Source organism: Chelonia mydas, chromosome 18, assembly GCF_015237465.2.
Source record: "Chelonia mydas isolate rCheMyd1 chromosome 18, rCheMyd1.pri.v2, whole genome shotgun sequence".
Classification (NCBI taxonomy): domain Eukaryota; kingdom Metazoa; phylum Chordata; order Testudines; family Cheloniidae; genus Chelonia; species Chelonia mydas.
The window spans coordinates 1,789,197-1,844,275 of record NC_051258.2 but is presented as its reverse complement, the minus strand read 5'-3'; the positions used below and the strand labels follow the sequence as shown (position 1 = coordinate 1,844,275).

General features: G+C 47.2%; 1 protein-coding gene across 8 annotated transcripts; it reads right to left on the bottom strand.

Annotated features, from left to right (window-relative positions):
- Nucleotides 1–5,651: 5,651 nt before the first annotated feature.
- On the bottom strand, nucleotides 5,652–50,869 carry TMEM269 (transmembrane protein 269). Of its 8 annotated transcripts, none has more exons than XM_043531602.1 (9): nucleotides 49,345–49,405; nucleotides 40,369–40,439; nucleotides 33,017–33,128; nucleotides 27,814–27,924; nucleotides 26,170–26,317; nucleotides 21,958–22,055; nucleotides 12,941–13,084; nucleotides 11,014–11,214; nucleotides 5,652–9,622 (listed from the first exon to the last, which is right to left on the bottom strand). In XM_043531602.1, exons 5-9 carry the CDS (start codon nucleotides 26,202–26,204, stop codon nucleotides 9,513–9,515), a joined length of 588 nt encoding a protein of 195 aa, XP_043387537.1. In that variant the 5' UTR covers nucleotides 26,205–26,317; nucleotides 27,814–27,924; nucleotides 33,017–33,128; nucleotides 40,369–40,439; nucleotides 49,345–49,405; the 3' UTR covers nucleotides 5,652–9,512. The 8 variants fall into 8 exon arrangements, with proteins under 8 accessions (XP_043387537.1, XP_043387542.1, XP_037737020.1 ...); XM_043531607.1 differs by having other exon boundaries at nucleotides 27,860–27,924; XM_037881092.2 differs by lacking the exons at nucleotides 33,017–33,128; nucleotides 49,345–49,405 and adding an exon at nucleotides 50,757–50,805.
- Nucleotides 50,870–55,079: the final 4,210 nt, after the last annotated feature.

The following is a 55,079-nucleotide window of genomic DNA, read 5'->3' as shown; positions in this document are numbered from 1 at the left end:
AGGCTTGTTACCCTGTCAAAGAAAGATATTAGGTTGGTTTGACATGATTTGTTCTTGATAAATCCATGCTGTTACTTATCATTTTACTATCTTTTAGGTGAAGTGTGGTATGCCAGAAATGGAACACTGTTTTCTCTAATGTAACACCCGGGACTGTAGGTATACAGTACTGAGTGTGTGCATATTGGAGCAAGCTGTACAGTCTGCTGGCAGTTACTTGGTGACCATGCCTAGCACCTGTGATATGAGACACTTTCAGGAAGGAGTCAGCCTTTTCTAGAGAGGCCACTTTGGCCTGAACAAGGGGTTCAGTCCATCCACTCTCTTCTAGCCAATCTCCCAATCACCTTTATGACTTGCCATTTCCAGATGCAGACCACCCACCATAATGACAGATTTGTCCTCTCCATCCCCAGCAGGCCAGGTCCACTGTATCAGTTTGGTTATGGGGAAAAGGGGCTGATTCACAGGGATCACTGGGCCTTAGCGTGGTGATGTACAATGTTCCTTATCACATCCATGGCTGGACGAATCATTGCCACAGGCTCAGGAAGGGAAGAAGCCCAGTGCAGGCTGGGGTGAAGTCTTGCACTGGCTGTTTGCTGGCTTGGTAAGCTGCCCCGGAAATGTCTTGATCTCCATTGAAGGTATCCAGACTTGCTGCTTGCTTTACTTGTTCAAGCCATTTGCATTCTCCTTACAAGGCTTGTGTAATGAGCTGGCCATCAGCATGTGCAGCAGGGATGGGAGCACTGGTTTTCTGCAAGATCAATGAAAGGACAATTGTGACGACTATATCATCAGGAAGTGATGATATAGTTGTCTTCACTGATGTTGCTGTCTCACAGCCCAGGGTGGGAATTTCACGGACAACTCCCTCCACTTGAGTACTGGGATACTGAAAAAGTGTATCCCAGTTCCATGGAAGGAGTCTGTTGCCATGGTGGAGCTGGGAATGTGGTCTATGTTGTTTACGGTCACAGCAGAGAACAGACTAGCACAAAGCTTTAGAGACAGACTGCATTCTCATTCTTGAAGTGTTGGCATGCATGTTTGCCATGCAGGTAGAGATAGCAGTGCTCTGTCATAGGAGATGGACAATCCATGTTTAAAGAAATTTCTACTAGCTCACTTTTTTCATGTCTGTGCATAAAATGTCAGACCAACATAGACTGGGAAAGGCATTTCTTGAGCTTTGTTGTGGTACAAACTGCTTAATTTGTGCCATGGCTTGCCAGAGCTTCCCCAGCACCTCTAGGCTTGGCAATTCATAGCCCTGGCACCTCTGGGCATGCTGCATCAGTTAAGAACATAAGAATGCCCCTACTGGGTCAGACCAAACGTCCATCTAGCCCAGTATCCTGTCTTCCCACAATGGCCAATGCCAAGTGCCCCAGAGGGAATGAACAGAACAGGTTGTCATCAAGTGATCCATCCCCTGACGCTCATTCCCAGCTTCTGGCAAACAGAGGATAGAGACGCCTTCCCTGCCCATCCTGGCTAATAGCCATTGATGGACCTATCCTCCATGAATTTATCTAGTTCTTTTTTGAACCCTATTATAGTCTTGGCCTTCACAACATCATGTGGCAAAGAGTTCCACAGGTTGACTGTGCGTTGTGTGGAAAAAATACTTGGTTTGTTTTAAACCTGCTGCCTATTAATTTCATTTGGTGACCCCTAGTTCTTGTGCTATGAGATGGAGTAAAGAACACTTCCTTATTTCCTTTCTCCATGTCATGATTTTATAGACCTCTATCATATCCTGCTTTAGTCGTCTTTTTTCCAAGCTGAAAAGTCCCAGTCTTATTAATCTCTCCTCAGACGGAAGCCGTTCCATGTCCCTAATAATTTTTGTTGCCCTTTTCTGAACCTTTTCCCATCCCAGTGTATCTTTTTTTTTAATGGGGCGACCACATCTGCCCGCAGTATTCCAGGTGTGGGCATACCAGGGGTGTATATAGAGGCAATATATTTTCTGTCTTATTATTCCTTTCTTAATGATTCCCAACAGTCTGTTCACTTTTTGGCTGCTGCTGCACATTGAGTGGATGTTTTCAGAGAACTCTCCACACTGACTCCAAGATCTCTTTCTTGAGTGGTAACAGCTAATTTAGACCCCATCATTTTATACGTATAGTTGGGATTATGTTTTCCAATGTGCATTACTCTGTATTTATCAACATTGAATTTCATCTGCCGTTTTGTTGCCCAGTTACCCAGTTTTGTGAAATCCTTTTGTAGCTCTTCGCAGTCTGCCTGGGACTTAACTATCTTTACTAGTTTTGCGTCATCTGCAAATTTTGCCACCTCACTGTTTACCCCTTTTTCCAGATCATTTATGAATATGTTAAATGGGACTGGTCCCAATACAGACCCGAGGGGGACACCACCATTTACCTCTCTCCATTCTGAAAACTGACCATTTATTCCTACCCTTTGTTTCCTATCTTTTAACCAGTTCCTCTTATCCCATGACAGCTTACTTTGCTTAATAGCCTTTGGTGAGGGACCTTGTCAAAGGCATTCTGAAAAATCTAAATACACTATGTCCACTGGATCCCCCTTGTCCACATGCTTGTTGACCCCCTCAAAGGATTCTAGTTGAACACTCCTGCCGACAAAGGCACTGTTCACACCAGCACTTAATGTAGACAAAACTTGTCTTTTGGTGTGTGTGTTTTTAACATCTCTAAACAAGAAAAGTTTTGTCTTTCACGTGCCAGTGTAGACAAAGCCTTACTTTTTCAAGCACTGATCTGTCAGCTGAACTGCAAGCCTGTGGACTTGAGGATCTATGCCCAGAGTAGAAGCTTCATGCGTTTACCAAGCCAAGGTCAGATAAAAGCTGTAACCTTGGGAGTGTAATAAAAATTAATACTTGCCACTCCAGACTTCTATTACACTCCCAAGGTTACAGCTTTTTCTGACCTTGGCTTGGTAAACGCTGCCACCACCCAAATGTAAAAAAACCCCTTGGATCCAGGAAAGAGCACTTGGGAATTCCTCCCTGTGCTTTCACACACACACACCCCCCCCCCCCCCCGGGAAGAGCTGAGAGAGAAAACAAAGGAAATTAGCTGTTGCCACCAGCTAATCAAACAGCATATGCACAAACCTCTTAGGACACCAAAAATCCAATCCTGTTCTTAAAAAAGGTAAATTTTATTAAGAACAAAAAGAAAGAAAATACATCTGGAACTTAGGCTTTTGCTAGATTTTAAAAGAGCAATTCCAAAAACCAAGCACCCAAACTAGCTTTCTTAGGGGTTCATCTTAAAAGTTACAAGCAAACAAAAGCATCTGGGATTAGCACAGAGGAGATCCATTAGCCAAAATAAAAAATAAACCTGATTGTGTCTAACTAAACATTCCCTATCCAAATAATTTCTTCTAGATTTGGAAGATGAATTTTCGTACCTGGTTCAAGCCTTACACAGCACTGCTGCTCTGTCCCAGCAGCCCAGAGAACAACAGACAAAGGGAAAGTTTCTTTCCAATTTTAAAAAGTTCTACATTTCCATTGGCTCTTTTGGTCAGGTGCCCAGTCCTTTTCTTTTACCTGTGGACTTGTTAACCCTTTATAGGTAAAGCAAGCAGAGAACAGACCAAGAGGATTTTACAGCTAACTGGTTGGCTGGCTGTCCATCAAAGGGAGCTACTCTCCCCTCCCCCACTGCTCGTATCACACCATCATCTAATATACGTATGGCTGTGGATATGGGACGTGCCTTCAGCTTATGGGGAGATCTGATATTTTCTAGTAGAGTTTGATAGCCACATCCGACATGCTCTCTTTTTGAGTCTGCTGGATCAGTCAACTCTGCACCTGTATCTTCCTGACAAAGTACGCACTTGCCCCAGTCAATAGAGGAACGGCTCTCTGCTGATGGACCTGCTCTTCAACAAGCTTGTCTAAAAGATACATTTGAAGCATTAGTAATAGCCAATAATAATCTAATGTCTTTCTCTACTGTGTGCGGTCAGTACTACCCAATCACCAAGCTGCTTTCACACAACCAACGTACCTTCTGAAAGAAAGAGAGAAATGTGATTAAATTCTGCCAAGACCACACTGACAATCAAAATTAGTACAAAGATGTGTCCTTACGCCGATGTTAAGGTCATGTTGAAGCAAAAACTAAGAATACAGCCCTTGTGTGTCCAACTGTAAAGCAATGTTCTTTGCCAGTTATGGGAATGTTGTTAAAATGGCTGCCACAGCCAACAATAGCATGAGTTGGCAATGGCCCCATCTCTGAAAATCATTATTAGGTCATGCCCTGTGACTCTGCCAAGTTTCACACTTTTATCATAAAGCCCACAAGTCTTTTTTTTTTTTTTTTTTTGGGGGGGGGCGGAATCTGATTGGCTATATGAATTACCTCCAGCTACGGAGATGGTGATGTTTTTAACCCAAATGGGCTAAGTTATCGCTGGCAATGCTTCTCAGCCTTTAGTATTAGGGATGAATTTAGCCATTGCAGGAAGTTTTAGCCAGCTGATAGCATGCCTGCAGGGCAAAGCAGATTTCCTCCTTGGCAAAGTCATTTACTTCTCCCAGAGGTGATGCCAAGTCAAATAGTACCATATATGATCTAATGCTTTCTGGGAGTGCGAGAAGCAAGCTCTCCTTGTGACAGGGTTACCCTCACTGTTAAATAATTTGTGCATTATTCCAGTCTAAATTTGTCTAGCTTCAGCTTCCCCCTTGGATCTGGTGATACTTTTGTCTGCTAGATTGAAGACTCCTCTGTTCTACATCACTAGCAATTTTTAGTTCAAGATTGCATGTTTTTATGAGCTCTGCTCTAGTTCTAACACAGGTTAGTTCAGGGATGTCCTATGATCGGCGTTATACAGGACAGGCTGGGTGATCAGAGTGGACCCTTCTGGCTTTATAACCTATGACCGGTGTGTTAGTCATGTTGCTGCTCCTTGGTAGAAGCAATGGTTTTATTATGGCTGGGGTCAGCTTTTCAAGGCAGCCTTCTTTCTGCTGTAAGTGCAGTGATAAACAAGACCAGGCTCCTGCCATAAGGCGGAGGTTGTGTGCTATTAAAATACTGACCGGATCAAAACTGCATGATGCATAATAAATACTGGCCTTTCAAAGCACATTTACAAAAAGGAGGGATTTGGTTTGTTTGTTTTTTGAACACACAGGGAAAGTAGGGGTAGGTGTGTTAATACCATTTCCAAACTTGGATCCATAAAGAAATATGGATTTAGGGGCAATCCTTTTGGTCCTAGAGACTTCATCAAGATCACAGTGCAAGTCAGCAGCAGAGCTAGGAAGCAGTTCTACTAAGCTATCCTTTGCGCCATCTCCTGACTGGTACCTTCTGGAAAGTGTTCTCTTGTCCTCACTGGTCTGGTTTTCGTAGTGTATCATGTGACAGCGGTGGGAATTCCAATCTCCCATGGGAATGTTTGCTGTACCTCTTTGCATGCTAATAAGCAAGCCATTCTGCCAACACCCAGCCAAGCAGGGAACGCACTTTTGTCAAGCTACAGTGAGCAGAGTTGTATTCCACAGGATGCCTGTGTTTGAAGGCAAGAATTGTGGAAGATTTTCCTCACATGCTTTCAGTCTCCAGCTTCTTTGCTTTTCAGGAGCAAACAGATTTATAAACAAACAAAGCACAGCATTGGATGTTTCCCCAACATTTTATTTCCAGAGATTGAACTTCAATTTCAAGTACAAATTTTCCATTCCTGTGCCCTTTCCCCAGATAAAGCAAATGCAGGGGAGAAACAATACGTTTCACTACAGTGATCAGTAAAAAATAAATAGTCTAAAACTCCTGGACATCAAGACTTCATGTCATATTTTAAAAGAGCTGGTAGATTATTTTCTTCCCAACCAAAGATTTGATCAATAGAGGAGAAGAGTTCTGTCCCCACAGTATTCAGGTGGGGACGGAGCTAATTCTCTTTAAAATATATTCAGGACTTCAACAACAATAAAAACCCACACCACAGTTACTTCTGTACATTACATTACTATGTACATTTGTGATACATCTGCCAATTGAATGTTCTCTTGTTCACATTTCAGTTGCCAGAACAGCTTCACAGCAGTCTCCGGTCCTGCACACCACAGCTACAGATGAGCTACAGTCCATTTTGCCAGGCGGCTTCTTGCTTGGTGCGTTCGCTCGCTCCAACCCGTTAGTGGTGCCAGCAAATGTGCAAACAAAAAACGGGGACGTGGAAGTAATGCCAGGTGTAGTCACAGCATCAGATAAGGGGCCATGTTTAAAAACACTTGGGAAGAGTCAGAGCACTCTTGGAGCGAAGGCTATGCCTAATGGGAATGCTTCTGTTTGCCTTCCAGTTTTGCGTGTGTTGTGATAAGGTACCATACGGGTGGATTCCTAGCTACTCCCTGCTCCACTCCAGAGGGAGGGGTACTGAAGGCCTCATAATGGAGCCATTCTTCTTCTGGCTGCAGAGGTTGCATCAATACCACTGCCACTCAAACCAGCCACAGGGCTATGCCTGCGCGTAGGCACTCCCTGCTGCAGGGGCCGTGAGCAGCCACAATGCAAGAGAGACGAGGGCTCCAACAAGGCACTTTGAGCACAGATAGGAAGCCACTGTTTAGCCTGGCTAGTCTTATCCCCTCTAGTCAACAGGACCAAGTTTAGATACTTCTAAGGATGCGGATGCAATCAGAATTAGGGACTCAATGGCTTGAAAACAGTCACGTGCCCCTCTGCTTGGACCCACTGCAACAGCTGCCACATGCTCTTGTGCCTGAATACCACTGGTGAATGCGAGGATTGCTCCACTGGCCCTCCTGGGGCACGCAAGTGACTCGTTTGTCATGTTGAGACTCGAACACAGTGTGGCAGAAATATCAAGGTCTGGCACTGTGAAATGCTGAGCACCTTCAGTTGCATCTCCCAGGAGGCATTCAGGGCCTCGCAGGATCAGGCCTCTAGAAAGGGAGCTTCAAGGTGCAGGACTTGCTTCAGCAGTTCTCATCAGTCTGCTCTTCCAGGGGCACACTTTGAAGGTCAGGCTTATTTTCACAACCCTAGAGAAGGTAGGAGGCAGAATCTAGGTGCTTACATGACCCACTTTCCCCTTTCCCAGACAGCTCAAGTGAGAAAACCTCAACCTTTATGAGAACACGCATTTGTCAAAAAATTAAGGCAGAAGGATCTTACCCCAGTAGTTTGGCTATTTTATTTTCAAATGCACTCTCAGACTGAATCATTAATTAGGAGGACACCAATGTTAAAAACTAGTTAATCCAATGGCTATTTTAATTAATTTTCTTTATCGGAATGATACTCAAATCATAATTTGTCAATTGAGGCCATAACTTGAACTGTAAGGGCCTGATTTTGGTCTCACTCCAGCTTTACCCAGATGTTAGTCTGGCTTCAGTGACATTACTCCAGATTGACACCACAGCAAAGAGATCAGAATCAGATATCAAATGTTTCCAAAAATTTGTTTTACTGTTTTGCAATAGTTTTTGATCTAGCTACGCCTGGACTGACATAGGTGCATGTGTATTAGGTCAATTTCCCTGGTCTTTCATCTGAAGTGAAGTTTCGAGCCTCAGACTTGTAACCACAGGTACAGTCCAAGTTATGTCCAGGGAGAGGTTTTCACATTACCCAACAGTGAGTCGTCTTGGCAAAGTCCCTTCACCAGCAAAGTTTAGACAGTGGGCCAAATTCCTACCTCAGTAGGTACAACTCCAGTACAGGCAATAAAGCTGGGCCAAGTTCAGACCTGGTGCAACTCCACAGACTTCAATGTAATTACACCAGGATCCCAAACATTTAAGAGGTTATTCTTTATCCCTTGATCTGCTAGACACTTTTCCCTTTTCAGAGGCAGGTGCTTTGTAGTGGGATAGTCATAACTTTCCTTCCTTCAGCACAGGATTCTCTGAAATGATAAGGTCCCACTGCAGTGGGATTTTGGTCTGGTATAGTGTATGTATGGTTTTACGTTTCAAGTACAAGATGATCTCACTAGTCTGATTACTTCTATGTGAGCATTAGAGGAGTTGGTGGTTACAATTTATAATATACAGATCTCAAATTTCAATGGGGAGCTGTTCATAATTATCTAAAATAGTAAAATAACCAATCTACACTACTCTACTTTTTAGATATACCTCTGCTTTCTCAGCCTAACTCTGATGAGAAGCCAAGGCCCTTGGAGCAGGATAAAAGCCCTACCAGATACAGTATCTGCAGAGAATATAGGACTAGGTGATTCAATGTAAGCCATGTGCTTATGTTCAGTTAGTCACTGGCTCTTCTAAACATACATTTCCTAGCTGTGTCCTGCCGCAGTCTGGGCTGCATCGCACCACCTCTAGAAAGGGGTGGTACGTTTTCATCTTTCGTGCAAATGCAAACACTGTTGCTGAGAAGGACTGAGAGCAATTTCAAATTGTCCTCAATGATCCATTAAGAAAAAAACCACTGTTCTGCTCTCCTGTGTATTACAAATATACAAATAAACCTACTCTAACTATTTTCATGCCATTTCATTGGGTTAGGACAGGGGACTCCAACCTACAGGCCACCAGAGCATTTCATAAGGCCCACACCCTGCTTCAACACAATATACTAATGGCCGATTCATTAGCGTTTTGTCATCATGTTACATCATTTTAGTTTACACGAGTGTGTAAATAGACAATACTGTACATAGAAACAACCTCGCTAAATACATATGAAACAAGCAGAACTTCAAATATAAATCAATACAGATGCCTTGAAATCTGATTAAAATCTGTCAAATCTGTTTGGCCCACCCAAGGGTCGTGCTTAAGTTCCTGTGGCCCACCCGTATAATAAGGTTGGGCACCACTGGCTCAAGGTGTTAAGCAGCAGTTTTCAAATCAACATCTCAGTGCTTAAGATACCAATCTCAGTGCTTCTGATACTGATCCCAGCCTTCCTGGGCCTCTTCCAGAGTCACAGCTGAGGTTGGGCCTGTGGGGTCGTTAGAGGAACCCCCAGCGTGGGTGTCTACTGCCCTACAACTCTAGAAGAAGCAAATAACTTTACAAATTCATGATTTTAAGCATAATAAAAATCTGAAAATGAATTTCTCAACTTAAGTCCATACAGTATCTTTTTGTAAGGAATATGTACTCCCAACTTCAGCAAACCCTCCAATATCTGGGAGAGTTTAAATGAAGTTTCCCCAATTAACAAGCGTTAAACTTCATGTTAGTTATTACACGTGGTGTCAGAGAGCAGGCACGACATGGACACTTTGAAACAGGCAGGGGAGCGGCGTTAACACACAGGTACTTCCTACCACTCCAGTTTGAAAGTGTTATTTGAAGTGACAAGTCGCTGTTACTTTCAAGTATAGATGATTTCAATGATGGAACCTTTAGTAAGGATTAGGCAACTCATGGATGTTAACACAGGATAAGTCTTCATTTAGGTCACAGGTGTTGCCTTTGGCAGGTTATCATGGTGACACATGAAGCTGTCATCTACACAATATCAAGCGTGCAGTTAAACTTTGCTGCTCCACAAGGCGACTGGAAAGAAGATGTAAGTAGTAGACCAAACGAGATAGTAGAGAGAGACTATTGAATAGGAAGAGAACAAAACCATCAGGATACCTGCAACAGGAAAGTAGCACAGAAAAGTAGGTCAGATACAATTGACAAGGTTAAACAAATGTAAATATGCATTTCACACACTTCCCCAAATCCCTGCCTTTCTGTCACTGAAAGATTTTCTAGCAGGTTTGAGCCTAAAAGATTATTCTGTTCACTGCTGGAAATAAGTCCTTTTAAAAAACACCAGACACAGGTTGTTTAGTATGATCTGGTCTTCTCTTGCACCTTTCACAGCACGTAACTCTGCGGCAAAAGGAGCCATTGCCACCACGTATAATGTACTTCATGATCTTAAAAGAGAAATATATAATCCATGAAAGTACAAGCTGCCAGAGCTACTCTTCTATACACCAGCAAAAACCTACTGCCTTCAAGGAAGTTGTGTTAAAGACTGCGACAGCAAACAGAGAGAAGGGTACTGCTAGACGCAGATGTAATGCCATTCCCATCTCAGAGTCTCTGCTGTGCAGCATACAGCTACTAGCCAAAGTTTTAACACTTAAACTGGCTCTTGTCACACTGCCTTCCTGCAGCACCATGCACAGTGCAGCGGCCAGCCTGGTGAATGAGTTTCATGACCCCACCTTTGTATACACACAGTGCTGTGCTTCTACTATTTCCATGCCATGTCTAGAAGTCTGACAAAATAATTTTCTGGCTGTTTCATGGGTTCTATAAATGAATAAAAAAATTAATAAAAAATGCAATTGTCCAGTATGAGCTGCTGGGTATTTTACACCTTCCTCTGAAACATCTGGTACTGGCCATTCCCAGAGAAAGGAAACTGAGCTAGATGGACCATTGATAGGATCTGGCATGACACTTTCTATGCTTCTGAATCATCTAGGTTTATTTCAGGGAAGAGGGAGCATGACCTAAGAGTTTGATCATAGCAAGTGAGAGTTGAGAAACTGGTTCTATTCCTAATCCAAACATGGCCACTATGTGATCTTACACAAGTAACTTCTGTGCCTCTGCCTCTTTGCCGATCCCTAAACACTGAGAAAACGCTCTTCCCCATTTTGTAGTGTGTATTCACAATGTCTCTGGTGACAAGCACTATGGACATTCCACGTATTCTTATTTCTGCTTCTCTTAAAGAGGCACACACTGTATTCAGGCAAGTAAGAATCCCCTCATGTTTCAAACACATGTTGAAGAAGATATATATTTTAGGTTTACAGTACAAAAAAGGAATGTATATTTTCATACAGCTCCCAAGAACTCTGGTTCACATTAGTTTACCCTTTCCATCAGTTCGGCTGAAGGATGAAGTCAGAGAAGGGACTAGATAATGAAGGGCAAAAGCACTATGCCTTCACCCCTTGTGTGTGTGTTATAAGAAACAAATGAGAGCCAAGGTTTTGTGCTGGTTTGTTTTAAAAACTTACCCCCTGCATAGACCATCTTTTTCCAGAGCTGGGACTCCAGTACTTTGTCATGGGGATAGAAGCCCTGGTCAACCATGAACAGGATCATTATCATGGCCACAATCCGTAGAACCACAAGGTTGCCCCCTGTCAAGAGGTATGTGCCCGTCAGGAGGGAAGAAGCATAGGGACAGGGCAGGCCTCGGTACATGAAAGGGATTCCTACAAGAAAGAGGAAGGAATGGGTGACTTTTCCTTTTTAAATGGCCACAAAGCTATAAGACAGAGGATTCTGGGAAATAAAAGAGAATGCTTGGTTCAGCCCTAAAAAGGGGACATGGACAGATTAACCAAAAATTTGAACAGTTCTTCCCCAGTTTTATTTGTAACACCTGAGATAAGAAAAATGAACACTTAAAAACCACGTTTCACCATTTTCTGTGTGTATTTTTCGTTTCCCTCAGCTGGACATCACCAACGATTAGACAGGGGAACAGACTATCTGGGAGTTCTCACTGTGCCCATCACCACAGTATCTCAACGCTAAGAAAATGGATCATAACCGAAAGAAGGACTGCAACCAAAATAGGGTCGTGGGCTAATTTTCCCTCCCTCCTTCCCCTCGAGCAATCAGGACTACATTTGTTTTCTTCTTTCCTCTCTTCTCCTCCCCAAGAGGTTTCCTCCCTCTTGCTTTCCTCTCTTCCACCTTCTCTTTCGTTGCTCTCTCACTCCAGCCATTGAAAGGGAAAATGCAGATGTTCACTGAGTCTTGGAGCACGGGGGAAACCCCAGATGACTGGAGGAAAGTCAATGTTGGGCCAGTTTTAAAAAGGGTTTAAACAGGCCGACCCAGGTAGTTATAGGCCTGTCTGCCAAACATCGACCCAAGAATTAAAAGGCGGCAACGCAATTAACGAAAGTCAACATGGGCTTATGGAAAACAGACCTTGCCTCACTAAACGTGGTATCTTTTTGAGGAGAGTACTTTTATCAACCAAATTTATAACCGTGCTACTGTAATTTCCTGAGACTTCTGTAAGGCAAGTGACTCGGTGCCACACCACATTTTAATTCAACAGCTAGAACAGTATAAAGTGAACATGGCACACATTCAATGGACTAAACGGGCTAACAGAGTCTCAACGTGTAACTGTAAATGGGGAGCCGTCACCAAGTGGGTGTGTTTCCACTGGGGTCCCTCAGGGATTGGTTCTTGGCCCTGCGCTATTTCACATTTCTATCAATAACCTGGGAGGAAACATAAAACCACCACTGATAAAGTTTGCAGATGACACAAACATTGGGCAAGTGGCAAATAATGAAGAGGACAGGGCATGGATACAGTTTGGAGAGTTTAATGTGTTGTTAACAGCACAGATAGAGACTTTCAACGTTAGTGTCTAACATATACACAGCATCTCACCCACTCTCTCCCACAGAGGGCAAAACTATATCCTCTGAAAGAAAAACCTGCTGGAGTGGGACAGAGAGACCAGGAAACTCCACAAGGAGAACATGGTGGCCCCGAGGAGCCTGAACCCTTCCTACTGCTCCCCAGCCCCCAGGGGCTGACCTGCTCCCTCCTCCACAGCAGCAGAGATCCATCACTGGGGCCTCCCACACCCACCCACAGGTGCCACCACTTGCAGCAGTGGATATGAAATAAAACCAATGAGAGTCCGCACTGTTTAGAGCAGCCTCAGAAACTCACAGGGCATGGCTGCTTCTCAGCTACAGGAGTTCAAAAAGCAGGACCAGCACGATTCTCTCATTCCATTTCCTCCCAGCAGGAGGTGCTGCCCGGCCCGTGTTAGCAGAGACTAGAACAGAACTCCTACAACTAGGTGACTGACTTTCAGCCACATTACACCCTACTTACACGCCCTTATTACTGGCTGTAGCCATGCTCCAGACCCACGCAGAGGAAGGGAGACCACGCACTTACCACTCGAGAAGAAACACAAGCGGGTAAAGACTGCGAGCACATAGACCATCGCCAGCAAGCCATCCAGGATCCCGTGAGCCTGCAGCAGCAGAGCTGTGGCCAGACCGAATGACGTGAAGTCAGCAAAGTCATCCAGCTTGGCACCTGCGCGAGTGACAAGTAGCTGCTCAGTGACCACGCAACCTGATCCCCGCACCACAAATGGCAGGAAGGGGCAAACAGATTTCCCAAACCCAGCAGTGCTCTTGGGGTGAGTCTAGCATCACCCACTAGGGAACTCCATGGGCTGGACACGACTAGCACCATCACCACCAACACAGCACGTCCCTTACAGAGACTAAAGGAGCTACAGCTATGCCTTGCTCATGACCCGTAAGTGTCTAGACAGGGAGATTTCTGACAGCAGGGGTCTCTTTAGCCCAGCCAAGGCAGAATAAGAGCCAAGAGCTGGAAGTAGAAGCTAGTCACACTCAAGTGGAAATAAGGCCCAACTGTGTAACTGTAAAGATAACAAACCACTGGAAGAACTAAGTAAGGGACATGGTGGGGTTACTCTCTGGCTTGGGCTCCAGCGAGGCAGATGATGGCAGGAAAGATGTTCCAGCTTTGGCGGATGGGAAGAGTCAAGTTTTGACCTTTGATTTTATAAACCACTTGGAACAGTCAGCTAGGCACATTTTAAACTGCCCCCACTTTCTGGTGCAACTCCTTTCACCTCAAGAGAGACCTGCCCTATTGGCTCCTTAAGGCCTCCCTCTGCCCTTCTGCCAAAGAGGAGAGTACTGAGCCTGGAGGATAGGGAGAGGAGATGGATCCTCTTGTCAAAGGGTTCATTTTTTCCCCACACTATTTCTGACCCATCCATGATCAAGTTCTACCTGATGAAGAAGGAGCTGAGTTAGGCATTCAGGCTTGGTACCTCCCAGGGCATGCATGAGAAGTTTAGTTTGCAAAGTGGATGAGTTTCTCCACTTTGAGAGCTCTCCTGTCCCCTCAAATGAGCCATATCCTCCTCGCCTTTCCCCAGCCCTTTCCACACAGCCTTAGCGGAGCACTGAACTTGGCTTGTTTCACATTCAGTGCACAGTAAGATACAAGATTTTCTCTCCTTCAAGGCTACTACGGGTGTGAAACGGCACCTAGGATCACCACCGCTCCCTCCCCTCCCCACACGCAACAGCCTTGGAAGAGCTGGCGGAGGTGCTCGCTGGAGCGGTACTGTTAGTCTTCAGTCAGCCCTGGAATGCTGGAGAAGTTCCAGAAGAAAGCTGGTGTGGTGCTGAGATTTAGAAAGGGTAAGTGAGTTGACCCAGGTAATTACAGACCTGTCAGTCTGATCACGGAGCGGCTGACACAGGACTCAATTAATACAGAATTAATAGTGGTGCTGGAAATTATTTTCTTAATACATTTATTGCGGTTTGCCCTGACTCAGCTGCCACACAAGCATTCTTTTATTAGTCCCAAAGGCCACTTGATGTTGGTTACATCCAAAATACAGATGTAAACAGATAAACTCACAATTAATATCCACCAACAATACAGTGATAAGCAAATAAGTGATAAGCCAAAACACAACCAGATCAGGCCTGGGATTCACCTTCCCATGAAAGCACGACTCCAGAGAGGTAAGGAAAAGCTCGGACAAGGAACCCGTAGAAAAACCATGCTTTATATACACTAATGCATGAGGGATGTCATTGCGAATTACTGGACCTTCGCTAAAGTCAGCTGAAGCAGTTTATATTGCTTTGCCGTATTTTTCCCGAGCTACTGGTCTAAGCATTTCTAACCAATTATTTACTATGCCTGGGATCCAGTTAACACATTCTCTTTATTTCTGCTGCTTATCCTAAATCTTAAATAAGAAAACTCTAGTACTTCCAGGCCCAATACAAGTCTAACACGAACAATCCTTCATTCTCGTGATCTCTTTCTTTTTTGGTCTCATGGTTCAGGCCTATCACGCATATTAAAATGCGCACTCAATTTAAAACCATAGTTTAGTGGGGTCTAATGTGGGCTTATATTCCTATAGAAGGGTAATATAATCAATGCCAATCAACACGGGTAAATAGAAAGTAGATCCTGTCAAACTAACTCTCTTTTTTTGACGGGATTACAAGTTTGGTTGCCAAAGGTAACAGTGACTTAATATACTTAGACTTCTGAAAGGCATTTGACATGGAACTGCATGTTATATGCATTAAAAGCTGCCTAACTGATAGATCTGAAAATGTAATTGTAAGTAGGGGATCATCGAGCCGATGTGTTTGTAATGGGCTCAGACTCTTAGCCCGACGCTGTTTCACATTTTTAATCAGTGACCTGGAGGAAAACAAAATAATCACTAATTATGTTTGCAGAGGCCACAAAACTGAGGGAGTGGTAAATAATGAAGACAGGTCATTGATACAGAGTGATCTGGATCACTTGGTAAACTGGGCACAAGCTAACAATATGCATTTTAATGTGGCTAAACGTATCCATCTAGGAATAATGAATGTGGGCCATACTTACAGGATGGGGGACTCTATCCTGGGAAGCAGTGGGGGTCATGGAGAATCATAGAATATCAGGGTTGGAAGGGACCCCAGAAGGTCATCTAGTCCAACCCCCTGCTCCAAGCAGGACCGATTCCCAGTTAAATCATCCCAGCCAGGGCTTTGTCAAGCCTGACCTTAAAAACCTCTAAGGAAGGAGATTCTACCACCTCCCTAGGTAACGCATTCCAGTGTTTCACCACCCTCTTAGTGAAAAAGTTTTTCCTAATATCCAATCTAAACCTCCCCCATTGCAACTTGAGACCATTACTCCTCGTTCTGTCATCTGCTACCATTGAGAACAGTCTAGAGCCATCCTCTTTGGAACCCCCTTTCAGGTAGTTGAAAGCAGCTATCAAATCCCCCCTCATTCTTCTCTTCTGCAGACTAAACAATCCCAGCTCCCTCAGCCTCTCCTCATAAGTCATGTGCTCTAGACCCCTAATCATTTTTGTTGCCCTTCGCTGGACTCTCTCCAATTTATCCACATCCTTCTTGTAGTGTGGGGCCCAAAACTGGACACAGTACTCCAGATGAGGCCTCACCAGTGTCGAATAGAGGGGAACGATCACGTCCCTCGATCTGCTCGCTATGCCCCTACTTATACATCCCAAAATGCCATTGGCCTTCTTGGCAACAAGGGCACACTGCTGACTCATATCCAGCTTCTCGTCCACTGTCACCCCTAGGTCCTTTTCCGCAGAACTGCTGCCTAGCCATTCGGTCCCTAGTCTGTAGCGGTGCATTGGATTCTTCCATCCTAAGTGTAGGACCCTGCACTTATCCTTATTGAACCTCATCAGATTTCTTTTGGCCCAATCCTCCAATTTGTCTAGGTCCTTCTGTATCCTATCCCTCCCCTCCAGCGTATCTACCACTCCTCCCAGTTTAGTATCATCCGCAAATTTGCTGAGAGTGCAATCCACACCATCCTCCAGATCATTTATGAAGATATTGAACAAAACCGGCCCCAGGACCGACCCCTGGGGCACTCCACTTGACACCGGCTGCCAACTAGACATGGAGCCATTGATCACTACCCGTTGAGCCCGACAATCTAGCCAGCTTTCTACCCACCTTATAGTGCATTCATCCAGCCCATACTTCCTTAACTTGCTGACAAGAATACTGTGGGAGACCGTGTCAAAAGCTTTGCTAAAGTCAAGAAACAATACATCCACTGCTTTCCCTTCATCCACAGAACCAGTAATCTCATCATAAAAGGCGATTAGATTAGTCAGGCATGACCTTCCCTTGGTGAATCCATGCTGACTGTTCCTGATCACTTTCCTCTCATGTAAGTGCTTAAGGATTGATTCTTTGAGGATAATCAGCTGACCATGAGCTCCCAGTGTGACACTGTGGCCAAAAGAGCTAATGTGATCCTGGGATGCATAAACTTTATTACTCCTGAGTACATTCTGCACCACAAAATAATAAATTCTGTGCATAGTATTTTAAAATTCTGCAAAATTCTGAAAATTTTATTTGTCAAATAAATGTGGACACTCCAGATTGGCACTGGGAAGCACAAGCCACTGGCTGCACAGAGGTGGGAAATCATTGTGCGGCTCCCCCCAGGACACGGACTCAGCAGTGAGGCTGCACCCGACCCTGACACAGCGCAAGCCAGGCCTACCCCAGAAACACCCCAGGGCCCTGCTCCTCCGTGCCAGGTACACCAGGTGCGGGCAGGCAGGCTCAGGAAGGCATGATCCGAGTGTGGAGGGGCCTAGTGTGGGGGGATCCAGGTGTGGGTTGAGATAGTTCTGTGTGTGGCAATCTGGGCGTGGGAGGGATCTGGATGCACAGTGGCTTGTTGGGGGTTTTTGGGTGCAACAGTAATGGGACTCCACAGGGGGATCCAGGTGAAGGTGGTTGAGGCTCGGCAGGGGGGTCTGGGTGTGGGGAGCTCAGTGGGAGGGTCCAGATGCTGGGGGAGTGCGGCTCAGTGGGGTCGGGATCCAGGTGCAGCTGGTCAGGGCTCAGTAGGGTGGGGATCTGGATGCAGGTGGCTCATTAGGGTGGTTTAGGTGCAGGGGGAGTGGGGCTTGTCGGGGGGGGGGCCGGGGTTCTGGGTGTGTGTGTGGGGGGGGTGAGGCTCGGCAGGAGGGTCTGGGTATGAGGGGGTCTAGATGCACAGGGGTTGGGGGGATGGGGGAGCAGCTCCCTGTACAGTGATCTCTTCCCCTGCAGCTGAGGAGCAATAGGTGCAGGAAGGTGAGGGGGAGAAGGGGAAGGCCAGTTTGCAGAGCTTCCTACAGCCGGGGGAGAAGTCTGGGGGTGGGTCTGACACAGCCCCAGATGCTGTGTGGGGGGAAGAGGAAGTCCCGTCCTCCCCAGCCCAGCCGGGACTAGCAGCTGAGCCCAGCATAGGGTGGGAGCAACCAGCCAGGTCTTCCCCAGTCCCGTCCCCCGCCCCACAGTGAGTTACCGCTCTGCCAGCTGCCCTGGGCACCCGAAACATACTGCTGGGGAGGGTCGTATGACCGCTCTTGTGGCTTCCCTTTGCTTCCTCATCAGAAAGTCATTTTCTGTGGGGAAGAAAAGAAATCTGCAGGGGACATAAATTCTGTGCACGCACAGTGGTACAAAATTCCCCAAGGAGTAATAAACAGGGGATTCTGGAGTAGGAATAGAGGTTATTTTACCTCTGCATTTGGCACTGGTGTGACCGTTGCTGGCATCCTGGGTCCAGATCTGGTTCTCACAATTCAAGGAGGATGTTGGTAAATTAGAGCGGGTTCAAAGAAGAGCCACGAGAATGATTAAAGGATTTGAAAACCTGCCTCATAATGATAGATTCAAGAAGCTCAATCTATTTAGCTTAACAAAGAGAAGGTTAAGGGGTGACTTGATCACAGTCTGTAAGTACCTACACAGGGCACAACTGCTTAATAATGCGTTCTTCAATCTAGCAGAGAAAGGGCTAACACAATTCAGTGGCTGGAAGTTGAAGCTAGACAAATTCAGACTGGATATTAGGTCTAAAATTTTAACAGTGAGGGTAATTAACCACTGCAACAATTTACCAAAGGTTGTGGTGGATTCTCCATCGCTGAGAATTTTAAAATCAAGATTCAGCGTTTTTCTAAAATATCTGCTCTAGGAATTATTTTAGGTAACTTCTCTGGCCTGTGTAATATCGGAGGTCAGACCAGATGATCACAATGGTCCTGTCTGGCCTTGGAGTCTATTAATCTACAAAGAGTAGGTGCCCTTTGGCTTAAGAACTTTCCTGCTTACTTCAGCTGAGGAATGTCAAAGGCATAACCTGTTTCCCTGCCCTGGCACAAACCCACCCGCACCTGAGGACAAGCCAGAGTCCCACACTCCCAAGATTACCAGGTACTGGAGGCAGTCACCATTTATAATGAATCCTGCCAGTTCAGATAGTTGGACAGAGCCAGCACTAACCAAGTACTGGCTAAGAGAAAGGCAGTCCTCTGCTTCCCCCACTTCCTGTACTTGCCAAGATTCCAGTGGAGGCTCCCCATTGACTTGTGCAAGTGTCATGGTGCACAGTACAGTCAGAAGTACACCACACCCTAGAGCATGAGACACCAGAATTGGTGCCACCACAAGATGGGTTTGAGTCAATGGGGAAGGACAGGGCATAAATAGCACCAGCACAATCTAGAGTTATGGGAGACAGGAGGTGCTGCAGGAAAGGAGGAAGAGGAACTGGTCTGGAGAAGGTAATTAAGAGAGCTTCTGTTCTTGCTCTTTCATAACACCAGAACAAGGGACCATTCAATAACATTGAAATGTGACAAATTCAAAACTGATAAAAGAAAATCCTTTACATAGTGGGCCTCATTTACACAGTGAGTCTGTGAAACTCATTGCCAGGCTGTTGTTGAGGCCAAGAAGTTGGTAACATTCAATGAGGGATCAAGAACAAGAATATTCAGCATTACAATAACTAATGCTAACAAAAGAAATTCTGGAAGGGAGGGATATAAAACTGGATGCTGCAGGGCTTAACCTGATCTCTGATTATATGGGTTTAGAACAAGACATTCACATGGGGGTTCAATTAGCCCACATCTGCCAGCCAAGAGGGTTCGTGCACCTTCCTGTGGCATCTGGTTCTGGGGCTGGGCATGTCAGGGGCAGAATACAGGACTAGAAGGACAAGGGGTCTGAGCTGGTATGGTGTCTTCCTATGTTTCTGCTTTCCTCCCCTGAAAGAGTACTAGGACAGAGGTCTGGGGTTTTTTATTGTAAGTTAAAGCTCTGGATACTCTACTCCCCCGAGCAGGTACTTTTACTTCATTCGTCTTGGGGGCCCAAATTATTATTAGTAGCAATTATTTGTTTTGTAAGACACAAAAGACTTTTACTGCACTAGACAGTTAAACCCAGCCCCAAAGAGTTACTGTCTGCAAGAGAAGAGGAGTTCAAGCTCTGTTTTTAGGACTCGGTCTTCGTTTTCCCTGAAGACCCTTTCTTTTAAAATTGGCACCTTCTTCTATGCTCCCTGGGTGTATCAAAGCCTCATCTGCCAACTTCACTGACTAAAATAAGTGTAGTTGTTTTTATTCCCATTGGCCCTGGAGAGCCAAGCTACAGCAGAGGGAGCAGGAGTCGGTTCTGGCCTGCGTATCGTCAGAACTGTTGACTCCCCGAGCCTTATGGAACAACCTAGCTTGACTCCTGGTTCCCAAGGGCACCTGGCAGGGCTGCCAGTTAGAAAAATGCTGCTTATAAACCAAGCACACCTGATCTAGAGTCGCTGAGAGACAACAAACCTGGAGAGCACCACAACGCCTTCTTCCTAGGAAACCAGTGAGCCAGTGGGGCCAGAGGCCGAGTTGCTCAGATGGAGGCAGTGTCACAGCTCAACCCTACGCATGCTGCTCTAGTCCCAAACATGGACTTACCTGGCTGCATGCACAGGACAATCCTACATGGGGCACAGAGAGTCCATCATAGAGAAACAACCTGGGAATGTCCAGGGGCCTGGCTGTATAGTCCTTGCACTCCCAAGGCCCAATTCGGTGTTGCCCTGGGGCAATCATTCACACCAGTCCAACACAGGTGTTAAATGCCACCATTCAGATTTGGGAGCGGGAGTTTATACTCACTTTGCACTTGTGTAAAAGACTCCCCCAAGTGCAGGGCAATGGCGAATCTGACCCCAGTGACTGCAGTGGAGGCTTTGGGTGGGTTAAAAATGTAGCACTGGACTCCAGATCCCTACCCATCTCATGAACTTCTCTTCTGAATACTACATTTAGCCCTCTGCCCTTGCAAGGCTGATTCTGTATTCACATACTCCTGTGGTACAGCAGGCCTAGAACCATACCATATAACTCTTCGCTCTGGTCTGAAGGATAACAGATGAAGGTGGACTGCACTGGAAATTTGGATCTAATATACAATTTCTCTCCTCTGCCTCCAAGCAGGCTCTTCCATTAGCATGCTGCAGGAGCTGACGTAGAGCAATCACTATGGCCCAAATAGTTGGGTGGGAAAAAAACAGATGGCAATAGAAAACTAAGGGAGGTTTCTCTCAGTTTCCCTACCAGATCATTTATTGGCGATACAGGGAAGTTGCCTCCCTGCAGAATTAGAAGGGTTTTAAACCCACCCATCGGCAAGACTCACCACTCCAGAGTTTCACATGGATCTTGGGCCAAGCCAGAAACAAGGGCTCTTTGCAGTCAATCTGATGGTGGAAGATGAATGGAGAGCACCCATCCACATATGTGGATCCCCACTGGAAGCGGAGTCAAGGGGAAGAGTGCAGCAGAGGTCTCCATTCCACAGCCTCTGGATAGAGATGCAGTATGTTTCCTCTCTCTGTCCAGACACCAGGGTCAAGGCCTGTTATTTTCCCCTCCCACACGGAATTTGCTCCCCACCTGTGTTTTCCACACTGACAGCTCAAACTGATATGGTTGTTTTAGTGATTCATAACGGCCTGTCTGCAATGCCATCGTCTACGAGAACGACTGGAGAAACTGCTGCTGCTGGGCGGCTACCAGGAGAGGCACCGTGTTAATGGCTATTGAGTTTTGGTGTTTCAATTTGCAACAAGGAAGGCTAGAATTAAAAAGACATAATCTGAAATCCTCTGGATTCTAACACGTTCCAGGCAAACTGGGGACTAACTGCGATTCTGAAGAATGCTTTTAAAGCACAGAATCCTGACCGAAATCTCAGAAATTCTACAGGCAAACGACCCTACGTTTAGCAAGAAGCCCCCAGCACCAATGTGTGTAACGATTACCTGGCACAACAGTCTCTGTGCTTGGAAACCCACCTGGCTGGGAGAGCAGCGATGGGGTAGCAATACAGCCCGTGGGCTAATTTTATCCCTAGGGTGCAATTTATCCTGCCCGACAGGGATGAGTGGACCCGTTATGTCTCGTTGGCTCATGAAGTAGATTGGACACTGCCTGTCTCACAGCCTGAGCAACAGGCCTCGTATTCTGAGCTTCTAAAGGACGACAAGACGGAACTCACCCAGGGCTGAGCAAGCGTTCAATTGCCTAGCAACCGCTCCGTCAGCGAGGTCAAGCAGGAACCCAATCAGGAGCAGCCAGCAAGCACAGTGGTATTGCCTAGAGGACAAGAGCAAGGGAAGGGCATTAGCGTCTCCATGGCTACGTCAGGTTCATAACAGGCAACAAGAGCGTTAATTTTCAGGGTTGCTGGGAGACAGCCTGCGAAGCTGGAATGCGCATGGCTCTGCATCAGTACAGGAGCCTGAAGTCAGAGCTCACGCCCAGATCTTCTGTTACACGCCGCCTTTCCCACCTCCCAGGCAGTAGCTCTCCCAGGGGCCGGCCCGCGCCTCCTGCTGCCTTGTTCACACAGGCTCTCCGGAAGGGGAAGAAGCACTTACAGTGGAGGAGCAAATTCCACCCTGTGATGTGAGGGAGACAAGAGTCCTGTCCCGTACACATGCCACTTGCCCAGCCTTGGAAGAAGGGGGCGTCCTTGACCTTGACCACAGGCAGGGGCTGACAGGCTTCAATAGGGAAGCATTAGAGGATAATCACACAGGGGAGGAGGAGGGCAGTCAGCAGTGTGTCCGCGATGGCATGGCCTTGACCGAACCGGATTAAAGTGCATAAGAGCTTCCCAGGGAGATCAAGCAGCCAAAACAGATTTGGCAGGGGAGCGTTACAAGATGCCTCAGCACGGGGGCAATCATTTTTGCAGCGCAAAATAAGTCCCTCCCCAGCTCTTCACTCTCCTGCCGCTGTCCCCCCAACGTGCCTATGGATCTCCTGCATTGTCCTTCCAAGGGCCCCTCTGTTTTGTTCAAGTTGTGTCTCTGTCCCTTCCAGGTGTAAATGGAGGACAGAATTTGGTCCAACTTAGTAACAGGATACTGACTAGCAGTACAGTGCTGCGACTTCCTGGGCTCTGGGAGTTACTGTAACATCTGGCCAAGGCATCACTCATGGGCGGCGAGAATAACAGACTCAGCCTCCCCTCGTGCAGCCACTGCTGCCGGACCCCGGTTGTGGGTTTGGTGGGGGAAATTTTTGCTTTTTATTACGCCCCATGCAGGTTCTGGGGTGGCTGAGGCAGCGGAATGTGCTACTCAGCTTCCTGGGTTCATCAGTAACTCGCTAGACTCCAGGGAGATGACTGATGACCCCAGGAAGCTGAGTAAGACATACCGCCTCTCAGCCACCCCAGAACCTGCATGGGGCATAGCAAAATCTCAGGTTCTTCTTCTGGAAGAGAGACGACAACAGCTTTTGAATTTTCCCATGGGGAGGCTTGGGGTCTGCAGAGGGGAGGTGCGGTTGTGGTGGCTCTGACCAGCCAGGGCTCCTCTAAGCAGGTTGGGGGGGCCCCCCTCAGGGCTCCGGCTGGCACGGGGCTCCTCTGGCAGGGGGGGGGGGGAGAGGGCAGGGTGGTTTCAGGGCTCTGGCTGCGGAGGGGAGCAAGGGGAAGGGGTGGAGTTGGGGCTCCACTCGCCACTCATGGCTTCGCTGCTTTCATAAGCACCGCATTTATTCATTCCTGTGCACCAGGCACATCCCTTAGGCTGCTGTAGGACAATCTCCATTTGGTTGCTGTGGTACAAAGTGGTATCCAAACGGCAACAGAATCCCTGTCCTTCAAGGAGTGTCTGTTCATCTGTCATCCCCATCTACCTAATTTGTTGTGTTCACTTCACCTGGAGGGAGAAAGGGCGAGTGTCTCTCGTCCAAACAGAGCTAATACATTTCCCTGCAGGCATGCGATGATCGCAGAGGTTCCTAAATAGGATTCATGAAGAGGGCCTTACCAAATTCATAGCCATGAAAAACATGTCATGCACCATGAAATCTGGTCTCCCCTGTGAAATCTGGAATACTGTAGGGGGGTCACGGTATTGCCACCCTTTCTTCCGCGCGGCCCTCAGACCTGGGCGGATGGAGAGTGGTGGCTGCTCGCCGGGCACCCCGCTCTGAAGGCAGCACAACAGAAGGGAACCGTCCTGACTTCTGTGGGCAGCAGCGCTCCTTCAGAGCGGGGTGCCCGGCCCCCAGCTACTGCTCTCATGCCCCCCCCACAATAGTCTTGAGACCCTCTTTTGGGTCAGGACCTCCCCTATGAGAAATGCCGACGTCTGAACACATCTGCAAAATTTGCTATTTATGCCATGACCAACCCGTGAAAAACTTGTGATTTCTCCACGATTTAAGTAGACCTCTATTCATAGATGGGATATTTGGGTGCAAACCCCAAATTGTGTGGTTTAATACCACTTAGAAACGACAGTAATAGGGGTTATAGAAATATCCAAAATAGGTACTGGGTTGTCCTATTATGTTCTCTTGCACAATTTTTGTTTGCGCCATGGATCAAAATGTTTGTATTGTAATTTCACAGTTTTCATTACACTGCATACCATGAACTCCTGGCCCTTTGCACTGCCAGCCAGGATAGAACTCAGCTCCTCCAGTTATGAAAGCAGAATCTCCTCCCACTTGAGCTAAGTGTTGAATAATAAATATTTCTTTTGATTTTATAGACTAAGTTTTTTGTTTAAAAAACACCCAAACCTAAATTTGGGGGCTCTATTGCTTGACATCTCCCTTCCCCCCTCACTTTAATATTAACATAAATGGTGCATTAGGGAGCCATCTGTGTTACCACAACAGAGTCATGTACACCACGATCAGATCTGTAGTGTGGACAGGAGCTAGCCGTATTGTAACCAGGTCACATAACGAAGCTAAAGCCTGGCATGTGACCAAGGCTCAATTACAGAGCTTTACTCTAGTCAGTGGAACTAGGCCAATTTACACTATGGGGGACTAAGACACCAGCCCTTTTACTGAGCTGTAACCAGGCCTCCAACTCTGTTTTTGTAGCTGCAGACAGGCTTAAAGTGAAGCTAAGGAGAGCAACAACTGCACACTAGACTGCCACGTTGGCTTTGCTCCAGGAAAGTGTCTCCCTGTGATTCCCGCTCCTGAACGAAACAGCACACAAGTGATATCACATGGAAATAACTCTTAGGCCATGCAGTGCGATTTGTTGTTCTATCAAAGAACATTTCAAGTGTTTGCCTGGAGGGCAAAAGTCTGGGATGACCAGCTCTTTCCTTTTTATTCTATTTTATGAGCAGACATGATTCCCTGTTTGACAAGCCCCGATGAGATTTCAGACCCCGAGTTAGCAGTCTGAACTGAGGCAGATCTCTACAGTGATGTCAACAGGAGCTGTATCTGAGTAGGGCTGCTGGACTGGGCAGTCAATTCCGGATGCACCATATAAATTAACAAGTCCAAGGAATATTTTTAGCTGGGTATCCTAACAGGACAATGTATAAGTAAAGGCCCTTTTGGCATCCTGCAGAAATTGATGGAAATTCCCACTCATACGGGAGGAAGACAACCTTGAATATATTCCCCTGTGCCTGTTTAACTCTCTTCAATCACTTCGCTGTTTTGTTACCTCGTCAGGTCTCTTTTCTTTCCTACCTACCGTGTTGCTTACTTAGCCTAGAGGAGATACTTTGGCAGCACACTGGTAATGCAGTGCAGAGAAATTTTACGGTACATAGGCCAATTCTTATCCTGATTTACAGTCCAGGCATTCCACTGAAGTCCACAAGGGGGCAGAGGGTATAAATCATGGCAGGATATAGCACAGAAATACCTTGTGGCAACAGCCATCCCTCACCAGCTCCGATAGCCGTCACCTTGGAGATGTCAGGGGACATCAGTGCAACCTGATCACCTTAGGCCACGCCCACACGAGGACAAAATGTCACGTTTTGAAATGCACACATGTTAGCAAATGGTTTGTCTACACAGCACCGCAGTGCAGCTACGGGGGTACGAACTGCAGAGTGCACCAGAGCGGCGCTTTAGCTGCCCCCTCGCACGCTGTGGGTGTGAACTAAAAGGTTCCTAGTTCACATTAACACAGTCCTGGTGGAAAGACTGAATTCACGTGCACTCGGTCCTTTTTGGTTTGCAGTAGGAGTGTCCACAGGGCAGTTAGTGTGCAGACCTTTGGTGCACTCTGCCATTCACACCTCTGTAGTCTTTTCAAACGTAAAGATGGCCTTACTGGCCCAGACCCTTCCCCCAGTGGAGCAAACAGAAGTTTTGCCATTGATTATAATGCGGATTCCCTGTCCCTCCCTCCACCCCTGCCAATTATGCAGTCCTTCCCATGAAATCACGACACTATGTGAAGCCCCATACCCAGACATACCCATTTAGACTGCAGAGGATGGAAGACAGACCCATGATCAGGTTAGCCACAGAGAGGGCATTGGCGACATTCTTGCGGACAAACTCCAGAGCCTGGGCTCGGCCTGCTTGCTCACTCAGGAACAGCTTCTTAAAGTGGTGAAATATACCTGGAACCCAGCAGGGGGAGAAAGAGTCAGGACGAGAAGACCTTTGCGGCTGCCTTTCAAAAGGAAATTATTTAAGCACAGATCCTCGAAGAACAGGAGAGGCCCAATGGATCAGCGTTGAGTCTATAGTTAAATCCCCAAGTATCTGTGAATCGCGTCTAGGGTCAAGCTGAGGGAGTCTTAGAGAATGCTGATTTTATTGTGTGAACATGGAGCTAGGTTTCTTATAGGGATCCTATTGCAATGTGTCCTGGGACACAGAACGGCTGTTACAAGGGGACAGGAGCTTCTTGGCCTTATAGGTTTTTTTCCTTAAATAAAAGTAAAGCCAATAAAACACTAAATACCAATCGCACCCCAGTCTGGATTTTAAAGAATTGATGCAAAAGTGGTGGAACAGGGACAAGGACTAGTGCCCCACAACTCCAATGCTCTATATTTAGATCCTTCCTTCAAAAAAGTTTGTTTTGGGACAGCCTTACAAAGAGGGGAGTTTTCCGGCTATTGGTGTGTAAATTAGTACCTGACTCCTCTTCTTCATGGGGAGATCCGAGACAGCCAGCGGTTCCTCTGCCATTAAAGGGGTCAGCACTCATCTTGGTGCTTCCTTTGGCAGCTGTCAATGCTAAAATGCCAGCCTGGCTGTAGCCCTTCTGCCCCACATCATGAGACGATTAACATGAGATTAGCTCCCAGAGGTGTTTTTTAAAAACCATACATGCTGCCCAGAGTATTTTCATGCACTTTCAAGCCTTATAGTTTCACACCTGCCTAATTTCTAGTCACTGCATGTCCTCACTCAGCTCAGCTTCACTCACTTGCGATGATCTGGCCAGTTGCAGCCTTTGCATTCTTATATATGCACACCTGTATATGTTCATAGGGATAGATGCCTTTTGCTTTCCTCTGTCCTTTTAGCCCCCTCCCCTGAATAGCATGTTACAGAGGGGAGGAAAGACTGCAACATTAAGATGTCATCTCAGGTAGTAGCCCAGAAGAATTGCTACCTCTGTAGACTTTTTATTCATAGGAGGGGGACATTCCTGTGCAGGGGGCTAGCACAAAGCCTACGCACCACTGAAGTCATCAAAATTGGGGTTTAAATGGAGCATAGGGCTTGTGCTGGCCGAAAGTGATGGGAGTTTATGCACGTTAGTTTTGCAAGACATTGGGGGGGTGGGGGGGGACCACATCAGTTGAGTTCTAAACCACCGCAGCCAAAGATAACACCACAAATGAGCAATTCACTCTTCAGATGTTCAGCCCAGCTGCCCCAGTCGCTTTCATTCACCCCATTCTATAAGCATGTGCCACAATTATACAATTGAATATGCATTTTTTTTTAAAAAGCTTATCAGAAAATTCTTAAAGCTGTTTCTATTTTACTCCCCCACACCCAACCACTAAAAGAAACATTTTTACTTAGGAAAAAAACCAAAAACCAAAACTTACAATAAAACCAACCCCACGTTTTAAGCTCTATTTATCTTATATACCTATAGGGCTACTCTTTAGAGAAAAAGGTTAAGGGTCATGTCCTACTAGTGTGTTTTGCACCCTGCCCTTGACGTGTTTCCAAAGCCAGGCAAGTTCATGAGATTCTTCATCTGAAAGAAAACAGCATGTCAGAGCAAAAGCCATCAATGTGAAACGAGTCAGATTGGTGTATACGGCTTTACCGCCCTCCCTTCAAGCCCTCCCAAGGCTCATACTGGGACAATACAGTAAAAGCCAGTATCGTGTAAGACACATCTTTATCAAAGTTTCACTAGCACTTGCTCTCGTGAAAACAAGCTTCCCACGAGGCAGCCATTGGGCCCCCATTTGGAGGTACCATCTGCAGTCAGGCTTATTTTTTTTAAACTTCAGCGGCCTGCTCACTTGCTTGATCTTTGTACAAAAGCACAAGTTAGTTTTTAAAAATAACTGTTAAACATCCCATCAAAACTGTAAAGCTGTGTCCATTCTAGGCAAAGTCAGAGGAACAGAGGGAACAGTCCACTTAAACCTAATACTTGAGCAGATAAAACATGCACCTGGAGGTCTACGAAGTCTATTTACCCCACATTAGAAACAACCCCATTTAGATTAACATAAAACACAGCAAAAAGGTGGTTAGAAGAGGCACCATTTACATCAGCGTGTGCATTTGAAATGTTTGATTGACTAAAACCAAACTGATTGTCGAAGTAATGCTCACAAATCACTGAAATGAGATATCTACTAACAGATCTCCCAAGGTGAAAATGTTTTCTGTACTTAGGGCTTGCGGGGAGCAGTCAATTACATCTAACTTTTCAAATGAACTTCCTGAAAAATATTCTGTAAGAAATGAAATCTAAAAGGACAGATTCTTTTGTAACCATCAAAAGCTGAACAGCTGGGCTGTTGGTTCATTTAGCATCTGTTCCATTTTTGTAGGCTGGGTTCTTTTACCACAAGCTAAGAGAAATGTCATAGGTTACAGACACCATGGAAAGAGAGGGAAGTAACATACAAGAAATCAAGGTGATTCCATATGAATTAAATGCATGTCTATTTGTAGATTTGGGACCAAATTTGCCACCTCACTTTGGCTGCTCTGTACTGTTACAATGATTAAAAGCAGCAATAAACCAGTCTTCAACAACCATTTAAACCAAGTTTGCAGCACCTAGCTCCTTTATGCAGCAAACTTGGTTTAAATGGTTGTTGAAGACTGTGGTGTGGTGATGCAAAATGTACTGGTGATACTGGCTCATTATATTTGCAGGGATAAGGCTGTTTACAAGATTACACCCATGCACTCCCACACAATTCAGTAGATACAACCAAGGGAAGAGAGTCTTGTCTCTCTATCTCGAGTGCTTTTTTAATTGTGCTGCTGGTTGGAGATTGGGAACAGCAATAAAGAAATAACGTTTTTAAATAGATTATAATTGCACTTTAACTTTTCATCTCAGTAATGTAAAGACTCCAATATCACTGTTTATCAAAGAAATAGAAGGCCGCCTATACGCACAAAAAAACCCCACAAAACGGGAGGGAAGGGGCAGGAACAAAAGAAAAAAATGCCCCCGCCCTAACTTGTCCACCTTTGTGCAACTATGGGAACTGAAAACAGCAGCCAACGGTAAGAAGCCAGTTTCAATCATTTTATTCAATCGCTCATTTTCTTCTCTGGAGCAAAATTCATCCCTTTGTAACACCATTGACTTTAATGGGTTTGTACTAGGCTTGAATGTAGTTTTGTATGTTACAAGCGACTTGGCACCAGATCTTGTATTGGGCATTCCATTGAAAACTGGGGTTCTGGGTTTTCAGCAACTGAAATTAAGCCTGGGGCAGAAGACCCACTTGCAAGAGCCTATGTACCATTTAAATCCCATTTAACTCTTGAAAATAGGGTTTATGTAGGACTTAAGAACACCAGAGTGCCTTGCAAGTGACCTTCCATATGGGGTGGGTATCACCCAGAGTGAAAGACTGAGCCTTCTATTCTGAGACCCACTCATTCCAGCCTGCAGAGTGTTTTCCTGGGTTACACACATTCCGCTTTGTACCCGTTTGCTTTGTTTTATGTTAATTCACCTGCATTCTATATATTCCAGCAGGAACCTTTAGCACTGGGACTTCGTTTCCTCTCTCAATTAGAAGGGAACTTGTTCTCCCTCTCTATTGCAAGGACAGTGCAGTCATGTTGTAGGGAGAGTTGCAAAATATCTTGACCTTTCCCTACCTGGATTTGGGGTCTACCCAAGATGAGATTTTTGTCTTCCCTATGTAATTTTGCAGAAGAACCTCAGATGATCCTTGGAGGATTCCTATTCAGGTACAGACCCAGCCAGATCCTATTTAGCAACATACTCTGGAGGCACAACGGCAAGATGGGCATAATATAGTGCATGTTTTATGTGCTAAAATAGTATTTTAAGTGAACAGCTCTCTTCATTCATATCCCAAAACACCAGTTAACAGCTCCTTAGTTTGGTGCAATAAGTGGACATCGCAATTCATACTATACCTCTCAAATGGAACACATCTGTGATATTTAAAGACAAAAAAGACTTCTTTGCCTATAAATTATTTCATCATCAGGTACTATTCCCTCTGCCTTTGAATGCCTAGTGTATTGAACACTGAGCAGTCACACACACCCCTGCCCCTACTCAATAATCACCACCCACCTGATGTTATTTGTTGCTTTTCTTGGAATTCAGCAACTAACATGCAGCCAAATGCAACAGATGCAACATTAACAAGAGACCCTCACAGCGTATTAAATTTAAAAATCTAACCACGGATATTCAGTTTTACTCCTTCAGCTTTTCCAGCTGAATTAAACAAAATACTTAAATCTATTTAAGGAACAACCCCTGATAGGACACCTGTTCTCACCCCATACCAAATGGGCCTTTCCCCATCTCTATGATTTTCTGTCACAGTTGAGAGGTAGGCCAAAAATTATTGCAAATGTCATGAAAGTGTTTTGTCTTCAGACACAGGTGGATCTAGCTCATGCTAGAAAATTCCCAGAATGAGCCTTGCAAGTGTCTTTTGCTTAGATGCCAACACCGTTACGAGTCCAACATTTAAAAACATCCAAGATCTCTGCTGGGATTTTTTTTTCATTATTATGATTTGAGGTACAACAGCTGTTCTTCCACATTATGAGCTTCTTCAGAAGAAACAGAACCTCTGAACTGAATCTGCCAGGCAGTTGCTTGCTGGGTTTTTTTTTTATTCTACCACTGATACTGGCTCAAGTTTTATTTATTATGAAACAGTTATTTTTATAAGGAGCATACAACAGGGTCTTGACTGAGTGTTAATAGAAACCTATCAAAGGCATAGAGGCCTGATTTTCCCCTCACTCACACTGGTGCAAATCCAGAGTAACTCCACTAATGTCAATGGAATTACATCAGCATAGATGAGATGAGACTCATGCCCTGTGCAGTCCTTCACACCCATGCAGAGTGGGTATAAATAAAATCCACCATGTCAGATGTCTTCATTCACTTACACTCATTTAGGGCCTGATATTGCATTCCCTACTCAGGCAAGGCTCCAACTGACTTTAATGAAGCTTTGCAGAAGAAAGCCCTGAAGGATCCAGCCTTTGCACACTAATCCTGGCTAACTCTTGGGATCAATGTCACCTCAATCCCAAGGGGGCCTGTATAAACTCCAGTACACCACTAGACCTGTAACAAGGGGCCTTGTTTAGGCCCTCTGTACTAGGATGACTTTCACTCTTTATAACCTCATTCTTACAAGATAAGTTTGAGAAAATACAATATCCTGAACCAAAATTAGGGCATTCAGAAGAGGTATCTTAAAAAGGAGGGCTGAGCAGGGTTGTTTACATAGGTTAATTCTTTGCGTCACTCCATAGTTGCAGGGGGACTAATTAAGTCAGGCCATTAAATAAAGAACTCTAAACCTATTATAAGCCCGTACTATGACATCAATGAAAATCCAGCCTTATTAAAGTAGCCTCAGAACTGTCATCACTGACCCTTCTTCAGCCCATAACATCTGGAAAGAAGCATCAGGAAAAAATAGCAGGATATATTCCTCAGCGCCGCAATAGCAGCCAGCTTGATGGTCTTCAGTCAGATCACAAGTGAGTAGCCTTGAGGGCTACCTGGTGAATTTCAAGATGCTTAGATAGATATTCTTGCTAGTTGTTATCCAACAAAGCAGCCATCAAAACTGATAATTCACTAGACGTATGAGACGACCTTGAGCACATACATTATGCCCATTTATGCCAACGGAGTTCGACAGCGTGACAGAGAATGGACTCCACAGTGTAACTTTTAAAATTATTTGTCCTCTTCCTCCCCTCCCATTTCCCTGCTCCCATAGAGGTCAACACAAGTTTTGCCATTGACTTTAATGGAACTGGACTGGGCCCTCAAGTTATAGGACCTGATTCATCTCACCAGATGCATACAAGACTAACTTCCACTGACTTGCAGTAGTGTCACTCATTAGTCATTCTGGTGTAAGTAAGAGCAAAAACCAAGAGTAACTCCACTGAAGTCGAGTTACAGTGCTGTAAAACGGAGGAAAGTGAGAGGAGAATCAGGCCCACAGACTTATGTTAACTCCTTTCAGCCATGTCACAAAATAGGTCAGACATTTAGTTTAAGCAAGCTAAATCCTTACTCCAAACTCCCCTTCGGTTGGATTCTCTCTGAGTTTTGCTGGTGTAGATCCAGAGTAACTCGGCCAGGATTACTTGTCATTTTCGATGTACATCAGGCTAACTAAGATCTGAATCCAGTCCATTCCCTTCAGCGGTCAGAATAAGGGCTGACGGACGTGGCCCACAGAAGTGTATTCTCCTGTTATTCTCTTTCAAGAGAAATATCAGCCCATCCCCCGAGAGTTAAAACTTAGTTCTTCTGAAGAGCCCTGTCGAATTAATGAAACCTCCCGGCCCAATATGAACTGCGGGGTTACTAACCACCTCAGAGTTGTTGCAGACAGGAATCCTCCCCAGCAGAAATCTTGGATTTTAACCATCAGTGAAAACAGAGAAAAGCAGCAACAAAAGGATTAGAATCTTGATATTCAACGATGCTTTTGGCATCACAATGGCCGGCTGCTGGCATCAGCAGTAACAGAACATGGAGAGAGGGGCTCAAAGGGTTTTAAAAACAAACCAAAAAAAAAACAAATCCAAGTATGAAATTGGCATTTCTTTACCTTTCTGTTGTAAAAAAGGGATTATCCACTGGCCTCCAGTAAGGCAAGTTTGTTCCACTTTTGAGCAGTGTCTTTCACAATAACCTGTGTACACTTGCATCAACTGTGATTACTTGGGGGAAGGAGGTTAAAACATTCAACCAATGAGTGTTAACTATCAACACCCCACTCCCATGTCCACAGGGCCTGATTCTCCTATCGCATCAACGAGACTCCACTGGCTTCAGCAACATTTCCCCAGTGTGACAGGAGGAGCAGGCTCAGTGTGTCCGGCGTGGTGTGAGGCAGTCTAGCCTCCCCACATTAAAGGCACAATCCAGCTCCCACTGAAGTCAATGAGTCTTTCCAATGGGGCCAGATCAGGTCCTCATGCCATATGGGCCACATTCTGCCTTTGGATGCACATGGGCCTCTCCTGTGGAAGTCAGTAGAAGTTCTCAGTAGAGGCCAAAGGCAGGCTGGGCTCCTGCAACTTCCCTCTAATTTTTCCCATCCATGGGCAGAATGAATTTTGTTATGTGCACCAATATGGAGGTGATGTTTGGTGGGATTTGGGCTGAGGGGTTAGGAGTGTGGAAGGGGGCTCAGGGCTGGGGGTGCAGGCTCTGGGGAAGAGTCAGGGATGAGGAGTTTGGGGTGCAGAAGGGGGCTCAGGGCTGGGGCAAAGGGTTGTGGTGCGGGGGTGAGAGCTCCAGCTGGGGATGCGGGCTCTGGGGTGGGGCCAGGGATGAGGAGTTTGGGATGCAGGCTGTCCTGGGCCTGGGGCCAGAGGACTCCCCCCAGCCCTCTCCCCACCAGCAGCAGCTCTGGGGCAGGGGCAGAGGCCCATGGCAGCCCTGCATTCCCCAACTTGCTCCCCTCCCCCCACCTGTGCGGCCCTTTATAGCTTGCTGCGCGGCCGCACAGCTTAGCAGGAACTTTGGGTGCCTGTATTTCCGAATACAGAACACCATTGCTAGAGATACGATAATGCCTCTGGTTCTTGGAGCATTTCCAACGTGAGCTGTCCAAGCCAATGAGCTCATTATACATGAATTGTCCCAAGACAGACCAAGAAGGCAAATCCTCACTAAGTCATCCGGGTTGCAAGCAACACATTGCCTAACCTATACCCTTCTACAGAGAAAATCTTCTTGTGGAAATTCCCACTTCAAATATTCTTTTCTCTGAGTTTCCAATCTTGAATTTAAAAAACAAAATGCTAGCTCAGCAAAATGATATTGAAACCCTAGTGAATCTGAAGAAAAATTCTGTCTCTCTCCATCCAGCTAACACTCGGTGGTGCCAAGAAAGTGTCTGAAAAAGGGAACGGGGGTTCTTTGTGCACAGTACACACAGTACTATGCAAGTGGGCTTCTTGCATGGCTGGCTTATTTTAATTGTGACATGGTTTAACGTGGCTTTAAAAATTGTAGCTTTTTGTGGCTTCCTGCAGGAACAGCTAGACAGAGAGCAAACATGCCTCTTCGTATAAACTGAAAACAAGATAGCCAAGCTCGGATGATCCACAGTGGAAGAGTCAGAAAGAGGTTTAAAACAATAAAATAGTTCTAGGATAGGTTTAGATCGTATTCAAATCCAATGTAAGTCTAGCAGGAGGCACTCTTCTGGCTGAAATGAATATAGTTATTTCTCATAAATTTACACATTGGCATATTGAAAAGGAAGTGACAAGAGATAATGCAGGGTTTCCCCCAAGATTTTAGGTAAAGGTGTGGACAAGTTCCCAGATGTGTGAATATGCAGCCTCAAATTTACAATAGAGCATAGTTGGCTCCCTGTGGAGTTAGTTTTAGAGCTGGTTAAGAGGGGAGCAAAGGCTTTAAGGAACAGGGATGAATGGGAGGAGTTGGTGCAGAAAATGACATCATCAACCCCTCCTTAGAGCTTAGGGGAAACCCTGCAAAGGAAGAGGAGAGCAGTGAAGGCTCTAGAAGGTTTTCCAGTGTCCCTGCTGGGCATGCTCAAAGTGGTGCCATTGAGCAGGGGAAACAAATTCAAAGTCAATTCTAAGAGCATGCAGTTTCACCTGCCAGGAAGCCTTTGTGGGCCTGATTCTCAGGTGCTGTAAACGGGTGTAGTGCCAATGACTTTGTGCCAATTTGCACCAGCGGAGATCCTGGCCCTGCAGGAGGTAGTTTTATAGTTCTATGAATATTGGTGACCTACCTCTCTTACAGGCTCAGACCCAAAGTATGCCCGTTAAGGTGACACCCCCCCCTTTTTGGTCCCCTTCCCTCAGCTTTATACCCACAGTGACAATTCTCCACTAGGTAAGAGGGAATCGGAGTGACTTGCAAAGGAATAGGGGAAATGGCAGGATAGGAGATTTTGCTTCTTGGAATAATGTTGCTGCAGTAGACTCCTATGAAGATTAAGTGGTAAACTGCTATTTGTTTCCAGTGAAGCAACTGTTTGTGCTTCCAACCCAGAAGGGCCTTCCTGCCCATCAGGAACCTACCATATTCTGGATCATCACCTTGTACTTGAAAAAAAGTCATCTAGGTTTCAAAACGTGAGCTTTGTTATGGTAGCCTCAGAGCTTTTTAACAGCTGGCATGGGCTGATGCAAAGGCTGAGTCTAAGAACCCCTAGAAACTGTGGTCAGACTAAATTAAAGTAACTCCTCCCACTCTCCCCAGTTTGGAGAGCTAAACTCAGGGCTTGTCCACTACCTGCTGGGTCAGGTATAGACGCGATAAATCGACCGCTGAACGCTCTTCTGTCGACTCCGGTACTCCACCAGAATAAGACGCACATGCTGAGTCGATGGGAGAGCGTCAGCTGTCGACTTACCGCAAGTAGATCCAAGTACGTCGACATCAGCTACGCTATTCACGTAGCTGAAGTTCTATATCTTAGATTGACCCTGCGTGGTAGTGTAGACAAGCCCTCAGACAAGCCAGCATGCTTAGATGCTATGATCAATACATTTTCCTTCAGTTAATCCCATTAAAAGGGACATCATCAAGGTTGGTAGACCCAAAGAGTTAACTTGTATTTGCAAAAACCTACATAATTCATTAACGGCTCCATACTTAAATGCTATTTTCTCAGATAAGAAAAAACCCATGCAAGTCACCCAGCAGTCATGCATGCAAGTTTTAAAGAACATAATTCTGATAAGGGAATTTCAGTATCAAGTTCCCAAAGGGTGATTAATCAGCAAGAAAAATGGAACTTAAACCTCAGTGTCCTTTTAAAGGACAGATTTGCAGTAAAATTCCCCTTAGTCTCACTATAACTAATTTTGTATGACTTCAATTATCTCAGTCTACCAAGCAAAAGCCTTTCAGCAAAGTTACCTTTAAAATATGAACGTGCTTCCCCCTCTCTTACCTGTTCACGAAAGCATGAAATGTGCTGCTTACAAAGCAAGTTATCAATTTCCAGCTACAATTAAACAAGACATGTCACACCTCTGTTCTCTAATAATACAGGGAGCTGAGTGGCAAAGAGACAACAGCCTGATCTGCATTCCCTGCCTGCACTATCATCCCCAAGGACCTGCCTCACGTCTTGTGCAACCATTTACACCTATGCAAATGGGGGTAGAACACACAACTTCTCACTCACATAAACTAGTGTTAATCAGCAGTCACATCAATGAGGTTAATGGCATTACACTAGTTTTTCCACCACAAAGTGCAATCAGAATCAGTCGCACAGGATTTAAACTCTCTCTGCTAACTCCGTTGTTCATGCTGATGTGAATGGGACATAATTAAGAGACTGTCTATTCCTCTACCTTCTATAGCAAGGTCCCCTGATTTCTATGGGACCCCAGTGCTGAAACGTAGAAATTCTGCAGCAGCTTCAGGAAAATGTGATTTCTTTTAAAGGCTTTTTTTCAATTACATATGAAAATGCTTCACACAATCACTACGGAAGCTCCTGCATTATTTATATCTACATCTAAATGAATTTGTTTTCCACTCCCACAATATTTGCAATGCACTGTGTATTGGCAACTCAGCTGCAGTGCAGAAGATGTCAGGGAGAAGCTGAGGTTCTGGCAGCTAGGAAGGCACGGGCTGAACATATTAGCTGAATTAACTTGCTAGAGTGAAAGAGTTAAACAGGAGCATTTGAATTTTCATCATCAGCCATCAACAGCCAACACGCCACTGACATGAATGGGGCTAGTCACCATCTCTCAGATGTTGTTCCCAGCCGGCTGCATGATCAGCAAGACAATTCTGCATTGATGTAGGCTCAGTTCACACTTAAAAGGTTATCTGGCAAACACAGGGACGAGCACTTTTTAAAAAAATGAAATGCACTTCTGTGGCACAGGATGGATTCTGTGACACTGTCAAATAGATGGGTATAATTAGACCTATTGAGACTGGGGAGACACCCAAGGCCAGATTCTGATCTCACGTATCCTGCTTTTACACCAGCATAATGCCATCGACTTCACGTGGTGTTTGCCCTGATTGACATCACTACCAGAGAAAAACACACAGTCTGGGCTCAGGGTCACAAGAATGATTCAGGACAAGTTTCAAAATTTCTTCCCAGGTACACAGGACAGCACGGCTGTATTGCTCTCGTGTAATCCTTCTGCGGGAGGATTGGGGATGAAAAAAAAGAGGGGATTTCACCCATGATTAATTTCAACCGAACGCTGGCATCTTAACCCAATGGAGAAACTGCTGCACGGAGAGGCTGTGAAAGCTAATCTCATGCTCCAAATCCAATTTCAGTCATTCTGCAACCAAGCAAAACAGAAATTACAGTTTAAGAAATTTAAACCCCTCTCCATTCAAACCTTAAAGACAGTGGTTTTGCATGACTCAGCTACATCCAGTGTATTCCTTGGCTGTTAGAGGGAAGTATTTAAAATAGGATCCAATTCCTGTTCCCCAATGCAATCCCCTCTCTCGTTCAAAGCAGACGGAACTCACCCGTACCAACTGCACAGGAGTACACAATTGCTAGTTCAAGCTGACTGCAGTCTGCTTTAGGCTAGCAGGGGAAAAAGGATAGTAGGAGAGAAGCAGCTATCACGTGAGCCAGCTAGATTCTCCCATAAGCAGCACACAGAGCCTCTCCAGTTGTATACCTCCAGTGGAGTGAATGTGAAAAAAAGGAAATAGTCAGAGACATTTAAAAACTAGCAATATCACACAATCCTGATACTGTAGGGCCCACTCAGGAGAGGATTTCTACGTAAAAATGCTCCCTTGGCACATACTGTGTTTTAGGGGAGCTGAAGAAATGCTAATTTAGAACCTGTGTTTTCCTACTTGTTTCCTCATTAGGTGCAGGGCAGCATGTTACAGCAGAGGGACCGGCTATCTTGGAAGGGAACTGTCGCTGGGGGGTTGTTTGGTCATTAGTAGTTACACGATCATTAAAATCAGATTGTGAAAGTTCAGAAGTAAAGATGGATCATGCCCAGGAACGGTTGTGTGAAAAACCTTCTAGAACACAGACATGGGAGACCAGTGAGGAAAGAGAAAACTCAAACCTATGTTAAAACAACAACAAACAAACCAACCTCCAGCAATATCAAGAAGGAACTTTATGGACATCACAGAATCACACACATTAATGTTAAAAATTACAGACCAAATGCTGCCTTTGGATGCGTGTGCACAGCTCCTAATGACTTCAAGGAGAGTCGCATGCACCCATCGCAGAATATAATTTGGCTCCTTGGTCAGCCTATCACAAACTGAGACAGAAAAGGCTCTGATCCAAGAGCCATTAAATTCCATGGAAAGACTCATGGATTTCAGCAGGAAATGGATTGGGCCCCAAGTACAAGAACAGTGTCAGGCTTAACTTTCAATCTCCAGGCTTAGTTCCTTGTCAAACCAACACTTACAGTGCACTTGGGGTGGGGAGGGAGGGGGGATTTTAATACACACAAACACACGTTAAAATTACACTGAGACCCCAGCAGGCCAGGCTGGCCAGAATGTTAAATGATTATGTTTAATATTTTAAGCTCTTTGAGACAGAGACCATGTCTTCCTATAGGTTTGTACATTAAGTGCAATGAAGTCTCCTGTTCTTGGGACTTCAGATGACAGGAGCTACTGCCATTAATAAGAGGTCAAGTTTTATTTTTTCCATGAAGTACTGAAAAGAAGGGGAATGACTTTTGGCTGAATTCATCTTTTTACACCTTGTCTCAGTTGTACCAGAGTAATAAACCCCACAAGTAATTATTAAGGGCTTGTCTACACTGGCAATTTCCAGTGCTGCAGCTTGCTTGCTCAGGGGTGTGAAAAAAAACACACCCCGAGCGCAGTAAGTATCACCACTGTAAAGCACCAGTGTAGACAGTGCCCCAGCGCTGGGAGCTGCGTCCCTCGTGGAGGTGGCTCTGCTGTGACCATACAAGCCATGTTACGTTGCCACTGTAGACTAGCCCTAAATCTTACATCTACATGTTGTGTAGTTCTTTGTGTGGCTAAGCCTGGTAGGCCACATTTCAGCCCAAGGGATGGCTGTACCCTTATACTTCGGCCAGGGGGAGAGGGGGAACTAAAGTCACCAGGAACAGGCAGGAAGAAAGGGTGTGGAAAGCAGGGCACGGTGACTCTGCTCTGTGCTCCTTTCCTCTATAAACAGTCCCTCCACAAGCATCCACAGGGCTGGGGCTCTGCGGAGTACAATGGGGTGTGCTGGGACCAGATGCTCCACTTTAAACTGGTGGATTCTGAGAACTCCAGCTTCCCCTTCAATTCCTCATCTAGGACAGTATGGGGTGAACATGTGTGGGAGGTGCAGAGCCAGTGTCAGAATGGCTTCGGAAGAATCGAGCGGTTGGCAGAGGGGGAAATGGGAAACCCAGGGACCACTGCCTGCCTATGCCACAATCCCAGGATCTGTGGAGTTGCAGTCTGGTAGCTCTGCAGGATTTCAGACTACAACTCCTTCCCTCTGCTCAAACCGTAATCAAAGCCAGACGAAAGGTCCCATTAAGAAGGGCAGCACAACTGGCCAAAAATGACCAGAAGTGGGTGAAAAGTTTTGAAATTCTGACCCCAAAACAAGTGATGAGCTGGGGGTGTACAAAAACATTCACAAATTCCCACCATTTTCCAACCAACTGCAAGAACTACTGGACAAGCTTGGTGGCTGTCTCTTTGCGGTTTCTGGTCTAAAATGAAATCTTTTCTCCCCTCGCTCTAATCTATACATTAACAAACTTCTGGCAACTAAACATCTTTGCATGATAAATTGAACATTTGCTCCATGCTTCCTCTCTGGTTCTCAAGTTGTGTGGATGCTGGTTTGTTTGTTGGTGTTTTCAGTGGAAAAAAAAGAGTTGGATCAGTAGATCAGTATGCAGAAAGGAGTAAGACATGCTCAAAGTTTCAAGAAGTACTCACCAGAAGGGGGCGACACCATCCACATCTTTGCTGAATTATTATGGGATACTGCACTCTTCTACTACTGAAGACTAATAAAAACATTTACAGAGGTTAGACCATGCTCACAGCACCTAGTGATCATTGCCCAAATTGCTCATCTCAGTTACCAGATGGGTATTATAAAAGGCCAATTAACTGGGGAAGGCTCTGCCTGCATCTAAATACACCCACCGTGTGCGGGACTTGTTACCAAAGCAAAACAAAAAAAACTTTCAAGAAGTGCCGTTGTACCAAATACCCAAACTTCCCTAGTGGCCAGAAGTACAAAAGCTACACACCAGAGACGGGCATATCCTTCGGAACGATACAGCTCAGCATTTCTGCTTGCTGGCACGACACCTCATTAGCACGAGGCCAAAGCTTGCTTCACACAGTTAAACAAACAATGCTCTCAGCTGACAGAAGCATGCTCATCTAGCAAATAGATTGCTTCCTGGTCTCCTGTGACAGCCCCCACTGCTGTGCTTCTGCAGGAGCATTTGGTCCTAGAACCCCCTGAAAGCAAAGCGCTGAGATTCTGTGCGTGAGTCTGAGCTTTGTCATTGCTGCATAAAGTGAGCATCCACATGGCACTGACTAAACTCACTGGCTGGGTCTTCCAAGGGGCCGAGATGAGTTGGGGGTTTAAATCCCACTGATACGGAGTGGGAGCGGAATTCCTAACCCAGCCTGCACTAGGCTCAGAATGAAACTTCCTAGGACTGATCTGGGGACAATTCCACAGGTATTATGGTAATTACTGTAGTCTGAAAGGAAGATTAGTGCTTGTGCAATTTCAAGACAAAACTTGCTTATACAAGAGAATCCCTGAGATTTGAAAGACAATTTATTAAGTTTAGAAACACACTGTTAAATAATTAAACAACGCTTCTCTCTTACACAGAGAAAAACTTTAAGGAAACTGATAATTAACATAGATACAGTAAGAGTAAGTGGCAGAGATGGACTAAAAGTGATTTTGCTATAAGGCCCTGTTCAAAAAACAAGATTTAAGCCTGAAGAAAAGTTTATCCTCTGCTGGATCCGGTTACATGTCCCTGCAGCGGAGACTTCCCTGGTATTTTCACCCCGCAGTGCATTGCGCTCCTGAAATCCCAGGGTTCATCAGAGACTGCTCTGAGGTTTCGGAAATGCAATGTTATCATTCTAGAGCAGGGGCGGGCAAACTTTTTGGCCTGAGGGCTGCATCGGGTTTTGGAAATTGTATGGAGGGCCGGTTAGGGGAGGGAGGCGTGGCCCGGCCCCCACCCCATATCTGCCCCCCCCCCCGCTTTTTGCCCCCTGACAGCCCCCCAGGACCCCTGCCCCATCCAACCCCCCCGGTTACCTGACTACCCCCCTGGGACCCCTGCCCCCATTCAATCCCCCTGTTCCCTGCCCTCTGACCACCCTGACCCCTATCCACCCCCCCACCTGCTGACCAACCCCCCGAATTCCCTTGCCCTCTAGCCAACCCGCCCTTCTCCCTGCCCCCTCACTGCGCAGCACAGAGCCCAGGCTCAGGCCGAGCTCTGCAGCTGCACTGCCCCAGGAGCTCGCAGCCCCCCCGCCCGGAGCATCATGCTGCCGGCCGTGCAGTGAGTGGAGGCCGGGGGACAGCCTCCCAGGCCAGGCAGGAGGGTCCCGTGGGCCAGATGTGGCCTGTAGTTTGCCCACCTCTGTTCTAGAGCATGAAAACGGGGAAGTTTTAAAGTGCAAGGATGAGTGAATTGAGGGACAATAGCAGATGGATCCTACCAGGGTCGGCCTTCACTGCCCAGAGCGGGTGAGAGTGGGGGGGTGGTCAAAAGACAAGAAGCAGGGTGGGGCTGTGAGGCCGGCCATGGAAGAGAGTTTGGGACAATGGGGGGAGGCAGCGGGGCCCAAGGGCGATGGCTGGGGAGCCCAGGGGGAACAGCGGGGACCGGGAGGATGGGTGGGGAGGCAGCAGAGGCCGGGGTGATGGACTAGGGGAGGCAGTGGGAGCCAGGAGCGATTGGGAGGGGGGGGAGACAGCTGGGGGCCAGGAGCAATGGGAGGGAGGCCCCGGGGAGGCAGAGTGGGCCAGGAGAGACAGGGACAATGGGAAAGGGAGAACTTGCTGCAGGTGGCTACATCTCCAATACACATGCATCTGGAAAAGTGGTGTGGAGAAGGGGTGAATGTTAGGGGAGGCCAGATTGCACATGTGACAGCTTTTCAAAAGTTTAGAGGGAAAGGAAGGTCTGAGCTGCAGTTTGGGGATGGAAGGGGGCTCAGAAGGTTGGTGTAGTTCAGAGAAAACTTTGGAGCTACCCTCTGGGCTAGTCTTCTTCTTGTTCCACCCTCCGCACCAGAGCTTGTCAGGTAAAAAACTTGCAAGTGCTCCTCAGAACATGATCAGGCCCTTTTTTATTGGCGGTGGGTAGATTTTTAGCCACTCTAAATCCTTTTGAGCAGCGTAATCCATCATGCAAGTACCACTTCCTTTGTAAGAGACACCTACTAAATCCAGTGCCTTTATCCCACCAAGTCACTTGCAATAAGAGCCCCTGGCAACAGAATGCCAACACGGGAATGCGTTACCTAGGGAGGTGGTGGAATCTCCTTCCTTTGAGGTTTTTAAGGTCAGGGTTGACAAAGCCCTGGTTGGGATGATTTAGTTGGGGATTGGTCCCGCTTTGAGCAAGGGGTTGGACTAGATACCTCCCGAGTCCCTTCCAAGCCTGGTATTCTATGAACCAGGAGGAAAAAGGCCTGACTGTAAGGGACCAAAGTGATCAGTTTTGCAAATCACTCAGACAGCTCTTGCGTTTATTGCACTTTGGCCTGGACAGCATGAGAAATCTCCCGTCGGTCCCAGCCACTGGAAGGGAAAGGAGGAGCTTGGCTGGTCAAGCTGTGCCCATCTTTTGTAAACGCCTCACCCGGACCGGACATTCTTCTACTGCTTTATTAAAAGCTACTCAATCTGCAGGGTAAGCTTAGAAGAAAAACAAGTTTTCCTCTGGGAAGGCTCCCCCCGTGGAGAACAATAAGCAAGTACCGTAGGCAGCTCTGGTTGTCCCCACCAAGAAGGTAACGGGATAAATTGGACAATCTGGGCTATTATCTTCTGCAGACAAAGCAGCCCCAGTGCCATTACGAAGGCGGTTAGACGGCGAGGAGAGAGCATTGCCCGGCAGCCCATAGTCAGTGACCATTAGGGGCCCTGGGCCAGGTTCTCCTCTCATTTACCCTCGTGGGAATCAAGGGAACGGCACCAAAGCTATTGGTGCAATACTGATGTAAAAATCAGGTGAAGGGAGAGGAAACTGTTCTAAAAAGTCAGTCAGCTGCGAACCAGCTGAGTGGCGAACAGCAGAGAGGCTAACAGAGGGAGTTTGCCTGGGATCTGCCTGAGAGGAGGTACGCTAAGGGCTGCATTAGGGAGGCGGTGTTGGTGAGTATGTGAGTGTCTGTTGTGGGGACAGTTTGACCGTGTGCTTGATTGGTTGTTTGAAAAGTGTGAATCGGGCGTGCTTTGTTCCAGGTGAGCCTTGAGAGGGCCTGACTGTTATAAAAAGCCAGTCAGCTGCAAACCAGCGAACAGCAGAGAGGCTAACAGAGGGAGTTTGCCTAGGAGTTTGTCCGGGGAGAGCCCACTGAGCCTTACATCTTGCCAGCTTCTCCAAGTAGTCACTACAACTCGTGAGAGGTTTCAGAGTAGCAGCTGTGTTAGTCTGTATTCGCAAAAAGAAAAGGAGGACTTGTGGCACCTTAGAGACTAACCAATTTATTTGAGCATAAGCTTTCGTGAGCTACATCCGATGAAGTGAACTGTAGCTCACGAAAGCTTATGCTCAAATAAATTGGTTAGTCTCTAAGGTGCCACAAGTCCTCCTTTTCTTTTTACAGCTCCTGAGGAAGCTCACAGAAGGAAGGTAACATGGACGGGGGGTGTTCAGCTGTTGTGACCTGCACTGGATGTGCCATGTTTGTCTTTCTTCCACAGGACAGAAGCGACTTTGTCTGTACAAAGTGCAAGCTGGTCTCCATATTGGAAGAGAAGGTTCAAGGTCTGGAGCAACAGGTATTGACCCTGTGTGTTGCATAAGAGAAACGGAAGATTTCCTGGACAGACGTCAGGATAGGCTTCTACAGGCAAAACGTTCTGAAGATTCAGAGCAGGCTGCGCAGCGGGGACAGGAGGATGGTGAAGAAATTTGGCAGCATGTGACCTCCAGAAGAAGAAAGGGGAGCGTCCATGTACCAGCAACGCAGATACAGGTAAGCAACCGTTTTCATGTTCTCTCCACAGGTACTAATGCGGAGAGTGGACCAGATGATACATCTGAGGGAAGGGAACAGAAGGAGACTCCGCCGATTGGAAGGCATGAGATGCACTGTCCCAGGGATGGGGGTCCACGACCACTGCTCCCAAGAGGAGGAGGCGGGTGGTGGTGGTCAGGGACTCTCTCCTCAGGGGGACTGAGTCATCTATCTGCCGCCCTGACCGCGAAAACTGAGAAGTCTGCTGCTTGCCAGGAGCTAGGATTCACGATGTGACAGAGAGACTGCTGAGACTCATCAAGCCCTCGGATCGCTACCCCTTCCTGCTTCTCCACGTGGGCACCAATGATACTGCCAAGAATGACCTTGAGCAGATCACTGCAGACTACGTGGCTCTGGGAAGAAGGATCAAGGAGTTTGAGGCACAAGTGGTGTTTTCGTCCATCCTCCCCGTGGAAGGAAAAGGCCTGGATAGAGACCGTCGAATCGTGGAACTCAACGAATGGCTATGCAGGTGGTGTCGGAGAGAAGGCTTTGGATTCTTTGACCATGGGATCGTGTTCCAAGAAGGAGGAGTGCTAGGCAGAGATGGGCTCCACCTAACGAAGAGAGGGAAGAGCATCTTCGCAAGCAGGCTGGCTAACCTAGTGAGTAGGGCTTCAAACTAGGTTCACCAGGGGAAGGAGACCAAAGCCCTGAGGTAAGTGGGGACGTGGGATACTGGGAGGAAGCAAGAGCAGGAGAACGCAAGAGGGGAGGGCTCCTGCCTCTTACTAAGAAAGCAGGACAAACAGCAAGTTATCTTAAGTACCTATACACAAATGCAAGAAGCCTGGGAAACAAGCAGGGAGAACTGGAAGTCGTGGCACAGTCAAGGAATTATGATGTGATTGGAATAACAGAGGCTTGGTGGGATACCTCACATGACTGGAGTACTATCATGGATGGATATAAACTGTTCAGGAAGGACAGGCAGGGCAGAAAAGGTGGGAGAGTTACTCTGAAACCTTACATACAGTGCAACAGCCGTGTTAGTCTATATTCGCAAAAAGAAAAGGAGTACTTGTGGCACCTTAGAGACTAACCAATTTATTTGAGCATAAGCTTTCGTGAGCTACAGCTCACTTCATCGGATGCATCGAAAGCTTATGCTCAAATTGGTTAGTCTCTAAGGTGCCACAAGTACTCCTTTTCTTTTTACTGTATGTAAGAGAGCAGTATGACTGCTCAGAGCTCAAGTATGAAACTGCAGAAAAACCCGAGTGTCTCTGGATTAAGTTTAGAGCCGTGAGCAACAAGGGTGATGTCGTGGTGGGAGTCTGCTAGAGGCCACTGGACCAGGGGGATGAGGTGGACGAGGCTTTCTTCTGGCAACTCACAGAAGCTACTAGATTGCAGGCCCTGGTTCTCATGGGAGACTTCAATCACCCTGATATCTGCTGGGAGAGCAATACAGCGGTGCACAGACAATCCAGGAAGTTTTTGGAAAGTGTAAGGGACAATTTCCTGGTGCAAGTGCTGGAGGAACCAACTAGGGGCAGAGCTCTTCTTAACCTGCTGCTCACAAACCGGGAAGAATTAGTAGGGGAAGCAAAAGTGGATGGGAACTTGGGAGGCAGTGACCACGAGATGGTAGAGTTCAGGATCCTGACACAGGGAAGAAAGGAGAGCAGCAGAACACGGACCCTGGACTTCAGAAAAGACGACTTTGACAACCTCAGGGAACTGAGGGGCAGGATCCCCTGAGAGAACAACATGAGGGGGAAAAGGAGTCCAGGAGAGCTGGCTGTATTTTAAAAAGAAAAGGAGGACTTGTGGCACCTTAGAGACTAACCAATTTATTTGAGCATAAGCTTTCGTGAGCTACAGCTCACTTCATCGGATGCATTCAGTGAGCTGTAGCTCATGAAAGCTTATGCTCAAATAAATTTGTCTCTAAGGTGCCACAAGTCCTCCTTTTCTTTTTGCTAATACAGACTAACAAGGCTGCTACTCTGAAACCTGTATTTAAAAGAATCCTTATTGAGGTTACAGGGACAAACCATCCCGAAGTGTAGAAAGAATAATAAATATGGCAGGCGACCAGCTTGGCTTAACAGTGAAATCCTTGCTGATCTGAAACACAAAAAAGAAGCTTACAAGAAGTGGAAGATTGGACAAATGACCAGGGAGGAGTATAAAAATATTTCTCAGGCATGCAGGAGTGAAATCAGGAAGGCCAAATCACACCTGAAGTTGCAGCTAGCAAGAGATGTTAAGAGTAACAAGAAGGGTTTCTTCAGGTATGTTAGCAACAAAAAGAGAGTCAAGGAAAGTGTGGGCCCCGGACTGAATGAGGGAGGCAACCTAGTGACAGAGGATGTGGAAAAAGCTAATGTACTCAATGCTTTTTTTGCCTCGTTCTTCACAAACAAGATCAGCTCCCAGACTACTGCACTGGGCAGCACAGTATGGGAAGGCGGTGACCAGCCCTCTGTGGAGAAAGAAGTGGTTCGGGACTATTTAGAAAAGCTGGACATGCACAAGTCCATGGGGCCGGATGCGCTGCATCCGAGAGTGCTAAAGGAGTTGGCGGATGTGATTGCAGAGCCATTGGCCATTATCTTTTGAAAACTCATGGCAATCAGGGGAAGTCCCGGACGACTGGAAAAAGGCTAATGTAGTGCCCATCTTTAAAAAAGGGAAGAAGGAGGATCCTGGGAACTACAGGCCAGTCAGCCTCACCTCAGTGCCTGGAAAAATCATGGAGCAGGTCCTCAAGGAATCAATTCTGAAGCACTCAGAGGAGAGGAAAGTGATCAGGAACAGTCAGCATGGATTCACCAAGGGCAAGTCCTGCCTGACTAATCTAATTGCCTTCTATGACGAGATAACTGGTTCTGTGGATGAAGGGAAAGCGGTGGACATGTTGTTCCTTGACCTTAGCAAAGCTTTTGACACAGTCTCCCACAGTATTCTTGCCAGCAAGTTAAAGAAGTTTGGGCTGGATGAATGGACTATAAGGTGGATAGAAAGCTGGCTAGATTGTCGGGCTCAACGGGTAGTGATCAATGGCTTCATGTCTAGTTGGCAGCCGGTATCTAGCGGAGTGCCCCAAGGGTCGGTCCTGGGGCCGGTTTTGTTCAATATCTTCATAAATGATCTGGAAGATGGTGTGGATTGCACCCTCAGCAAGTTTGCAGGTGACACTAAACTGAGAGGAGAGGTAGATACGCTGGAGGGTAGGGATAGGATACAGAGGGCCCTAGACAAATTGGAGGATTGGGCCAAAAGAAATCTGATGAGGTTCAGCAAGGACAAGTGCAGAGTCCTGCCCTTAGGACGGAAGAACCCCATGCACCGCTACAGACTCGGGACCAAATGGCTCGGCAGCAGTTCTGCAGAAAAGGACCTAGGGGTGACAGTGGACGAGAAGCTGGATATGAGTCAGCAGTGTGCCCTTGTTGCCAAGAAGGCCAATGGCATTTTGGGATGTATAAGTAGGGGCATTGCCAGCAGATCGAGGGACGTGATCGTTCCCCTCTATTCAACATTGGTGAGGCCTCATCTGGAGCACTGTGTCCAGTTTTGGGCCCCACACTACAAGAAGGATGTGGAAAAATTGGAAAACGTCCAGCAGAGGGCAACAAAAATGATTAGGGGACTGGAGCACATGATTTATGAGGAGAGGCTGAGGGAACTGGGATTCTTTAGTCTGCAGAAGAGAAGAATGAGGGGGGATTTGATATCTGCGTTCAACTACCTGAAAGGGGGTTCCAAAGAGGATGGATCTAGACTGTTCTCAGTGGTAGCAGATGACAGAACGAGGAGTAAGGGTCTCAAGTTGCAGTGGGGGAGGTTTAGGTTGGATATTAGGAAAAACTTTTTCACTAGGAGGGTGGTGAAGCACTGGAATGTGTTACCTAGGGAGGTGGTGGAATCTCCTTCCTTTGAGGTTTTTAAGGTCAGGCTTGACAAAGCCCTGGCTGGGATGATTTAATTGGGGATCGGTCCTGCTTTGAGCAGGGGGTTGGACTAGATGACCTCCTGAGGTCCCTTCCAACCCTGATATTCTGTGATTCTATGGTAGGAGAATCTGGCCCTGGATTTGCCCGCCAGCTTCCAGTGAGGGAACTTGGCTCTTCCATAGGATCTGACTGTCCTGACGCTGAGAACACCTCGCGGAGTCACTCCTGACCCGGGGCGCGGTAGAAGAGGCCAGGGAAGGCTCTGGCTGCCGTCGGACCCGCGGCTGCGGAGCTGCTGCTGTATTATGCCCCATGCAGGTTCCGGGGCGGCGAGCAGGCGGCATGTACTATTCAGCTTCCCGGGTTATCTCCCTGGACTCCAGCGAGTTACTGATGGACCCTGGAAGCGGAGTAAGGGATACCGCCCCCTCGGCCGCCCCGGAACCTGCACGGGGCATAGCACAGCTGCTTCGGACCAAGCGGAAGGCTTTTCCACGCAGCCGCTTGGGCTCTGCGGAGGGGGGCGCGGCGCGGCCAGCCCGGGACTCCGCCGGCCGCGGGGGTCTCGGGGCTGCTCCGGGCGCGGGGGAGGAGCAGGGGGGCTCGGGGCTCGCCTCCCCTAAAGGGGTCTCCACCTGCCGCCCATGCTTGCCCCTACTGCATTCAAAGCACGGTCCACAAACACAGACCCATCCTCACATCCGGGCCTGTTACCGCTTTGAAAGACGGGAAACCGAGGCACGGAGACGTGACTTACCCAAATCAGTGGCAGAGCCAGGACTGGAGTGAAGCGTTTCTTTGCTCCCAGCCCTCTGCTGAAAACACTGGCCTGGCGCACTCCTTTCTTTTATGCCGGAGTCACGGAGCCGGGCGGGGCTAATTTACAGGGCAGAGGCTTTTTGCGAATCATGGTGGATTAGCGGGGTGGGAGGAGCGCTGGAGATCGCAGGCGCGGCGCCTGGACCAGGGTTTACTGCCTTCCGCGACGGGGCGGCCCGAGGGGTGCAGCGGCAGAAGCGGCGGGGCGCTGGCGGCCCGGTATGTTCCCGCTACAGCGGCCGTGTAGGCCCGGCCCCAGCCCCGCCGCCGCACTGAGGTAGTGTAGACAAGCCTCAGCGTCGGCCCTCCAGCACAGCCGAGGGTTACGATGTAGATTTCAGTTCGTGTCGGTTTCGGTGCAGTTTGGTGTTGGTGCCTGGGGCATTGCAGGGAAAGTGGACCAAGAAGCAAATATTTTTTCTGCGAAATGGGCAAGACCTGTCATGCCTTCTTCGGTTCGGAAGCCGCACAGAACAGTTTTGCAGCGCTGACAAGTGTGGTGGAGAGCTGGGAGCAGGTGTTCCCAAGGGAACATAGTCGGGGGCCTCGATAAAACCCTTCAGAGACTGCGGGCGAGGAGTAACTTGGCACAAAGGCATTGAGGGTTGTGGGGGCAAAACAAGGCCCGAGGCAGTTACTGGGTTACTGCAGCTAAGATCACTTGGGGGGAACATGTCGTGCCTGAGGGTGTGAGGAAGGGATGGAAAGGGAGTAAGGGGGGGGGGGCAGGGGGAATAGGCTGTGGCCGAAGGAACAACAGGCTGCTGCTAAGGGGGACCAAGGTGGCTGAGTGGGGCCAAGGCGGGTCAGGGCGCAACAGGCTGAGGCGGGGTGCGGGGGGGCTAGGGAGATGACGGGCTGGAGCTGGGGTCGAGCGGGGTGATAGCGAGACAGGCTGCGCCTGGATGGAGCGGAGTCCAGGAGGGTGAGGGGGAGACAGGCTGCAGACAGGGGGTAGCAGGGCTGGGTGGGGGGGTTGGGATGATGTGGGGCAGTCCGGGGGTGTCAGGGGCAGGGCTGGGGGCTTGGGGTGATGGGGGCAGAATGGGGGTGCAGGACAGAGGAGGCTGGAGGCAGGACTGGAGTGCAAGGTTGGGGGTGATAGGGACAGGGCGGGGTGGGGGGGATGGGGGCAGGATAGGGGAGCGGGGAAGCCAGGGGTGCAGGGCTGGCTGGGAGGGGGTCGAGGGTGCAGGGCTGGGGGCTTGGGGGTGATGCGGGCAAGCTGGGGGTGCAGGGCTCGCTGAGGGGGTCGCGGGGCGCAGGGCTGGTCCCGCTCCCCGCGCACGGGTGCTCGCAGGCGCTGGACAGCTCCCGGGGAGACCCGGCCCCGGCCCCGCCCGTACTCACCCGGGGGCGGCGCTCCGCACTCGGACTTGACTCCGGCTCCGGCTCCGGCTGCTGCTCCCGGCGGCCCCGCGGTCCCTTTTGTGCCCGCTCCCCTCCTCCATCCCCGGGAAAATTCCACAGGAAGTGACGGCCGGGGCCTCCGGAGGGAGGGAGGGAGGGAGGGGAAGCAGCCCCCTGCACCGGCCCCCTGCACCCCCTGCACGTGGCCCCGGAGCCCCAGTATGCCGCCCCCTGTACACCTGCACTGTGCCACCCTCAGCAGCCCCCTACATCTCCTATGCCTTCCCCCAGCAGCCCCTATACACCCCTACTATGCTGCCCGCAGCAGCCTCCCCCCCATATATCCGCCGCTTTACTGTTCCCCGGCCATCTCTGTACACCCCCTTTACCACCACCAGGAGCCCCCTTTATCAACACTGTCACTATATCACCCCCAATAGTCCCATATACATCCCCTCATCTTGCCCTCAAGCATTCCCATACTGCCCCAAGAAGCCCCTTACACTGCTCCCTGCCACCCCCCCCCCCCATAGCCTGCTATGTTGCCCCCATACAACCCCTAACAGCCCATTAAAAAGAACAGGAGGACTTGTGGCACCTTAGAGACTAACAAATTTATTAAAGCATAAGCCTTCGTGAGCTACAGCTCACTGCATCGGATGCATAGAATGGAACATATAGTAAGATATATATATACAGACGTACAGATAAGTGGAAATTACCATATAAACTGTGAGAGGCTAATTAGTTAAGATGAGCTATTATCAGCAGGAGAAAACAGCTTTTGTAGTGATATTCAAGATGGCCCATTTAGACAGTTGACAAGAAGGCATGAGGATGCTTAACTTAAGGAACTAGATTCAGTATGTGTAATGACCCAGCCACTCCCAGTGTCTGTTCAAACCCGTTGTATATCTTACTGTATGTTCCATTCTATGCATCCGATGAAGTGAGCTGTAGCCCACGAAAGCTTATGCTCTAATAAATGTGTTAGTCTCTAAGGTGCCACAAGTCCTCCTGTTCTTTTTGCAGATACAGACCAACATGGCTGCTACTCTGAAACCTAACAACCCTTCATACATCCCCTATTTAACCCCCCATCCTGCCCCAACATCTCCTTATATACTCGCCAATACAATCTCTGTACTGCCCAATAAGCAGCCCTGTTACATCGCTCGATAGGTAACCTTCCCATACTCACCCTGGAGCCGTCCAGCTGAGGTAACCGCCTTCACGCCTCCACAGCTGCCCTCCTGAGGCAGCTCCCCTGCTAAAAAAAAATTGGAATTGCACATGATATTTTTTTTAATTTAGCACTGAAATTGTATTAACTCGCTGTTTAAGGACAGGCGGTTGTAGATAGAAAAGGTGAAAAGCAGCTACTTGAAAGTCTTCTGTTTGTTCACAGGCCTTATTTCATTTTCAAGGGTGAGGAGAAAACCTCAGAGACCATCTACATCAGTGCAGAATTCTGCTCACAAACAACCTCCTGGCTTTTTATTCACAAAGGGAACTTGGGGGTTGCCATGCTCAGCATTGCAGTGCCTAAATTTTAGGCACCTTGCTACCTCGTGGAATCCACAGTTAGGCACCTAGACAATGCATGGGGAGAGTAAAGTGCATAGGAATGGGATCCACAGAAGCCAGTGTGCTAGCCAGAGAGGGGTCTGGCCTAAGCCCCACCCTTCAAAGTGTGTGTGTGGATCAGAGGGAGTGCCCATCTCTATTTTGGGTTCTCGGCTGTGAGCCCTTTCCTGCAAAAAACGTGTGTGGGGGGGGGGGACTGTTACTGTCTCCCCTTAGAACTTTGAGCCCAGAGGTCAGAGCACTCACCCAGGATATGGGACCCTGGGTTCCAATCCCCCTGCTCCAAGGCATATGTAATTATGTATGCACCATGGAACTGTATCAACAGAAGCGATTGAGGAGCCCTGACCCAAGAATACCCCATAGGCCAGTAGTCAGGGCACTGTCTGGGGAGGTGGGAGACCCACATTCAAATCCCTTCTCCACAGCAGGCCGAGGAAGGAAATGAACCCAGGCCATGGGTGAGAGCACTAACCACTGAGCTAAAAGGTATAAAGGGGAGGGTGTTGACGGGGGTCCAGCTCCCTCTTCCCTCTCCGTTCCCAGACACAGTTCGCCGGAAAATAACAGTCCAGAGTCCAGTCTGCAGGCAATGGGAGGGGTTTACAGGGGCTAAACAAGCAAGCATATTCCAAAGCCCTTCACATCAGTTGGGCCAAACTCTATATGCCAATACAGTTTTCTTCTTCGCCTCCCACAGTTAGAGTTCTATACGCCGACAGAACCCCCTTCTTCTCCTAACCCCTAGCTCCGCACACCGATGGACCCCCCCCCTTCTCTCACCTAGTCTTGGCAAACTTAATTATACTTGTAGTGCCCCTCCCCTGGTACCACCCCTTCCGATATATGGTCATGTTCCGTTCTGGGGGTCTTGAGTCTAGGGGCAATAAGACCACCTCTTTCGCGCTTGACAGGAGGGGTAAGGAGCGGGGTTACTTTTGGCCATGGTCACTCTCTCCTGGACTCAGTGTCTCTTCCTTACACCTTCCAGCTGCTTGGTTACCATAGCAACCCCTTGCTCGATTGGGTCCTCTTATCTTCTCTTGTTACTGAAAGGCAAGGCTGGGGGGGGCGGGGGGCAGCCTTGTGCTTTCACTTCCATTCTCTTGCTTATTCCGCCTGTTTAAACTAAAAGCAAGGCCAGAAGCAAGATTATTATCGTTTAGTCTTTATCCTATTTACTTCACATTCTTCTAACGGGGTGCTTCCTCCTCTGGTGGCTTTTTGTGCCCCTCTCTCCTCCCCCCCCCCCCCCCCCCCGCCCCATAGGGACCTGCGGATGAGACAGGCCTAGTTTGAGGATCATGCTGGGGTTTAGGAGTGAGGAGAGTGCCAAGACCAAGGCAGCTGTCCACCTGTTCACTGGCAGAAATGTAGGTATGATGGGACTTTAATGGCTGAATGTCAGCACCCTGGAACCTTAGGCACCAGCTGAATGGGGTTTTTGAGGATCTCAGTGGTTTATGACGTCCTTTTGTGGCTCTAGCCCAAATACATTGACTATTGAGGGATGAGAGGTGTAAAGCTCCAATTACTTTGTACTGTTTAAGGCCCCATCTATGCTTAATTAATGTTTTCTGCAGTGGCTATTAAACAATTTTAAAAAATACTTCAGGTCAAAAGGGTTTTAACCTCATTTGGCCCCATCTGTGTTGTGCAACTAAAATTTGTTAGCCTGAAGGGTTTTCAGGACTGCTTCAGGACCCCTGGTTAAAATGAAAGTCTGGGATTTTCAAGGAAGCCAGAGAGTTAGTTGCCCAAATTAATGAGAATTGGACACCAAACTCCCTTTGACTCCTTTGAAAATCTGAACCCAAGTGTCTGTTTGTATGAGCAGGTAGCCAGAGAAACATCCACTCATATTTTGGAAATGTTCTATTTTTCATCAGAACCAGGTGTATCTCCCCTACTGATGTTCTGAACCAAGTTTGCCTACTGACCAGAGCGATTGAGATCACAATTCCACAGTCACTGCTTCTGAGGGGTGGATGTTGTTCTCCTCCACTTCAGGTCTTGGTGATTTCTCTTCCCTGGACACTCAATTACAGACCTAAAAGTCGCAATTATTCAACAACTTCAAAAACAGACTCCAACGAGAAACAGCAGAAATGGAATTAATCTGCAAACTGGACACCATTAAATTAGGCTTGAATAAAGACTGGCAGTGGATGAGTCATTACACTAACTAAAAACTATTTCCCCATGCTAATTTTCCCCCTACTCACACCATGAAATGGGCCATCCTGATTATCACTACAAAAGTTTTTCTTTTCTCTTGCTGGTAATAGCCCACCTTAATCGATTGGTCTCGTTAAGAGTTGGTATGGCAACCCCCATTTTTTCATGTTCTCTGTGTGTGTATGTATATATATAGATAGATATATATATAATATCTTCCTACTGTATTTTCCACTGCATGCATCTGATGAAGTGGGCTTTAGCCCACAAAACCTTATGCTCAAATAAATTTGTTAGTTTCTAAGGTGCCACAAGTACTCCTTGTTCTTTCTGCTGATACAGACTAACACGGCTACCACTCTGAAACCTCTTAATTCTGCTGGTTGATAATGCATGGTGAAGATGAAGCAGTGAAAATATGTATATGGCTTCAGGTTTTAATTTCTTAAGTTCGTCAGAGATTAAGAGCCCATTTCTGAAGTCCTTAATCAAAGGTCCCTGCTGAAGTCAAAATCTGTGAGAATGTTACCAGTAAGGACTTCAGTATCATTAAGTCTT

Excerpts from the sequence above, each read along its gene's own strand:
- TMEM269 (XM_043531601.1), bottom strand. The coding sequence starts at position 40,393 with ATGTGGATGGTGTCGCCCCCTTCTG. Across the intron at positions 22,056-26,169 it reads ATCCTCTGCAGTCTAAATGG|GCAATACCACTGTGCTTGCT; the intron begins GTATGTCTGGGT and ends CTTGTCCTCTAG. Across the intron at positions 13,085-21,957 it reads GAACGCTTGCTCAGCCCTGG|GTGCCAAGCTGGATGACTTT; the intron begins GTGAGTTCCGTC and ends TCACTCGCGCAG.